This window comes from Megalops cyprinoides, chromosome 18 (assembly GCF_013368585.1).
Source record: "Megalops cyprinoides isolate fMegCyp1 chromosome 18, fMegCyp1.pri, whole genome shotgun sequence".
NCBI classification, from domain to species: Eukaryota; Metazoa; Chordata; class Actinopteri; order Elopiformes; family Megalopidae; genus Megalops; species Megalops cyprinoides.
Window position 1 is genome coordinate 20,216,928 of NC_050600.1, and position 70,779 is coordinate 20,287,706.

General features: G+C 42.2%; 6 protein-coding genes across 6 annotated transcripts in view; 1 reads left to right on the forward strand and 5 right to left on the reverse strand.

The window, feature by feature from the left end:
• Positions 1-23,892: 23,892 nt before the first annotated feature.
• Positions 23,893-29,319, reverse strand: rbm46 (RNA binding motif protein 46). The gene is made up of 5 exons (XM_036551588.1): positions 29,293-29,319; positions 28,384-28,468; positions 27,584-28,051; positions 25,596-26,357; positions 23,893-24,077 (listed from the first exon to the last, which is right to left on the reverse strand). The coding sequence occupies exons 2-5, from the start codon at positions 28,448-28,450 to the stop codon at positions 23,893-23,895; spliced, it is 1,482 nt and encodes a 493-aa protein (XP_036407481.1). The 5' UTR covers positions 28,451-28,468; positions 29,293-29,319.
• A 2,578-nt stretch (positions 29,320-31,897) lies between these two features.
• lratb.2 (lecithin retinol acyltransferase b, tandem duplicate 2) lies at positions 31,898-34,912 on the reverse strand. The gene is made up of 2 exons (XM_036551925.1): positions 34,412-34,912; positions 31,898-32,053 (listed from the first exon to the last, which is right to left on the reverse strand). Exons 1-2 carry the CDS (start codon positions 34,910-34,912, stop codon positions 31,898-31,900), a joined length of 657 nt encoding a protein of 218 aa, XP_036407818.1.
• Positions 34,913-39,149: 4,237 nt separating this feature from the next.
• On the reverse strand, positions 39,150-42,217 carry LOC118793430 (lecithin retinol acyltransferase-like). Its single transcript, XM_036551608.1, has 2 exons — positions 41,684-42,217; positions 39,150-39,472 (listed from the first exon to the last, which is right to left on the reverse strand). The coding sequence occupies exons 1-2, from the start codon at positions 42,206-42,208 to the stop codon at positions 39,320-39,322; spliced, it is 678 nt and encodes a 225-aa protein (XP_036407501.1). The 5' UTR covers positions 42,209-42,217; the 3' UTR covers positions 39,150-39,319.
• A 3,035-nt stretch (positions 42,218-45,252) lies between these two features.
• Positions 45,253-54,901, reverse strand: LOC118793396. The gene is made up of 8 exons (XM_036551562.1): positions 54,808-54,901; positions 51,562-51,601; positions 51,214-51,265; positions 50,737-50,851; positions 47,717-47,800; positions 47,185-47,308; positions 46,614-46,704; positions 45,253-46,150 (listed from the first exon to the last, which is right to left on the reverse strand). The coding sequence occupies exons 1-8, from the start codon at positions 54,881-54,883 to the stop codon at positions 46,076-46,078; spliced, it is 657 nt and encodes a 218-aa protein (XP_036407455.1). The 5' UTR covers positions 54,884-54,901; the 3' UTR covers positions 45,253-46,075.
• Positions 54,902-56,157: 1,256 nt separating this feature from the next.
• Positions 56,158-64,427, reverse strand: LOC118793571. The gene is made up of 12 exons (XM_036551795.1): positions 64,098-64,427; positions 63,301-63,401; positions 62,689-62,758; positions 62,116-62,246; positions 61,868-61,956; positions 60,979-61,078; positions 60,549-60,592; positions 59,685-59,762; positions 58,707-58,903; positions 57,181-57,245; positions 56,990-57,096; positions 56,158-56,345 (listed from the first exon to the last, which is right to left on the reverse strand). The coding sequence occupies exons 1-12, from the start codon at positions 64,366-64,368 to the stop codon at positions 56,174-56,176; spliced, it is 1,425 nt and encodes a 474-aa protein (XP_036407688.1). The 5' UTR covers positions 64,369-64,427; the 3' UTR covers positions 56,158-56,173.
• Positions 64,428-67,018: 2,591 nt separating this feature from the next.
• The window catches only part of LOC118793337 (fibrinogen gamma chain-like), a 4,037-nt gene continuing 276 nt past the window's right edge, over positions 67,019-70,779 (forward strand). The window contains exons 1-9 of the mRNA XM_036551476.1: positions 67,019-67,256; positions 67,365-67,409; positions 67,601-67,787; positions 67,922-68,006; positions 68,570-68,700; positions 69,040-69,173; positions 69,253-69,437; positions 69,703-69,980; positions 70,692-70,779. The exon at positions 70,692-70,779 is cut by the window's right edge and continues 276 nt beyond it. Of these exons, the coding sequence (XP_036407369.1) occupies positions 67,194-67,256; positions 67,365-67,409; positions 67,601-67,787; positions 67,922-68,006; positions 68,570-68,700; positions 69,040-69,173; positions 69,253-69,437; positions 69,703-69,980; positions 70,692-70,779 (1,196 nt within the window). The 5' untranslated portion in view covers positions 67,019-67,193. The remainder of the gene's footprint in view (positions 67,257-67,364; positions 67,410-67,600; positions 67,788-67,921; positions 68,007-68,569; positions 68,701-69,039; positions 69,174-69,252; positions 69,438-69,702; positions 69,981-70,691) is intronic.

Consider the following 70,779-nt stretch of genomic DNA (forward strand, 5'->3'; position numbering starts at 1 on the left):
CCAAATGTGTAATTAGTTAGATTTGGTGAAGCTGGTACATCTCCAGCACGTTTCGTCTCAAAGCAACACCAATACACAGAGGCACACGCATACGTGCACACACTGACACACACACACACACACGCACCCACAAACACCCACACACACACGCACGCACACACAGACAGACAGACAGACAGACACACGCGCACGCACACACTTTTCTGTCATTGTACTTTGTAAAATAAACCAATCAAATTGGCCCACTTTGCCGGGATGCTGACTTTTCCCCGGCGCCGAATGTAAGGCATGGCCGTTTATAATGCCCTCTCGTTCAGACAAGTCCCAGTCGGCGACTTCTGAAAAGGTCCTTTACGAGCGGCGGAAGAATGAGATGTCGTGGCTGAAAAAGCGGAGGGAGATCAAAGACAGACGCGCCTCGGCAGAGAAGTGTTTCATGTTCCAGGAATTCCCTCCCCGCCGTCAGCTGAAGTAGTACCCTGTTTACGCGTGCAGAACCGCGCGCTTTCCTCTGTCAACAGCGTTTTGCGGGTCCATTTTTGAACAGGATGCAACGGTTGCATTCAGGTGCGGCATTAAAACCAACAACAAATCGGTGTTGTTTCTTTATTCTCCGAGACGGGAAAAGCTATTTTGAAAAGTGCATAAATGTCAAAGGGCGCCTTGTTACGCTTACAGGTCATTGCCACGGCTCTGATCCTCTGATACACTGTGCCTGGACTCCAACACAAGCCACTCTGAGAGGATTGCTGCAATCTGGAATTGATTTTTTTTTTCCTTCCTGACATGCTTCAATCGAGCACCATCCATAGTAACTGCAGAAAAGGCCTGTATGACTCAGTACAGTACACTGAGTTTTATTAGGTCAGCAGAGCGTGGTGGCGGTGGTAAAACCTGCTCTCCAAACAAAATGAATTGAAGGCTGTTTGCGAAAATGATAACTAATGAATCATAAACATAATAGCCCTCGTTGAGTACCACTTTGTCAGATATTACTTGATGTGCATGTCAGGCTTTTTTTTCTGAACAAATATCACATATTTACCCTATGTATTAATATTATTTTTCTTTTTATTCATTAGTAGGGGCTTGTAATTTTTTACAACAGTCTCCTGGAAACATACTCCCATGAAAAATGGGAAAGTGTTTAGTTGTAACTAATAAGCACAATTAAAGCTCATGGTCATGGCTGTGTTTTCATTTCAGAGGAAAATCTTCGGTACTTATGTTCAATTCACACAACTATTTATCCTACAATCAAGCCTGTGGCCAGACTGAATATAAGCATGCTGAAAAAAACATTTGTTTTAAAGTGGCATAATAAGCCCGAAATATGTTTGGATTGTGGATTCATTTTATCTAAATTTAACTTGTTCCACTGCTACATTTCCAGGTAATTTTGCACCTCATTTTTGAGAGGGACTGTACATCATTTAGGAGGCTGTGGTCATGGTGAGAACCCTGTGGTTGTATGCAGCTGTGTGGCATTGCCAGCACCCTCCATGAAAACCCGCCAGTCAGAAAGCATTCCTGCCATTCCAGCTCATGCCAATCCCCCCTTGAAGCAGAGCCAGTCGGCTGGTGGAAGCGGCTGGAAGGGATGAGGGAAACCAAAGCCATGAAACTCAGCAAACAAGCAAACAAGCACTCAGGTAACATTTCACCGAGCCCCCAGGCAGTCACTGCATTATCAATGGCTAGGGTGACAAATGATGCATTAGTTTAAATCATTCTGAACTCTTCCGTCTTTCTCATCAGATGTTCAAATTAATCAGTAGCTGTAATAATACTTTATTTATAGTATATGTTAATACTTTATTAACAATGCTTTATGTCCTTGATGTAATGCTTTTGTTTTGGTAATTGTTGTCTAATCATACAAACTGCCACTACCATTATCTGGTAATTAACTGTGAGTATATGTGTATGCAAGTGATACTGTGCTGTTCATCTGAGTAATTAACGGTATTTTAATTAATGCATCAGTAGTGAGGTTGCTACATTGAACACTACCACATGCTTATAAAACCTACATATGGTGTCACAAACCACTGCAACAAAGTAAATATTAACATGTTGTCACACCACTACCAAAGATTGTGTTTCTCACTTGCATTCCCCAGTTTTCTTCAACTGCATGCAACCACGTGAAGTGACTTTATTGGCTTCCATCTGAGCCCCATGTAGTCTGCAGGTGCAGGGAGGTCGTGGGAGTTCATAGTGATCGACTCCTTTAATAACCTTCAGGTGGCTCAGATAAGGGCAGGATCCACAATTACAGCGTTAGCAGCAGCAACGTGGCAAATATGTCTCAACGAGGAGAGACTGGACCCAGCATTCACAGTCAGATCCTTTTTGTAATGCTTTCATAGGTCAGACAACATATTTCTAAATTGTGTTGTGTGTCACAGTTATTTGAAAAAAGAATGGAAGATGCAGAATAAATTTAAGTAATGTATGCTGACTCATGTTTGTAAAATGTCAGACATGAGAAAGCATCCCCAGGTAAGGATAGAAACTGGGACTTGGATGAGTTGAGTACTCACAAAGAAAGTCAACTGCAACACCAACTGGCTATGTCCAATATACTGCAGAATCTGCTACACCCTCTGAAAGGGTACACACAAAAGCAATACACCGGGTGAAGGAACTGGTGAAGGGGCTAAAATAAATTAGATTCATCTGAGAGGGGCTGAAATAGCATCCCAGGGTCAGAGTTGTTATATTAGCGGTTTGCTGTATTCATTGGATCCACCGAAAGGTGTGTGGGGGGGGGAGAGACCTGAGTCAAAGGAGAGTTTACCCTCTAATGTCTGAGCCACTTCTCTATCTCACTCTCAGGTCCTTCATTGATTCATAACCATCAAGGTTATGAGCAGGAGTAAGACATCAGAAGGGAAAAGATCAAAGGAACCAGGAAAAATGTTCCTACATTTTCAAAGCTATCACTGACAAATATGTTTTGGCATAATGTCGGAATGAGGGAAAGTACCTAAACATCCATTTTCATTCTATCTAGCTATTTTGATGTACTGTTGCCCTTCTGTGGCATCAGTACCTGATCAGCAACCTTATATGATAAATTCTTTTTTTTTCAGTGCTTTTTGATGTGAGATTTCAGAGCTGGGCCAAAGACTTCATATAATGTTTGGCTGAGAAAAGCAGTTGCCTAGGTGACAGCCACTGTGGGTCTGTATTGCTAAATTCGGTTAAATTCAGTGTTAAATGTGGAAATCCATTTACAGTCTGATAAGTCACAATACAATTACCCCAGACCAATTTTGATTACTTGTCTGGAAAGCCCAAAGTGTCCTCTATGGTATGATATTTTTACATATAGTTACTGTGATCTTGGATGTGTGTATTTATCAAGCGAAATGGTACCCTTTAGAACAGATGGTAACTAAGTAATCATAAAAACACTAATCTCTGGTACCCTAAACCCAAAACCATGTGTTTCTGATTTAGTCTAATGCCAATAACTCAGAAGATGTCTTGAAGTAGCAGACCCAGTATTTCTTTTTATTTGATTTCCAAATAGTGTGAATGACCACACTCTGATAGGACTTGGCTAAAAGGCCAATTGTGATCAATCAGAGAAAACTTAAGTAGCATTCAATATAAAATAGTTATTTTAGTGAGTAAACTAGCTTAACATGCCATTTTAGCCGGCTATTTTAACTATTCCCATTACTTCATTCTTTGTAAAATGAAAACAACAAAATGAAAGCTAGTAAGACTATGAGTGTTAACAGCGTTAACATAACATACTCTTCACACTCACTAGGAGCAATTTAATGATGGACACAACATTGCATCCATAGATTTTGTAACACTGTAACCTTGTAACATGCAACATAACTTGCAAACATTACCTTTTTAATGACAGAGAGTCCTGATTTTTTCAGATTTTTTTCATTTTGACCATACACTAATATGAGGTCATCTATCTATTAAATAAACTAAACAAAAGTTGTGTATGAACACATAAAAAAAGTAACCGTGCACTTGCTTGAACTGCTGACTCAACATTAAGAGCAAGGTGCCATAACAGTTTAAATGAATGCCCCTCTCACCTCACAGACAACATGTATGGTAAGGCAGCAAGAGGAAGCTGGCAGGTGTATTAGCTCTACACTGACGTAAGGAGGGAGAAGAGGGTAAACACCGTGTGTACTCATGTGACATTGAGACTACGCAGTGTAATTACTCCTAAGCCCGCAGGCTACTGCACCTCATTCCCATCAGGCAGCAGAGGTAGTCAGCTGCTCAAGCGAAGCTCCAGAATTAAGGAGATAGCCGAGTCTCAGTCTCAGCTTCAAAGAGGCTGCCGTTCTTTGAAGCAAAAGCAGTGGCATTGAATCCATCTTTTGCAACTGTCCAATTATATGTGGCAGTGTAGACAAATGTGCAATTGCCGAAAATAACCTTCTTAGAGGAAAACAGTTGCGTTCAGTTTAAAAATTGTGCCTTGGATGACCTTGAGATAAACCTTGGCATGTGTTTTTGGGTGGCACTGTAGCATAGTGGTAAGGAGCAGGACTCATAACCTACTCATAACTGCTACTCATAATCCAGAATTGCATCAGTATATAGCACCCGCTACATGCCAATAATGTAATGCATTTACTTTCAGCCATGATAAGAAAAAGGTTTCCCTCAATCCTGTGAAGCAGATTATTTTCATCATAATTTCTGTTTTTGTTGTCATTGCTGTTTTCAAATGCTACGCATCCTTTTAGAATCCATTATCCACTTATGCTGTAATTTATGTAATGTTACAAAAAGCATTTTTCTAGTTCTCTGCCCCTTGGCACTAGTTCAGAAAAAAATTATATTTAAATTTCAAATTGTTGAGAACAATTATTGCCCCCAGCAAACACAGCAGAGAGACTTGGAAGGGGAGACAGAGGGCTACAGAATGGTGAACCGTGGTTTGGAGAGTCTCATTAACTTGCCACTTGCTGGTGGAATTGGACTGGGAGAGGTGGTGAGATTGCTTTTCTGTTTACTTCTCAGTGGTATGGGAAAGGACATCTGAGAACACGATCTTAGCTCCCAACTTGTAAGCTGGGTTTCTCTTTGATCTTTTCTTGCTTGTGTGAAACCACATCAGCATGACTTATCTTCGTGAAAATTTGAAAAATGGCTACAATTTCCCCTATAATATAGGCAATAACGCACTGTTGCTCATTCGACTTGAATGGATACACTCCTGTTCTTTTGTGCTGGGAGTTGCCCTGCATAAGAGCGTCTGCTAAATGAATGTATTGTAATGCAATGCATGATTGTTGCAGTTGCTCATTCTAGTCATGAAATGACTAAACCAAGAGTGCAATGGTTGGCTCACCTGCCTAATTATGGCGCATTAGGCATAGGTCAGGTTTGGGAGTGTGATTTGTTAGGAGAATAAGGGACGAGTGTGTAAGTTATAGTCCTCTTTGCAATTAGGGGCAGTCTGTGGATTTGTATCATACTTAAACTAATGGTCGTCACCAGAGGTGCATACAGTATTGTTGGCTAAGTGAAGCATGCCTGACAAGTTGCTGGTTAAATGAAGCTAACGACACCCCCGCCCTCTCCCCGTGTCCCACTGAGTGTTGTCACACTGGCTTTAATTGAACATAATCCCCTGGGATCAGATAATAGAGCTCTTTTTTATCCTCTCACGCCTCACACAGAGACAGTCAATAAAGACACTAATTAGACATCTCTCCTCAAAGTTCTTAAACCGATCGCCTCGGCAATTGGTGACACGGTAACAGTCATTATTTATAATACACTGTTGACCTCTGCGGCTTGACGGGCAGGAAATACTAATCAGAAAACCGAGTCAAGAATGCAGAAGTGGCGTGGCGGATTGCAGGCATGTGCAGTAATGTAAATTAGGGTGCACTGTCAAAAATATTTACTTCGCCATTTTGCAAGGTTGTTTGTTTTAAAACAAGTTTGTAGGTGCAATCAATTTTTCTCAACCATTTTCTTATTATAAGAGATATGTTCTCACATCACTACATATTTTCTAACTCATTATTTCATGTTAATTTTTTGTATTATTATTTTAGGAATCTTCGCCAGGGGAGAGATGTGCTTTAGAAAAATGGAAGCCTCAAAAGATTTCTAATGCAGATGCCTAAGAAAGTTCATTTTGAATGCATATAATTTCTTTATTTTATTGGCAATCCTATCCCCATACTGTAACATCTGTGTGGCCCCATTCACTCTACTCGAGAGAACTGTTCCTGAGCTACCATGTAAAAACAGAATAATCACCATTAACAAATGATTAAAAGAAGCTTCTGTCTTTAGAGCAGAAATAGTAAGAGACTATTTTAATTGGTTCTTCACTGGATTATATCTTATTTTATTATTTCAATAATTTGGTCAGATTGGTTACTATTAACATAAGTACAGTGCCTTGCAAAAGTATTCAGACCCTTGACCAATTCTCACATTTTACTGAATTAATCATTTTAAGGTGTCATTGGTTTTTAAGGTGTCATTACAGCGTATACACCTGTACACATGTGAGCAACACCTTGCACATAAAACACCACAGGGATACAATAACACAATTCAGTCTCACAGAAGACCTTGTGATGATGATTACTATAACACTCACCCACTGCTGTATTTTCCAATGCCATACCTCAATTCTGAAATACTGAGTACTGGCAGTCCATTTCTCCTCCCAGATCATATGAACTAATCGCCTGTTATCAGCAGTATATCTGACTCAAATCCCTTTGCATCGGGAACCTTGCTCGTACAGTATGTTCTGTTCTCCTGATCTGTCATTGGTACTGCCATGCGCTTTTGACCAGGTAATATAGCTGTTGATAATGCCCTACCGTACGGTACAGTGAGGTAACAGGAAAAGCAGTTTGAGCGCCTTCCCTCAACTCCACACTGTGAAAGATCAGCTGAGAGGAGCTTCATTCACTGTAGCACATCACTCGGTGCGCATAATACAGGCATCAACTGTAATTTTGCGCCTGGCTGGAAATCACAAGCCCTCTTTGCTCTCTCTACATTTATTTACACACAGTACTGTGTGTGATGTGCATAATGCACATGCAGCCGCATTATACAAGTGGGCATTTCCACCTGTGGAAATTGGCAGACATTATGAAAAGTGCTCCATTTCGCACATTAGCAATGCATTTTTCTCTTGGCTGGTCCACGTAACATCAATGAGGCGTGCACGTGCATCCTATTTAGTGCCACAGTTGCACATTGTCGGCACACGTGAAGGCGCCCTCACCGAGTAGGGTTTGTCTGTGCCCTGCGCTTTCTCGTTCAGTTCCTCCCAGCGTTAACGCTTTCAGGAGTGCGGCTTGCGTTTTTCTGGGGGCGTTCCATTCACCTACAGTGCTTCAACGCAGAGCTCGGGGTGCCAGTGGTGTTCTGAGGACATCGTTCAAGCTCTGCCCCACGTGACAGACACCACATTCTGTCCTCATGCCCCATCAAAGTTTAACCGCTGTACTCAGGCAGTTTTTCTCTTAATGCCAACTCATAACAAACTGTCGTTTTTATTCAGTGCAAACAAAATTTTACGTTTGATTTATTGTTTGATAACCCAACTCACAAATCTGCATGGGAATAAAAGGTGGAACTGAATTGCCTTTAATTGCAAGTCAAAGTAAGGGCAAAGGCTGAGTGGATCCAGGTGTGAGTGTCCTAAATGAACGGAGAGGAGTTTCAAATTATCTTCAAAAGTAGACAAGTGGATGACTCATTTTAGATATTGCGCAAGAGGGCCCGCTTTTCTCCGTGGCTTAGCTTTCTGCTCACTCCCTTCAGCCGCAGCAAGCATCCCACGAGTTAAATAATGATCCAGACGTGCACACTCATGTGAGTCCAAGTGAGGAAAATTGTTCTCTGAAGAGAACTTCTTCCACACATACAGAAGAGTTGGGGGGTTCTGCACAACCTTCAGGAGAAAATCGTTTTTTAATGGCAGGATTATTTAATCGTCTTTCACCTTTATTCAATGGGCCCTGAGAGGAAATCAATACCGAGAAAAGGCCAGATGGCCCATGAACGACGCTTCAGGTTTGCACCACGATGTCTTCTCTGTGTCTTAAGTGGTTGCGTCAAAGGTGGTTGCGAAGGTCAATGGATTTTTGGTTTTTGCGCACGGGCCTCGTGTTGTTAGTAGCATTTTGATGTCTGCACAAAAAAGTGGTGCCCCCCATGAATGAGAAATATCACCCTACCGTGGTCAGCATTGACACCCGTAATGAATGGACTCCACTTATGTCCACATGAATGCTAATGAAATACAGCCCTCTCCCAGGGGATGGGGGATCGACCCGCGATTCCCTCTGCATTGGAAATGTGGGGGATTGTGGCTGACCTTTGAAATGGCTTAAGAGCGCCAAAGTGCTAAAGGTATGTGTCATCACACGCATACGGGAACATGCAAACACGTGCGGCGGTGATCATTATTACAGCTCTGCTGAGACGAATGTGCATGATGGAATGCCAAAGACAGAATATGTCTGCTGATGAAAGCGGTCAAAGTACTGAAGAGGGCTGAACTTTTACAGCTTGAGATAGAAGTACATCCAGTGGCATGAATGCAGAACTTAATTTCAATGTGTGTACAGCTTGTCTGCTAAGACATTTTGCATTTTTCCCACAGCTATATAGGATTCATTGCAACATTATAATGACATGGTGTCTGTGATTCAACAAGTACACAACAATACACATGGCAACAGCATACTACAACAACAACTACTACTACTACTAATAATAATAATAATTGTTATTAGGCATTAGTAGTTACTATTATTAGTAATAGGAATAGTAGTAGAAGTAGTATGCTGGTGCCATGTCCAAGGACATTTACAATGCATGAGTGCAAAAGTGAACAAAATCTAGAGTACTGAATAGTTCATGCAAGTACATCATCTCAGATATGTTCAAACAAAAATGCAATTATATGCAGTTTAGATTAAAAAAAAAAACAGGAGGAAGAACAGCAACCGCAAGAGTAACGGTAATGGATCATAAGAAAAACACATTAAAAATGCATCGCACACACAGGCAGCTAGAAGAAGCTGAAGTGCAGTGGAAATGCCTTCCTGAAGAGCACTACAGTGAGAGGGCAAAGTGAAAGAGGTGCCAAGAATATCAGGCGAAATGCACACCTCTCATAACGGCTCCACAAATGCACCAGCCCAGCACCTCTCCTCTATCGCGGAGCAAAACCTTTTAGCTTCAACATCGCCGCAAGAATAACAGATGGTATCAGGGGCTTATATTCAGGCTAATGGAGCTTAAGACTCTCTCGTCTGTGCTTGGGTAAAAAAAAAAAAAAGATTTAGACCATTTAAAAAAACCTCATCGTCACTTACCTTACTTTCCCCAAAATGACTTTTAAAGACCTGCTCATTCTCATGATAAAACTATAAAGATAAAGATCACATTCTACACTATTTATATATTAATATATATAATTTATATACATTAGTTGTTGTTGAAACTTTGCTTGTTGTAGTGTTTTGTCTGTATTTGCAGAATGTCACTGGTTACAGTAGAGCTGTGTGCAGTACTGATAATTCAAATGTGGCCCAATGTTTTCTGTATGCATTGCCCTTATGACCCTTATAATATGCCTTATAAGTCGTGTGTGGATAAGGCATCCTCCAGACAAGTACATGTAAAATGTAAAACCGTGAAGCTACAGCAGATAAGACAAAGAGTCTGCACCTATTCAGCATTTCAGCGACCGATACCAATGAAAGGTGCAAATGGCGTTCGTCTCAAAGCATTACCATTCTAGTGACAAGGAGGTTAAGTATTCAGCAGGGACCTGACAATGAGGCGCACATCCCTTCAGCAGCTGCAAATTGTATATCAGTGGCACATCTCATTATAGGGTGTGACAGAGGTGACTGATGGCCTTCCTTAGCACTCCTTGTGCGTTTCATAATCATATTTCTGTCTGTCCACTGTCAATCAGATTTCTTACAGATCTGTCCCACAACCTGAATGACAGAAAAATCTGTGAACATTTAATCATAAATTGCGATGCTTACATTTTCTAGTTTTATGAAACTGGAAGTCCACGTTAATGGTTTTCTTACAGTTGCACCGACATTATTCATGAAGTGTACGCTGCATGCAGATGTGTTCAATGTTGTCAACATTCAGTGTATGGCTGTCCCTTTTCTAACTAATCTTAGCCAAAGTATTTCATCATCAGATAGATTCCCAGTGGAACTGTGCCCCAATTTTGAAGAGGTTTGCCTCTGAATTAATACAACCATATAATTGCATTATATGTATTGTATAAAAATTGTATGTTTGTGATACATGTAGTAAAACCATCCTTGTTGAAAGGGCTGACAGGACAGGCTGTTGTTGTAGGTAAAGTGTTATTTAAAAGAGGCTGCCTCAGTGAACTGGGATTCCCCGCGGGACGTTCTCACACGGGACAGTTCCGCATGTTCTGATTGGACGTGCCACTTGGCCTGCATAACGAGACGTGCTGCACCGCTCCAGAGATCAATGAGAACAAACTCACCCAAGGCACTGTGTTTGCTTTGGCTGTTTCAAACATGATTAACTTTATAAATCGTCCAAACAGAGATTAGCATTTACAAAGTTTATCGAGCGGATTAGCGGCAACGGGAAATGGAAATTTGGCCGTTCACACTCGGACCCGCGTTGTGTGTGTATCTCAGTAGTGCCTTCCAGAAAGGGCTAAAGATTAGCGGGGATGACAACATCAGGGTCAAACAGGCAACACAATAACGCCCCCTGCATGAATAATGAGCTGACTGGGAACAGGTGGCAGAACAGAAGGAGGTGACAAGGGCATTTGACTGAGAGTTTGCCATTGCAGTTTTTGGTGGTTCTTCCAACCTCCTTAATTAGTTTCGCGGCATTCATATCAATTAGTACCGTAAGGGAAATCTAAGCTGGGATTCAGTCCAAATGCAATTTGGACTTTTTCCTCTAGCAGCAAATTTAAGCAAGTGTATTCTTTTCTGTATTCTTCTACTGCTTCATGGGATTGGCAGGTGTTGAAATGAACAACAAATGTTTGGTGAGAAACAAAAAAATACAGCACCTCCTCAGAAATGTTACGCAAAATGTATGCAAGGACTTAGGAAAGGACTTTAAAAAGTTATAAAGCTTTGCAGTTTTAGTCTACTTAATATGTGTTGGGTAAATATTAATACTTTCTCTGTCTTAAATTTTTTAGTCAAATTTTTCCCCTGTGGGACGTTTTTGGAAGCAAGGCTCATTGTGGAGCATTTCAAGCAGCACACACACACACACACACACACACACACACAAACACATTCAAGTTAAGCATCTCACTTCACAGTACAACATCAATATGTGACACTGCCAAAGCTATAATTATATGCATAATTATATGCTAATATGTGTATAAATACATATATGCATAAATGCTACAGGATGATAATTGTAAATATGGGTCAGGATCATCATTCAGATGATGGGTTATAAGTGCCCTTGAAACTGTGTATCTGTCTGTAATCATAAGCCTCTGAAAGCCTGTTATCAATGTCAACATACAGGCATATGGGCACCACCGGTCCCATATACCTGGGCTCTGGAACAAGGCTGCATTGTCTCGGAAATGAGGATGCCATGCTGTAGATGCTGTTTTCCCAAAAATCAATAAGTATTTTCAACCCTTTCTCTTCTTGTCCAATGACTCTGCCTCACAAGATATGGCTAAAAATGTTCATAGCAAGTGGGGCAATCCTTTTGTGCTCCCGGTTCACACCTATATGCCCCAATTTTATATCATCATGCACCCAGTTCACATACCAATGCTCCCAGTCCACCAGCACACGATCCCAGCTCACTTCCTGACGTCTTTTCAACGCGATGTAAGCGTTTTTGCTTTTGCTCCTCGCTTCGCCTCCATCTCTCCGCTGCCCACCCTGACTCCATCCCTCCCCCATGGATCCCCAAATCAAAAATTGGCTCAGATTTTGAAAGTACATAAAGTTCATAAATAAATCCCTTTCAGTGCGATCGCGTTTTTTTGGACGCAGCCCTCCGAGCACCATCAATCAGCGGAACTTTATCGAGAAGAGGGCCTGATGAAAAACAGTTGGGTCGGGCAGCTGAGGCCTCAGATATGCCCATGATCGCTGTGCCCATAATTCCCGATCCTTTGAAAAACCGGAGATCCAGCCGTAAATCAAGCGGAATGGGCAATCCGTACATGCTGCGCAGGTTCTGACTCTCCGCGTATAATTAATCACAAACTCTTGTGTACTCCCATGATAAAGAGCACATGTCAAATGAGCTTATTTTGATAAATCCTCTCTGCCAAGACCACTTCTGATGCACTTGCAAAACAGGAACATAAATTGCTCTCGGTAAATAATTAAATCATCAGGACCTTGGAAGACGGAGCTAGGCCTGTGAAGGCACACAGCACAACTGTGCGGCCATGAGCAGTCAGATTGATCCCCAGTGCTTCACCTAGCTGCTGAGTCTCCTTCTCTTTGGTGTCATAATGGCTGTCAGTTTTCTTTTATGTAACAACAACAACATTACAACATTGACGTAAGGTTCTTTCACTGTGCATGGTTAATCTGTAGGGAAATATCAGTACACTCAGAGTGAACAGTTGAAATAAGTCTTTCTCTTGAAGGATTTCAATAATTAAATAATCCTTGCCTGATTGATTTGGCCTTTTTGATCATTTTGACAAAGTTTAAAACAAAGACTTTGCGTTTTTTTTCCTAATACAAACTCTATATTGTGGTGAAGTCTGCATATCTTAAGTATCTTAAGAGTACGTTCACACAGACTTATGCATATTCCTTTCTTGGGAGCTGTTTTATGCATGGAAGTGTTTCTTACTGAGGATTTTCAGTGAAAAATAAAAAGAGGATGTCTATAAAACAAAAAAGACCTTGTAATTCAAAAGTAAAACCAAAAAAGATAAGATTATTTGTTGTCTCCCAGAACATTTACCTCCACCGTGATACACAGTAGCAACACAAAACAAACTTCAATTCAAAATATAAAATCAAGTTAGCAAAGCTAACAAAAACTCAGACACTAAGTAAGACTGAAGATCTCCTGGGCCACCCTTACACACCATTTAAGGTTCATGTTGATATTTTGATGGTGTAGATCAATAAACCAACAGATCAATCATCAAACAAGACAAGCAGTGATGTGAAATTGTACCTGAATCATGCAAATGGTTTTAAATGAAAGAGAAGGACACTTGTCACATCAGTGACTCTGACAATTAGGTAGAAGTATTTAGAGGAGCCACATACTGTATAGCTCCTTGCCGACTGTAGGGGTTACCTTTCTGAAAAGACCATCAACAGATTTACGCTTGGTGAGGAACTGACTCTATGATAAACCAAAGGCTGGGAGAACGTTCCAAGAGAGACAAATCTATACGATTCACTTTCACATCAAGATTAAAAATAACCATGCTAAACTGTCATAACACACGGGCTTATTTGTACAATATAATGGTGACAAGACAGCACAGGTTTAAAGAGGCACAGAACTGTGCAAAGAGCACAGAACCACGGTGTTAACATTGTCAATGTTATTAGCTATTTGCTATCAGTTCTAATAACATAGCCCAGGGTACATAAGCTGACGATGCATGCTAGTGATACCACAAACACTGACACAGTCTTCACCCTGATGAAATGGACAATTTCACAAAGAGGAGCTGTCCTTGCTGATGCCGTTCAGCACCTGCACCCAACAAGCTGTTACCCATAGTCTCCCCAGCACAGGGTCCTGTTGATCACAGGAGTTATGGAGACACAAACATGCTTCACAGGCTGAATAAATCATGACTTATAAATCATTTACCTCAATAAACTTGCTGTAACTGGAGCGCTCCACCTCATGCTCTGGCATGCATCTTTCCCATGACAGCTGCACCTACACAGTAATAGATGCAGACAGACAGTCCACACGAGACACACACACATGGAGGCAACAGGAAAATGAGCACAAGTGATCAAATGCAATTTGAACTGCGGAGGATCAAGATGGAGGACTCCTGTTGGTAAAAGTGGTGAAAGACTAAAAGACTGGCAAAACCACACACGATTTATAAACTGCATGAAATCAGAATGGCGTTTGTTGAGGGACTATTGTGTGTATTTTCATGATTTTTATGTATCTGTTCACATTACAGATTCTGATATAGCTGGTCTCTCTTTCGCCACTGTACAACATTGCCTATTATGACAGTGGCACATTGTATAGAGCCACCTTATCGATTTGCAGGTTGTGTTTTTTATGAACCACAGAGGGAGGAAATCGGTTTTCACAGATTTTTTGACTTTTCCAACAACCTATTTCTTCTCTTGCTGGCTGGGTCTCCCCAGATACTTGCAAAGATGTGGGCGTTCAGTGGCAGTTCCCAAGCCAACTCGCCACGACTCTGGGATCAAGCGTTTCCCCGGTGACCAGGGCCGGTAGCATGGACACCTAATTACTGCGATGCTCGGTCCCATCATTCTGTTTGACCTTTGAGGGAAGTTTTGCAAACAAACCACCAAGGATTAGATTAATTGATCCCCTAAGCTGCCGTTTGGAGAAAAGCAGAGAGGATGAGCTCCAGGTCAATTTGGTCAGCTCCTGTGAGCTAATGTGGCTGTCTCGCTAATTACCGCCACGTCCATCAGCGTCCTGCCTGTGATGGCGGACTGGTGGTCACAGGTACAAAATGGCTCTCAGAACATAACCTGGCAGTAGCAGCATCTCCAGCAACTGTTCGCTCATTTCGTCAAGTCCTTGCTGTGAACTGAATATTCCCTCAGTGGTTTTGGACAATGACTGGCAGCCATGCAGAGCTCTTCTGATGTATGTCATCGACTGATAGCTTGGATCAATCTCAAGGCATGTTTCTTCCAGCGGTGAGATTTGTTAGATTGCCATCCTCTCTGCAGCTGTTTGTCTCGTCTTTTTGTCTTTTTTGTTTGCCTGTAACACATTTCACTGACACATTTCATTTCATTTCATTCACATTTCATTGATTGCAGTGCCAGACATTTTGTTTTATTAAATGAAATTTATATTATTCATACACCTGTTTCGTCCAAGATTTGAACCTTCAACCTTCTGGCTATAAGTGCCACTCAATATCCTCTATTCCACCATTTGACTTTGAAATAAACAAAAATGATACTGTTATTTCAGTGCCAGTTACATAAGAAAATTATATATTTTGGGTCATATTCTCTCATAAGAGCACAAAGATGAGCACACATATCCAAACTAAATTTTGGAATTTCTGACTTAAAATAGGATGTGCTATCTAAAACCGATGTGCTGCTTATCAGCTCCGTCAGCAACTGCTCAACGTTTTACTATTACTTTCTTATTTAGGGGGGATGTGTATTGGAAGTTTGTGCTAGATAAATAATACCAAAGAGGAAACTGAAAGGGGTGACAAAAAAGTGACATAATTGACAAAGAATGGGAAAGAGTACACAACAGAGAAACGTATACTTGCAATTACTTCTTCTAATCTTATTACCACATATTACCAGTGCTGTGCAACAATGTGAACAAGCAAATCACCAAGGTACTGTATATTATTTGCAATTTCTATTTCTTTTTTTTGCATTTCTTCATTTTGGCAAATGTCACCTGTCATAGGGTTTTGATATATATGGCAAATCCACAAACATTTTGCCTAAATATACACTGTTGAGGTCAGTATATTGTGGAGCTAGTTGACAAAGAACCTTACTTTGTAGTTATAACACCTGCCAATCAACACTACAATCTTAAATTGTGACAATAATTTAGGCAGTGAAAAAGTTGGGACTGTACAGTAATATGCATTGTCCTAACATCGAGATCGGACAATGTGGTTAAGATCGCTTTGTTTTGAAACTGCAGATGTTCTAAACACACATCCCACTAGCTGTGATTACAGAGGTTAGGATTTGGATGTCTTTTTGGCGTGGTCTTGGAACCATAACTCTACACAAACAGTGTAACACTCACGCATTTCAGACCACAGAGCATGCAAACTCTTCTCAGGCTGAAAGACATTTAATCGTTGCAGAGCTGGAATTTTTTTAAAACGCAGACCTGCCTGGAAGCACAGTGGCATTGTCATTACCATCATCTACTGCATGTGAGCGAGGCACCCCTCCATTACCCTAGCTGCCACAGTATGTAAAGCCTCCGTAACCTTTTCATCTTTGAACACAGTGAAGTCAGAGCGCGGGCATGCCTTCCAGAGTGAACTGAATTCTGGGTAAAATCAGAGACTGAGCCTGGGAAGACGCTTTCATTAGCGCCGAGTTCGCTGCTGGAGCGGAATGTCATGCCCGATGAACCCGGGACTCTGTTCTACAGGATCCGCCAGGCTCCCAAGCGCTTGCCTTCCACCTCCCAATTTCAGCTCCCCCTTGTGAGGGAATGTCACAGGGGCACTGCTGTTCCGCGGGGGTTAATAACCGCTCCCCTGCTATTCAAAGCCCAGAGTCACCTCTATACATATATAAGGCTTCGGTTACTGAATTGACAAGTTCATTTGGAATACAATAACTGAGCCGTGGTAATAAATTCTAGGTTGAGTCAATAAATCTCCATACATTTCAGTAAATATTCCTTGGGGACGAAACAAAAAAAGCTTAAACTTGACCTACAGACACAGTGAAATAGCTGTGCAGAAACTGACTCATTTAAAATCATGGTCTTTATTGCTGTTGTGCTCACTTTCTCTCTATTTTAATCTGGTTCTGTATCACTGTGTTCTTCTATCATATTGCTGTATGTGTTAAATTGTTGTAGAATTCATGATCAAAGACTAAACACTACCATCAAAAAAATGTTCCGATTAAATTTAATTTATAGAATGAACACTTCCATTTATTTATTTATGTTATGTAATTTCGAGAATCACGAAGATGATGAAATTATAAAATGAAATTAGTAATCAGAATCCTAAATCACAAATGGTCCGTTTTTATGCTCTTCCGAATCTGACAGAGTCCTTATTACAACTAATATTTGCTGGTTCCCCAGCATTATTGATTCATTTCTGTTCTTTCCCTAAATAAGGAATCCAATTGGCTTTGCATTAAATCATATTCGACACAGCAACCCAATGACTCTTGAGTCACTTTCCAGGAAGACCTAACAAAAAAAATAAACAAAAAATAAAGCTAAGTAATCCCATTATTCATGTCAGAAAATCAATTCTTGGAAAAAAAGTGAACACCAAATATTGTTTTCTAGCACATCTTTCCTAAGGCGACCCACTCAAGCCCTTGTCTGTGTCTGTGTGCTAACAGGACTCATCAGTGATGCTTGCGGGCCTTCCAACGTCCTGCTGCCAGGCCATCTCCAGGGAAGCCACCTGCAGGAAAGGCATCTAGTGACGCACAAATGCTCAGTGAATGAGGCATTGATCTCGGTGTAGAGAGGCAGGAGGGCTGAAATGCAGCTCTGTCACGTGGTCGTCTGTTCAGACGTACACCTGGCACAGGGCCGGCGACACGGGAGGCGTGGCTGAATTCAGGGTCCCGCAGGCTTCCGCCCGCATCCCAGAGCGCCATCGTGCAGAACGTGGGCGCCAATTTTGGGTGTAGGGCAGACAGGAGGGGAAAAAACGAAGCCGGCCGCCGCTCAGAGTCACTTGAGTCGGCCTTGAGACTTCAAAGGGAAACTTTCAGACAGTGTATTTCCAATCCTTCATTAGTTCCCTTTGCGCTCAGATCAGAGTGTTTCTAAATGTCGGCTCCTCTTAATGAAGGCTCTGGGCTTAGACGATCTGATGTCAAACTACTAACAGATTTCCTCCTGTGATCCTGACACGCCGCTCCGATGTTGCATCTCTCAAAAGGGGGCTTCAAAGTCCTAGGAAATCCTGGGGCTAACACCAGAGGTAAGAAGCAATGATCACTACGTGGTTACCATATTACACTTTCATTTCCCACACATTTCCAGGACTTGTATCAGTTCTACCAGTTTAGATGGAAACCTCCATGCTGGTGGATCTTGGATACCCTCGTTCAGTATAGGAGTACATAAAGTAACAGACCACTCCAAAATCCTGCAGTGGGTCCTACCCCAGCTGACAAGTCTAAAATTAAACTACCATGCAGCTCAAATGAGAGCTCTCACCAGTGCAATCCATTCACTGCCCAGAGTGAAACACAGTTTGATAAATCTGTGCAAGGTAAATCCATTAAGAGTGTCAGGGGTCAATGTCATCCAACAGCGAAACGAGGGGCCAAATGGTGTCGTGCCGGCTCTTATTGATTATGGATTTGCCCGGCAATATTTAATTGAAACCGGTCCTGTGCTTGCTTCAGCAAAGATCTGTATCAGCATTGTGTGGATGGAGCAAGGCCTGCCCTTCAAGATGTACCTTAGACTTAATTCCAGTGGAGAGCCTGGGATAATTTCTCATGCTAGGCTGAATTCAAATGACGTGACTGTTGCCTTCGAATCAGGCAGTACATGAAAAGTTGCAATGCTTAATGTAGCTGACTGAAAACAGCCAAGGAAAGCTGTGCATGTTGGAGCAAAAGGGTCTTGACTGTCGCCTTAAAATCAGCCGGTACTTTTATACATTCCACAGTCTCTCTGCAAGTTACATTTTACCAGAGCGCAATTCTGTATTTCATGATGTTCAATAACAAACTTATGACCCTTAAGTCCAACCTCTGTGCCAATGTGCATAACAACTGAGTTTGGGGGGGGGGGGGGGGGGCATGGCAAGGCAAAATGTGAAGTTGTTTGTTTATCTTTCACACAGTAAGAGGCAAGAGTTATGTAGCCGCACGCTCCTTAGAACACCTTGAATCTGTCACCTCACCTGAGTGATCTTTCTTAAAAATTGACTGTGTGTGTCTGAACCTAAGCTTGATCAGATTGATATACTGCTCCTGTCAAACTCCCAGCATGTGCTTTACCAGCTGACCTTTGAAAAGCTGCCATGCTTAATGTAGCAGACTGAAATAGGAGGCAAAAGAAGGCTATCTACGTTATAGCAAAAGGGTTGCTTTTCAATGTGCTGGTACGCAGAACGCATCTTGCGCCTGTGTTTAATGAGTGGTTTATCTATATTGTGATGTTTTTTTGTTATGATGAAGCGATCATGTTCCGGCAAATCAAAGCTAGCCACAATTCATTCCAGATGGCTGACTTTAATTTTGAAGTCTGTCATTTGTACACGTCCTGCAATGACCGCGATCCGCGGTGACAGTGTGCGACATGACATTTGATGATAAGAGCACGCGTTGTTTGCGAGCCCCTGTGTTTTTTTTTTTTTTATGAAAGGTCAGCTACGGTCCACTACACATTCCCATTAGGGTAATTGGGACCCGCTACAAAGCTACAGTGTGTGTGACAAGGGTGGGTGGATGTAAGCGGTGACGCAGGGTGGCTTTCCATCAGATCTGTACGTCTTATTATACTGAATCCCATCCACCCTGTAAGGCTGCTCTGTACGCACCCCTGCTCAAAGCCGTTCCCTGTTATTGCCACATTGTTACGGGAGGACGCCTCACATGTTGTTGGTAATCTGAGCTCGGAACAACCAGGGAAGAGCACCAGCTACCTCACGTGTTAGAGGTGCGATGCCTTGTTATTCCAACTCGTATCAAGTAGTGTTTACACTTTGTGGTCTCCCTTATCCCCCTGAAATTGTTAGCAAATGTACTTGGATGTTAGCGACAGTCTGTGGCAGTTTTTCAGTACACTGTTCATTTTGGAGTTTGCTGAAATTGGGTGAGACAAGTGACAGGTGATTTCCCGGCATGACTGCTGTTGACCAATCAAATTGCTGGGCCTTGGGAGGGAAGCCAGTTCTTCTGTTATCGTTTCTCTTGTTATGTTTAAACACACTGTTCAGCGTTTAAAAGGGAGACAGACACATCGTTTAAGCTCCTGCAAACTTCAGGTTAATTTAAGCGTAGTAAATGTCAGGAAATTTGTACAATTTCTTCCCTTTAATAAATTGAGTATTATCTGGGGACTGCCATGATAAGCTAGCAGTCAGACAGGCTGCAAATGAGAACGGGATCATTAAAATGTTACAATGCGTTAGTGAAGAGGCTTATCTGTGCAAATAATGGAATTTCTCCGCTTTTCTGCCTTTTTCCGTCTCTCACCATGGCAACCCGGTGACATCCGGCTCCCAAGCATGACGTTTAATAGGCTCCACACACCCCCGGCACCGAAGCACTCTCACAGAATACACGCGGAGAACCAAATGCACCAGTAGCAAAAACCACAAACCTTTAAATGGGGGGGAGGAATGTTTTATGTGTTACTTCCCAAGAGGGAAATGTTGCATTTGCAATGTTGAATTTGCCATTATGATGTTTTCAAATCCAAAAGTAAGGTCTGCTTTCTGGGAGCAAAGGTTATTGCAGACATAGCTCATAGTACCTAAATATTATTTATCCATGATGCTACGGGTAAAACCACAGCAGTTAACAATGTGTTGCCATTTGTATTGCTTTCTGTTGCCCTACTTCTTTTCACTCCACTGTTTGCTTTGTCTATGTCATCAAAGCATTTTGTAACGTCCCGATACGCTCGTTCCCTTCGTTGCCACGCTCAGGTCTAAATCACAGCTGCTGTGCGTTTCGAACCCGTCTTCATAACAGCACACGTGTAGCGGCCTGCAAGCGTCTGACAGCCCACTGCCAGCGGACTCATCCAACGCCATTTAATAGGTATTTAATACCGTGTCATAAAGTGTAGGCCATTTGCCGACAGATCTCGGATGTCTCCGATGACAGATGCTCAAGACAGACTGAGCCAGCAGGTAGTCTGTCAGCTCAGATCACCATATGACCGGACTGGATGCCGAGAGGTCAGTTTGTTAAAGAAATAAATAAATAAATAATCACCCTTTTAGTTTGTCCCGCAGGGGTAGAACTACATCACTCCTATAATAAGGGCCAACTCCGAAGTGAGAACTGCCGAACTGCTGCCTGCCTCTCCATTGATTATATATTACGCTTGCTTTCGAGTGGACTCCAGGAACATCTAAAAAAGGAACTCGTATATTTAGGAGGCAGAGGAGAAATGGATGGGTTTAGGGCTATCAGTCACTGCTAATGCTCCTGCCTATCAGTGAGCCGCCACACTCCTTTTATTCGTGAGATTGCTTCCTTCGGTGGTGAGAAATAATCTATGAGGACAGATTCAGGCTCCTTTAAAGAGCTTAGTTTCACAGAAAGTGCCCTCATTGGGGTTGATGAATCTCCCAATCACACTGAAGTCAGTAATCCTGTACGCAGCGCGGGATGCTGCTGTTACCGCACTTTGAGGGCTGGGTGTGTGTTCTACTGAATCAGAATTCCATCAAGGAAATACGGTGTAACGTGAGTAATCCCGGCAAATGAATGAACAGGGAGCAATGTGTCGTTTCAGTTTCTTTATTCAACATGATCCCCCCACTAAAGTAACAATGTTGAATGTCCCAACTGTACATAATGGAAAAACCCTCCTTTTTGATGGTCTAAGTCTCACACAATGCAAACTGACCAGAAACACAACAGTGTATGGTGAAACATGAAGGAATCAGAGGAAAATACACTTTTCAAAAAAAATACTTCCGTGTGCTAAATAAACTTGTGACAAATAAGCTACCGTGTAAACTGCCAAGCTGACATACCTCTGGAGAACCAACGCTATCAGCAAATGTGGCATCGGAATTTGCTGTAAACTGGTGGAACAAATCTAACTTAAGAAAAGCATCTGGCAAAAGCAGATGTGAGCAAATGAATTGTGGCCAGAGTGAGCAAAAATAACAACAGCCTTCTTGCTTTAATGAATCTGAGATTAAAACGGTCTAGATTCACAGACAGACTGCAGCTACTTATCACATGAAGATAGGACGTTACTAATTAAAGCCAGACCTGGACTCCAGAAGTGCATATTTGTGAGATGGTTGCACAACGTAACTGATGCAATTCAATTTATCATCTGATTGTTTTGGTTGGCTGGTATTTTCAGATTGTGGAAGAGGGGAGTGTCACGTGATTCATTACCATTTAGTAATTTAACCTTCCTCTAACCCCTAGCAAACTTGGAAATTTTAGGCCTGCTTCCTCTCTAAATATATGTAAATGTGTGTATTTATATCTAGATACAACACAGCATGGTACGGTAATAAAGCAAACAGATAATCGTTAACTGAAGTAGACCATTGTAACAATGCTTGCATTGCTTATCCATATTTACTTATCCAACGGCCAAGATGGATCTATTTGAAGATTAAACTGAAGAATTCCAGTTCTGGCTTTAATTCACATCCAGCTCAGCTCCATTCAATAAGCTGTTGGGGTTCATCTGTGAATGTGGCCATAAGTTTGAGAATTGAGAGGCAAAAATACAAGGAAATAGGAATGCAATTACAAGGTTTCAAAATAATTAACAACTGTACTGCTGAGTAAGCACCACTTCTTAACAATTCTAAATGCGATGGAAAATATTCACAGAAAAATCTTACAAATCGAAGACTATATGTAACAACTCTCTTCTTCTCAATAAAAAGATATTAAAATCTTGTGAACATTATCCAACCATTCAATCCACTTTTAGGCCGCACCTTACTTTATGGATCCAATGAAAACATTCATAACACTGTATAAAGTGCCATTTCAGACTATAAATTGTTATGAATTAGAGGTTGAACTGCCTTAAAAGATGAAACATCATTGATCTGTCTGCTATAGGACCCGACGGCAGTGATATTAAGCAACTGTGAATGTCACTGAATGGAGGTGAATTCTGTGTTGTGTAATGCCTAGTATGGCATTATGCATCTATAAATAAGAATTCTTTAAGTACACTAGAGGAAAATATGGTTTTGTACAAGAAGAGTGAAAAACACAGACGCCCCAACACCCAAAACTGAAATTCAACACCAGGAAATTTCTGTTGCAGAATTATTTAAAGTATTTTTGGCAATAGGAGCAGTAACTGTCTTATTACAAGTTTATATAATGTATTTCTGTTAGTCAATCAAGAATATCCTCAATCCAAATAGCATCTCTAAAATAAAAAAGCATTAAAAGATGAATAATGAAATTAATCAGTAATAAGTGCAATTGTGCAATTACTAGTTTTGTGTCATTTGAAGGAAAAAAAATCTGTATGGAGTATCACAAAGAGTATTAATAAATAAATACAGTAAGTTTAATCATACATGTCATTAATAATAGCCTTTTTACTATTTTATGTATATATTTATAGTTTTGGATTTTCTCACCTGATTTGTATTTCATACAGTTGAAGATCTACTGCCATATGCAACAGAAATAAATCCTGCACAGCAAAAATAGTCAGCAACAAACTTTTTTGTTGAAAATTTGTACAATTAAATCCTATCTTACCCAGGGCCTTACATAAACATTACATTAGTAAACTCTCCCTGCAACAACCTAAATGCATGAATTAACATTAAATACACTGAGTTCAACATATATATATATACTTGCGTTTCAGACAGTTATTTCTGAGGCAATGCCAAAATGCGTTGCTGAGTGCAGAAAATGCCAGCTAATGAAGATTATTCACTGCTGCCTAACGTTGATGGAGCTGGCCCTTAAAATTTAAGACAAAATTCCAATCAACTCATTCAAAGTTGGCTTTACGCTGATCTGAAATGGACTCAGGTGACTGGAATGTTCAACTGTCTGATTACCAACATTTCATTCACAGAAACTGAAAGTGACGCGGAATAACATGAGTAGGCTATCCCTGCGACATGCTCCAGAACGGTTCTCCAAATGGCAGGCGCGTGGAAATGGACAACTTCGGCAGGAGAATCACAGAACACAGAAACAGTGACACGTGCACAGAAATAAATAGTTCTTACTCCCCCTTGAGTGTCTCGCTGTGGCTGGGTTAGAAGAAGGGAGACTGGCTGGAGATGTAGACCCTCTGGCCGTTGCTGCCTGCCACTGGTAGGAGAGGGGAGAGTGGGCAGCCGGGGTAGGGGAAGGGGCGACACCCATAGGACAGCATGCCGTTACCAGAGGATGCCGGAGGCGTCAAGGCCCCGGGAGAGCCTGGGCCGTGGAACGTGCAATCTACACAAACACAAATGGGGAGAGTGCGATGAATGCCCTGCCTATCCTGTCTCTGCTGGCTTACCTCACAATGTGCCCTGAAACGGACCCCGAGCGGACCCCAAAATGGAACACTTTCGCTTAGCCGGCTTTCCCATTTGCCAGTCGGTGGGCGGGAGGCGTCGGTGTGACCGGATGCGGTCGACTCAACCTATCACCACGGCTTCGTTATGCGGCCAGATTTAATGAGCCCGCGGTGAGGCCGGACTCGCTAACAGAGATCACACAGGCAAATTGGCAGGGTTCATTATTTATTTATCCTGCCTGTAACTGTAAGCAAACAGCACTGGGGATATGCCGTGCTGCTCACGGCTCCATTAAGATGAAGCAGTCGGAAGCACAGAGCGTCGTATCAGTGCTCTATCCTGACACTGTTATGTAAATGGATTCTGAAATAAAAAGACACAGCCTAGACCAGTGTTGTCAGAGAGAGCCGGCTATTGGTACAGTCAAGTCCCTAAATAGTTTATTCCATCTTTAAGAAACAGGAATCATCTTATTCTGCCTAGCCTTCAAAGACATTTGACAGACTTCAACCTTGACCATGTGCGTACTGCAACATATTAGCAGCCTATCTACATTCACTGACAACTATAATCTTAATTACAAAAATCCTCTTCAAAGCTTTTCTTTAGTGGTAGTTCTCTGATCATTTTTCAATTGCAGAAACTTTAAAGTATTTTTTTGTTGCTTTTTGAATTGAAAAGGTTTGGCTTTATCCTCCTGTGGCTCATGTCTTCAATAGAATTCTGCAGGCCACAGTGTTATTCTGAGACTCTTTTCAAGAGAGGCTGCTTTTCCATACACCAGACAGTGACTTTCTGTCAGTTTCATTCACTTTCGGGCTCCCTTGTGAATCAATCGAGTCAGTTGCATCTTAAATGAAAGAAAAGAAATGGTTATACAGGGTGAAGGCTTCCAATCACGAGACGCTCTTTGGCTGAGTGAGAGTTAATTAACAGGGGGGAGGCTCCCGGTGGAACGTGCTGCGTTTTCACAGTGCCTCGCCACGCAGACACTCCAAACCATTTCAGGGCTTTTCTTCTTTGCGTAAACGCGGCGCAGTCTAAAAAGTGGTTTCTGTGTCATTACGGTCAAATTAACTTAGCCTGAAATGCCTTTTTACGAAGCTGCGGCCAAATGCTTCATTTTTCCACCTCACAGACTTTAAGACTAGCCCTGGCTTAACTTCTGTATGTTTGAAACAAACCATCTGTCCAACGCTAAGCTTAAGGGACTTATCAATTTAGAAATGAGTTTATTTTAGTATTGTTCCAGACCGGGGGTGAAAAAAGCCGTTCTAATGTTTTCTTTGACATATCTGAGTGCGTAACTTCTATGTTGCATAATGCTGTGGTGTTACATGGCTGGCATGGCTCCCACGGGCCGCTCTGTCAGCGTAATTGTTTGGTTTGAGCTTGGCGTGGGGGGACGCCAGGGGGCACCGGGGGGGCGGGCAGGGGGGAGTGAGACACTGACCTAAATTCCAGAGCGCGTTCTGCGCCGCCAGCTCCTTGGCATCCTCCAGGATGCTGCACACCTTGTCAGGCATGAAGGTGGAGCGCGTGCTGGGGATGACCACCTTGTAGATGAGCAGCAGCTTCCCGTCCTGGCCGCTGGTAGAGTACAGGTAGTACTCCGGCGGGGACCAGTTGTTCTTGTTGCAGTAGTACTCCAGGTGCGTGACGGACGAGCAGAACTGGCTGGGCTTCAGGGACTGCATGCTGACGGGCATGAGGCTGGCGCCGGGGAAGAAGGGGTAGATGCAGCGCTCCGCGTCGGGGGCGTAGGGCCCAGCGAGGCGCGCGGGCAGGCTGAGGGACCTCTCCGGGCCGCCGCCGTCGCCGCCCTCCTCCTTGCCCTGGAAAAACACGCCCTCGCCCATCGGCCCCCGGTGGCCCCTCTGGCCGAACCTGCGGCCGGCGTCCTTGTTGACGGGCTTGGCCAGGGTGACCTCGATGGCCGAGCCATCGATGTCCTTGCCGTTCATGATGTGCAGGGCGTCCACGGCGTCGCCGCGCCGGTAGAAGTGCACGAAGGCGTAGTCCGTCAGCTTCTTGACGCGCTCCACGGCGCCCGGCTTGTACTTGCTGAACTCGCGGCGGATGGTGTCCTCGCTGGTGGACACCATGAGGTTGCGCACGTAGAGCACGCGCACCCGCTGCATCGTCTCCTCGTCCACGTCCTTCTCCGGCTCCGCCCAGTCCACCTGGATGGTGTGGCCCCATAGCTGGAACGTGCCTGGGGACAGCACAGAGGGAGGGGGGTGGTTTCACAGCTGAAAGGAGGCCCGCCTCCTTCCTTAATGGGGGTGCAAATGGAAACAGTGTGCAATGAATGGAGACTAAATTAGTAAATGCTATCTTTAAAATCGCCTGAATAACTACTTTCAAAAATAAGTAGACACGTATTTTCAAGCAAGCACACTTTTCGGTCAACACCATTTACTTGCCAATCTCCGCTAAATCACTATTTTGACAAACATTACAGAGATGAATTGATCAATTTACAAGCTGTTTTTTCCAAGAGGCAGAAGTATGCCATTTAAACAGACACCTGTTCCAGAGTGAGTGGCAACATGATAGCTTTAGCACCATCTCCTGGTGAGCTTTAGTCAGTGAAAAAATTATTACCCATAGGGTAATACCCAAAGTATTACCCATAACATTAATAATTCAGTGTTTTATTTTATCATATACATCTCTTTTAATAAAAATAATGTCCAAAATCTTCAATATGACCATAAATGCCAAAATCAAAAAAGAGCTTAATAAATGGTGTTACCTATTTCAGAGTACATGGTTAGTTTGATCACTGCTCATGGTTACTGAACATCCACTGGTTTAACATTCAGCATTAACTTTAACATTCAAATTGAAATCAGTGCCTAAGCCCATAATCTCCAGTTAATTTCACACTAAACAGCACACTGCCCTGCCCGCCATCTGACCCCTACATGTTTGGCCCTGTCCAAAACATCACAGCTAAAGAGTTCGATTTTTCAAACAGGTGCCTCCCGCCCTGGGATGACGAAAGATACTGAAATACACCAAATTCTGGAGATTTTCACCCGAGTGAGCTGTTGCATTTAGTCACATTCCCTTGCGTTTCACATCTATCTTCCTTGCCTTTCAAAATATCCACCGATTAAATAGATTACAAATGACTGACAAAAAATGAAAACACCATGCTAAATTTGGGATTCTGGTTCATAAATGTTATAATTTACTTGCTGTGGTGCCGTGTGCATTTGTTAAAGACACTTTGGGTAAGTCTAGGAAACTAAACACAGAGAAAGTGCTTGGCTGTGTGGCCCTTTGATTTATTGTGCATTTACAACTATCTGAGGTTCCATTTTTCTTAATTCCAGATGGAATTTTCACAGGCAAGAACTTTGAATCTCAGCTATTGTTAAAGCTGCATGCAGACATGCTTGCTGTATGATAACCCCCGTCCACACCCAGTACCTGGTATCAGCTTCCTGCGGGCCATGGCGGCCGCTTTGTGCGACTCGTACTCCACGAAGGCGAAGCCGCGGTTCTTGGTCTTGTCGGTGGCGCTCGGGTAGACGATGACGTCCACCACGCCCTCCGTCACCTTCTTCATCTCCTCCAGGATCTCCTCCTTCTTCCTCTCCTTGGGCACGGAGCCTATGAAGAGCCGGCAGTTGTCCAGGCTGACGCAGACGCCGATGGGCTTGCCCGGCCGAATCTCGTAGTTGTCCAGCATGTGGATGGCCCTCTGAGCCGCCTCCTTGGTGGTGTACATGACGAAGGCGTAGCCCCGGTTCTCCCCGCTGAACTCCATCATCAGCCGGAACTCGTAGATGCGGCCCGCCCGCTCGAAGGCGGGCACCAGCTCGTCCTCGTACATGTCGCGGGGGATCTTGCCCACAAACACCTCGCAGCCGCGGGGCGGCGGGGGGCCCTCCCACCCTGAAACACCCACACAGACGACACCCTTCCAGCAAAGAAACAACCCCAACTTGCCAGAGGCAGGACATCTTTTCAAAACATTTCTGCCACTGAACCTGCATGTGACCACTCAATTCTCCAATTCAGTAAATGTGTGTACACCTTTTGCTGTAACATTTTAGTATGTTGATCTGTAGCTACGCTAATGTTATGCTAATATTACCTGCAGAACTGAATAATTCCCCCTGTAGCAACAACATAGCTCATGGCTTGGGATACTCTGCTGTATATGGTTTTGTTGGATATACTTAAAAGACAGTTATGGTGTGCAGAGGCAAGGGGTGTGCTGCTACCTGGAGGCGGCCCACCAAATTTCCTCTGCCCGTTCTCCTGCACCATACTGTAGCCTGACTTCTCCATTAAAGCCAACAGGGCTGCCTCCTTCGGCCTCTCCACTCGGCCACCTCCATGAGGCGAATTCACACCCTCTGCCTCCATCACTGATTACAATGCCTGGACAACTGAGAACATAAAAACATTTTCATGGATTGAAGTCTCAGCTGAAATACTATGAATGCATTCTTAAAACTCATAGAAAAGCAATATAACACAAGCACATTAAAATCAGAAAATCTACATTAAAAATTCCTGCTGTAGAAAGGAAAATGTTTCTCCATTCAAGCAGGTACAGGCGAAGTTTCCTAGCAAACGGTTAGCTATGTGGAAACGCCCCCTTAACTCACCCAACCACTTTCAGCTAATAGGACATACATACATTTTTTTTTATCGATGGGTATCATAAATTGCGACCTGCATTTAGCTATAATTGTGCAAGGCTTTAGAAAACTTACCAACTAGTTTGTCGGCTTAATAGTGTTAGAAATTTTGTTACCTGGCAGAAAGCAACGGACCACGTCTAACGTTATAACTTGCCAGGTCGTTTTGTCAGCCAGCAGCTTACTTGCCAACGTTAGCTACCGGTAACGTTAGCGAGTTTTCTAGCTGCCCGTAACTTATACGGGTTTGTAGTTTGTTTGCCACAGTTAAAGAAAATAAACGTCATTGCCAAAATCTAAAATAATGAAATTGTAATTAATGTTGACAATAATGCCCTTGAACTCTGATAACAAACGTAGGTTACATTTGCTAGCTACAGCCATTAGCTAGCTGGTTAACAACGTTCCCGCCATTGGTTAGCTAGTAAGCTTGCGCGAGTGTTTATTACTGCTCACAGACCAACTGTCTAATGACCTTACAGTAACTTTGCTGGCTAAAGATAGCTCATTTTCATCTGACCAAAACTCTTATCTCTCCCAGTTAACTGTTAACTTTGACCATAGCTGGCCATGTCATGTGAATTTTCAAAACCTCGTAAGGTCAGCTAGGTCTGATGGGCTATTTACATTTATTATTGTCGCTCTATACACTGGTTGTGGCTACCTAGCTAGTTAATGTTAGCTAAGATCCACTGGCATTACGTTCGATCTGAAAATTTTAAATACCCTTCAACACTGTACCTTTAGGTGAACGCGTATTTATCCGAATATATGTATGGAAAACTTTAAGTTGTTACCTAAACTAAAGAGCACCAAAGCAAAGTAAAGACTAACGTATTTAAATAACTAGCTTTCATACTTGCCAAACGTTCAATTTTTATCCACGAGGATATTCGTTCCGCTGAGTGACGCTACACTGGTTACTATTGAACCAATCAGAAAATACTGTTTTAATTAGCGTTTTGTCCGCCTGTGTTCACCTGTTTTTGAGTAATACGTTGCTTGTGTATTTGTTTATTTATAGCCTATATATCTCTTATGTAGAATGGCACAATGGCACAAAAATATAGGCAGCCACACAAATATCAAGTATACACAAATATCAAGTAATCCTTGAGAGGAATAGAAGTACTAATAACACGCAGACAAAGCAATAATAATGACCTCAGAGCCCACTAATCTCACGGTATTGCTCATAAAGTGTAAAACAAAGATATATAAAAATACTGTTGCTTGTACTACCATGCTGAAACTGCCATCTCAACAGGCGTGTTACAAGTCACCGCCCAAAGAGTTATTACTGGTATCTCTTAATTGGTACAATTAAATCCAATAAAGTGAGTAGATGAAATGCAGTGCCACAGTAACATGTCAGCCTCTATTGTCTAACCACTATTGCATACAGCAAGCAGGCTGTCATGAAAATCGTTTCAATATCTACTGTGGTCTGGGCTACATGCGCTTTGTATTTTGCAGCAATTAGGAGGACTGGCAATCCTGTGGGCCCCACTAAACTGGGAGTTCGTGGCTAAATGAACCTGAGCGCATGAAAAAATCAAAAGGCGATTTTCTACTGCAAGCACAGTCCCTGCCTTCACGAAACTGACAGCCCATGACCAGTGCTTGTAAATCCCTTTTGTTGCTTTTGGGAGAAGCGGTGCTGGAGATGGGAGTTTTCAACTTTCTTACCAGTCTGTGTTGTGTTAAAAACTTTGTTTTTTATACAAACTTTAATGTCAGACAATGATAATTAGGGGCAAGGATTTTCTTTTACTGGTAAATATAACAAACTGTTCTGTAATATTGTCACCTTTGTAATGAAAATAATCCCATGTAACTGCTCATTTAGTTTGAAAACAACCTTGTGACAAGTAATAATAAAAAGTTGAAGTGTATTACTTGCGTTTCTTATCTTTAGTATCCCCATCTTTAATATTGTTTTCTGAATGACACTCATGTGGAAAAAAAAAGATGTAACTAGAATTTTACATGCAAATAATATAAGATATATTTCTTTGTAGTGAGGTGAATCAAGCCATTACATTTGTGATTTGTTTCTTTGACTTTAATTATACCTGCCCCAGGTGTATAATTGTTTAATTGACCACAAGAGCACCACTTAACCAACTTCCACACTCCCCTGCTCCCCTCTTTAATTCACTTCCAAGCTGTTTCAAATTGGGAAAATAAAAACAAATTATCACCACCACTGACAAGTAGTCCCCAGCTACAGCAGTTGAACCATGTAATATCCTCATTAACATGCATACACAATAAAGGAGATTATGCCAGCTGATGCAACATTCCTACGGTGAGTTGTAAAAGATGCTAGTCAGTAAACAAAGGGATATTAAATGGACTCATTTGTATCATTTGTCATTCCTGTACAGTAATGATTATTTACTGCCTTACAAAGAAAAAGAATTCTACTGCAGGTTCAATATTGCACTATAGTGAACCAAAATATGGCAAAATGGATGTTTGTGATAGTGTCAAAAACCTTGGTCTTGGTAGAGACAGAGGAGAAATTTACAGACTGTGTTTATTGATCAAAAACATGTTCACAATACAATTGAGTGAGAGTTTGTGCTTTGTATTGCAAAGATCACACTGAGAAGTCTACCTCCTGAAGCACAGTTCTGTGGCTACCACATTACTCTGTGGGTTTGGGAATGGGGTTATATCTCCACTTTATAGATGATTTACAAAATGAAGTCAGATGCTCAAGGTGTGTGTTTATAAAAAAAAAAAAAAGTACTATAAGCATATAGTACAACAGAGTATATGCCATTTAAACCCTACTCCAAACTGTCACACCAGAACCCTGAGTAAATCCAGCAGGCAATGTTAGAATGGGCAACGAAGGGAGATGTCCATTTTTCAAGTGAAATCAGAGGCCTAACACATTTCACATGAAACTTACAGTAAAATACACTTTTCCCCACAATGTCCTCATGGTAAATACTGGCTTTCTTCCATTTGAGATCAAAATGAAACCAATCAAATCACTAAAATCCCAACACAGAATGCAGATATTTGAGTGCAACAGTGAAGTCGGCCATTTTCTTTCTCTGGAGCAGGAATGCAGTGATTATGATGCCATCCAAAGAGTAAACGGGAGGAGGAGGGTGGGCAGAGTGGTGATTGGTGACACTGAACCTAGATACAGCAAAGTGCCCAATCCCAACAGGGCGACAAGTAAGGCACTCCTGCTGCTGAAAAGTGTCTTCCTAAACGTTTCACAGAACTGTAATAACAAAAGAGAGAGAGAGAGGGGGAAAAAAAACACATGAAATATGATCTATTATCGTCACAGCAGGCAAACGCAAATCTATGCAACACTATGTCTAATTTCTTGATTATTTTTTCATCTGTTACTGTCTCGTGATAACAATTTCAATATGTTGGGACTCAACGGATCAAGATAAACTTGAACTGAGGCCATATCTCACACAAACGTTAGGTGGTGCTGTTCGACAGTAAACTGTTTCGTGTCAAATCGTTGCTTTTGAAGTGTTTCGTGGAGTGTGCACGATGTAAATATTGTTTATAGCTGAAAATAAAGTTGCGTATAGATGTTGAATTACCATAAATTAAGAATGCAATATGAACTTGTAATGTTGTGTGTATGTAATTTTAATACACAGTTAACACTCTATCTACTTGAACAATATAGAATAATATGGAATCTTCAGCCAGTTCTCTGTTGTTAAAATGCCAATAAGACAATGAACTGTTTTTTTTTTTTTCGTTGTGAAAACGAAATACATTTGCTTCAAATATGAGTACGTTGACTATGTGTAAGCGTAAAATACCGCATGTGAACCCCGACTGCAAACGAAAGCGCTGCTGCGGGGGGGGCTTAATTGCTTTCAGTAACCGACTGGCTCAGTTACCTTAAGGAGCTTTCACAGGCTTATTATGCCAAACTGAAGTAAGTCACGTTCCAAAAAAACTTCTGTCGCATAACGAAAATGGCCTATAGACTGGGGTAGGTGTTAAATATTATGGGATGATAAAGGCAGACGAGTCAAATTCTATTGCACCGCCTGTCTAAACGTGACACATGATGGAGCGACATATACGTATATAATTTTTATTTCGACACATAATGCGTTACATACGTATTATCACTGTTAGGTGCGGTGGGAAATCCTCGTGCAAATAATGATTTACAGACGACGCATTAAGAAATATTTGAGTTATACAGTGTGTAAAAGAACGTTTCAGATTGTCCATCTGTCTCAGGGATTACAACTGGATTTCAGTCTTATTTTCCAGGAACCGGCACTGACATCTAAACCTATTAAAACTGTATAGTCGGTTCCATGTGACGGGTGAGCCAAAAGCGAACGTTTATCTGCAGATTTGCTAGCATCACCTAAGAGCAGGAGTCGCACAGATCAACTGGTCAGTATAATGTACGGATGGGCTGATGGTGGATACAGATGATTACGGTACTGCATCCATGTTCTGCAGATCTGCCCAGAGTGCGCTCCAAAGTGACCAACCTGCAGAGTAACGCATGAGGCAGCTGCAGAAATTTTCGGCCCTGCGCATTAGCAGAGTTAACATATGCAGTGTAGGAATGATATGCTTTGTGCAAAGCGCACTCCCGTGCAACGTTAAAAGGACAATGATAACCAAGAGTTCATTTCTGTATACATACGAAGAGATGGGGTCTAACTAACCATTTTGCAACAATTTGCTAAAATGTAGAGATTTGCTGTTTGCAGACCTACACAGCTGTAGTAAACATTTAGATTTTATTTGTGATAGCAATAAGATGTGCCATAATTTGTCAGATGAAAAATGTGCTAATGATTCTGCAAAAGATTGTAATTTGTCATATGTGCAGATATAATTGTTTTCACCTCCAGTCATTCTCCAAGTAGATTGATTGGTGGTCAGTAGTAGTCAAACTCTTTTCACAAATCGCAACATTTACTATGCATGGTCTGCATTATGTGATATTTTCCTGCAGAGTTATGTAAAGCCAACAAGAGCAACATAACCTCTGACTTATAACTGTGTATTCTGTCCCTGTTGTTATTGGATCCAGAAGTGCGATCACCAGAACTCATGGAAGAACCTGAGTGAGTCAGTTCCCTCATGATAAATGTTCTCTGCCAGTGGCATTGTTAGGTCCAATCATTCGGGGCTATAGCCCCCAATACTTTAAGCCTAGCCCCAAATATTTTCGCCCTGAAAAAGGAGGTGTTAATAGCAAAACAACAGACAGACCGTATAACAGAGCAGAACCTGACTTGCGGTGTCTGAAGGTGTGATAATATTTATTATAAAAGTGGATATAACCTCCCCAACCTACCGATGCCGATCCCCCTTCAGAAAAAGAGACAAGCCCCAGGCAAACTTGACTTAGCCCCTGATCTTTTCAATAGCTAGAAACGCCCCTGTTCTCTGCCATACATACATGAAACCAGACTTACAAGAGAGAGGTCCACACTCAGTGATCTTTGAAATTTAAAGTCTTGGTTTGTAACAGGTGCAAGCTAACACATTCAGTCCATTTAATCACCCATTTCAGTAACATCAGAGACTCTTACTCTTAGGCCTGCGTCTGTTTCCTCACTGTGTACCATACCTGGTTGGTCTGAAAGCTGGCCAGAGTACCGTATCTGCAGTACATGGCGTAGTGTTCGCAGTTGTGCCAGAGGAGGCTGTAAGTAATGGACCCCAGCAGCTTCTCGGCCCTCCTGGCCACCTCCTCGCTGCTGAACGGTGGGCAGCTGCACGCTTTGTCCAGCAGGTTGACTATGATCGGGGCCCCATACGCAAAGTCCTCCAGGGAGTCCACCCTCACACTGGCCACCTTGGCGACAACCCCGAGGATCAGCCTGCTGTTGGTCACCGCCCTCTTGATGGCGTCCTGGTTTTTGGAGACGGCGGGCAGGATGTCGGGTATCAGGTGAGCGACCCTGTTGTCCCCCAGGTAGATGCCGAAGTGCGTAAAGAGAATGCGGTGGACTGCTAACAGGTCCCCTCTTTTGTAGACAGATTTGTCATACTTGGGGACCTTTTCCTCAGCCTCATCCCTTGGTTGTCGCGTAATGAAAAACAGGTTCAGGAGCTCAACGGGAAACATTTTGGAAACTGGCAAAAAGCATGGCACCTATTCCTTTTATCCTGGTGGCATGGGGAGCGGCCAAGGATTTAAAGAGTTTTGAAGGAATTTAGCAAATACTGAGATTTGCACAATCACGTGTTCATGAGAGCATTATGCCTTCAGAACATGGAATCAGGCCATGTAAAAAAACAAAGTAAATCCACCTATAAACTGGATTTAATCATTAAAAAATGGCTTTAGCTTTCTGAGGATAAACCTAAACAGATTTACAGTTTAAGAGTGCCTGTTCCATGTGAAGGATATACTGGCAGGCAACAGAAACACAATCTGTTTAATACAATCCTTTGTAGCATCTTTCTGGGATTACATTACTATGATATTTCAAACAAGGTTCATACCCGCAAGTAATGACTAATGAGTTCAGTAATGACCTCAGGTTGAATTGACCCTCATCTTGATCTTTATCTGTCTTTATCTTTGCAAATTCCAGACTAACTCTTAATCTAGTCATATGTAAATAGACCTCATTAAGGGGCTGAATAGGACAATACGAGTGTGAATGCATTAAGCATGCCCGCTAATCTGCAGACAAATGGCTACGTTTCAGCAGAGCCTGTGGGGAATGGCTCAGGTCTAACGGTTTGTGTGTGCTGAGCCTTTGTGCCTACAACCCACACAGGGAGGCCTGACTGTGCAGTCTCACAGAAGCTTGGACTGCACCTGTATTCCTGTCCGATAATACTGAGATAAGCATGATTAGCTCTTGCATGTAAGAAATGATTTTTTGAGACATTGTTATCTGAAATACAGTTTTTCAGCTCAAATTAGCCTACCCTGTTTTTCTGTACAGTATTTCATGACATATAACCTTACAGGTTATTGTTCCTTAGGTGGCTCTGGATTAAACCAGGCAATGACTGCATTGTAGCATCCCCCTCCCCAATAAAGGCTGAAAACCATGTGACAAATCTCAGAACTATAGTATGTGTGTGAATATAAAGCACAGTAATACCTAGTTCACACTGGCCACATGTTATATTGGCTTCCGTTGAATTTCCACTGGTGTACCTGACCTAGGATCAGTTCCAGGAGAGTCAGCTAACATGAAAACTAAGAGCCCGTGAAACTGAAGGAATCACTGATTATGCCACGGTCTATCTAAATGTGTGTTCACTTTGCTTTCAAGGGAAATTGATATGTTCTCTTGCCTTGTTTTCAAAGTTAGTGTCACACATGAACAATAACGGCTGTTTGCCTCAAGGAGGAAGCAGGCAATTAACTTTGACGCAAAGGCGGTTTACAGTTCAGTCGCAACTGTGTTAACACCCTCCTTACTGTCTGAACAAAGTATTGAGGGCTTTTGTTTTTGTGCTAAATTGAGCAAGAATGTGAGCTCTGTTTGTGTTGTACAAGAAAAGAAATTATGACATTCTAATCTGCTCTTTTTGACATTGTAGAGTAATAAAAAATCAAAAAACCATACCCTGTGGGCCATCATATTGGACTGCATGATATATTGTTTCATATATCAAATATGTGACGAATAGTTGGTAATCCACTGCACAGCTAGTGACTAACTGTTCCTCCTAGCTCTTACTAAGAGTCTCTTTTCCTGTATACATTGTGGATTCAGGACGTCATGCACTACACCATAACATAAATAACGTACAAAGAAGACATGTCACAGACAGTGTTTTATGCACACAAGTAATTCAAAGGTAAAAATCACACCTATGTGCTACCTCTGAGCTTAAACACAATGTTGAGCGCAACCATTAATCATATGTATTACTCACAAGACCACTCTGCAATGATGAAACTTGTCGGTTTGTCTGATTATGATTATTTGATTTGAATTTATTTATTTAGGCATTCATTCATTTTATCAAAAAACTGGAAAGACATGCATAGGTTAAATTAAGTGAAGCCATCTATCCATAGGCTCTGTTCTGCACCCGACAGCACGTGATGAAAAGGAATCACAGGTGGCAGTCAGGCTGCTGCAGAGCACCTGCTCCTGGTTAACGGGAGGAGCCGTCACCAGATCACCCCACCTAGAGAGAGAGACGATGGCTGTCGCTCATTCCGCGGGGCTCTGCGGAGCCAAAGCCGTCAAAGATCTGCTTAAATTCCGACGTCAGCATCCCGGAGGCAACTGAGTGCAGAGGGATCAGCCTCGGGTCGGACTTGCATGTAAAGAACTGCCTTTTTTTAATTTTTATTTTACTGAACTACAGTGAGGGGGTTTACAGGCAAAACTGTGCAAAGTTACATCACAGCCCTTTTACACTTACATACAGTGCATGTGTGCACTGTGAATTCTGGCTGCTGTAAAATGTGACCACAGATGGTGGCTGCCCGTAGCTGCGTCTAAGCAGGGATGATTCGAGTTCAGCGCTAAGGCTTCTCATCGAATGTACTAACACCGCAGGTGTTAACAAAAGAATTATTAGCATGAGCTCATGAACGGCTCAAATCATGAACAGCTCAACCTAAATGTCAAATGAACAAATTCATGTGACCAGGAGAAAATATCTAGCACAAGGTCAGATTAGGACTATGGTGCACAGCTTTGCGTATGAAATACAGATGTTTCCTTCTTGAGGATGTTTTTATTCCTTAGTATTGGAAATTCCTAAAAAATGTTTGCAAATGCATATACATAACATACACACAACTTATCACATATTTGGATGTTGGAAGCTGGAAGTGTTTCACATATTAAGATGTCTCTTTCAGGCAATTTGAATACGTTTCCTTTTTCGAGCCTGTAAGACATTTATGTAATTTTTGCACAGGATGAACACAAATTGGAAAAAAATTCAGGGGTTTCAGAGTAGGCTTGCCCCTGAAGGAATTTTTATTTGCGAATTCCAGTTTTCCATTAATATTCTAACCTATTCTGAAGATTACTCAGGGCTAGTGGTGAGGAATTGCTCGTCTAATGTGTTTGGAACAAGCTTAGGGTAGTTTTTTTTAGAAAGAATTCAGGCAACTTTCGAGCATTTTCGTGATAACCTCCTTTATCATAACTATTGCGACTGTAGTTCAAGCCTTGAAAGTGTCGTTCTCAGGGAATCCGAACTGGTAACCAGGTTTCAGGTTTGAAATGGGGGAGGGTCTGCTTCTGCTATTGTGCTCTTGAGTAAGACACTTAGCCTGAATGTCTTCAGAACATCTTTAACTTATACAAACAAATGCTATGTAAGATAAATATGATATGGACATCTGCCGAGCAATTGTGGTAACTGGTGCATGAGTGATAAACACATCAGAAGAGACTGTGACACAATCACTCTCTGATTACTCATCTTTTGTAGCTTGTTTGCCAGCAGGATCACATGTTCTCCAGTTACTCAGTCACTTAACTGATCAGTCACTTCACCATCACTTTACCGATCTTTATTTTGAATGTAGGGGTGCATCTGAAGCTGCACACAAATCAAATAGACTACCTCTTGTCTAAAAATGCATAAAACATGCAACTGGAAGATTTAACCAAAACTGTATTAAGGACTGCATTTATACAGTACCTTGAGAGGATCTCCAAGCCCTGTACAGAGACGTTGACTCAACCACCTGCATGATGGTCGACACGCATTTTAGACCAGAAAGCTGAGATAAAGGGAATTTTTCAGTCACTGAAACTGGGGGATGGCCAGATGGAAAGGCTGAACGGGAATTCAGCCAGGATATCAGGGGAAGCACCTACTTTTTTCACATATTGCCACAGAAACTTTAATGACCACAATGAGTCAGGACCTTTAGTTTCAGAGGGAAGACTGCTCCCTGCTGACCCACCAACACCACTTCCAGCAGCAATCTGGCTTTCCTAGGAGGTCTCCCATGCAAGTACTCCCCACACCCAACTCTATACAAAGAGTAGGAGTAGATGCGGAGGTAGGTGTCTGTTTGAGTGATCTAATGACCACCCAACAAATAAAAAATGAGACAGTTTTTATCAAAGATAGGTGGTAATAGTGTGTATAATTTATTTTCCAGTGAAAATAAATCTGAGTTGGTGAAGGAATATGTATTTTGTATTTACAGTCTAAAATATGTGTTAGCTAAAGTAATTCCATTGTTAATAATGTATGGAATACTAAACATGACATTTATTTACATGATAAAATACTGTAAAAAATGTTAGTTTTAAAAAATGCATACAAATCAATACTGTACAATACTTTGTGAAACAAAGATAAAATTAGATACTGCATATAAATCATTCATTTAAGGTATAAAATTGTGAGCGGATCATTTGGACTTACACAGTAAGCTAAAATGTGAAAAAATATATATATTTTTTCTATACACTTAAGATCATGTGCAGAGAAACACAACTCTTCTTATTCAATCATAAGATGTTGGTTTACAAACAGCATTCCTGTCCCAGTGTGGTTTGATTCACTGATCTGAGGTCAGTTAGCCAGCCATCCAGAGGAGGAATGGGACGAGGACTGTGGGTAGCGTGGTGGAGGGGGCCATGCCAAGGCAGGCGATGGACAGCACTCCCAGAAAAGCCGATAGCAGGACACTTCTCTGATCCCGGATCACCGATTTCAGGCTTTCACAGAACTGTGAGGCAAAGGAGACACGGTAAGTAGGGGGGCTTTAATAGACCAAATAAAATATTACATTGCAGCCTAAAAGGAAAACTGAAAACTTTGAAGCTATGTCTTCAAAGTGATCCTTGAATCAAGACTGCCAAGTGTGTGACAGCCTTTTCACTTTTTTAGCATTCAGTTTGTATCTTCTCACTTTCTGACCTAATACTTGAAAATTTAACTGAGTGTACCGTTCGTTTTCATGTCAGACAAATTCAACCCCTTTGCTGCCCCACGTGACGTAGTTTTTGTATTGAACTACACTTCCCATCATGCATATAAACTGCTTAGAATGACCTAATTCATACATGAAATAAATTTACTTTCTCAGCAAATCAGCTATCTGAGGGAAGATCCTTTATTCTTCTGAGGAAATGCACACAACATTATACTTTTTAACACCACCCATAAATGTAAATTATTACGCAGTTTTGAACTGCAGAGACATAGCAATATAGATAAGGTATTGACTATTCTTTCAGACATTTCATCAAAATTAATGTATTTCTTTAAATCTTTTATTAAAGATATAAAAGAGGGACGTTCTTTGTCAGTCCCAATATTTACCAATGGCATACAGCACTGTCAATAATATATATCAGTACCATGGACAGAGTCAAGCACACAGACAAACTCATGCAGTTCTTATAATGAGATTTACACAGTTGGTGCTTTAACACCACTATAGAAATAGTAATTGTCTCCAAAAAATTCACCACCATCAAATCAAAGATTAGGCTGCTCTCCATCAGAGGAGGCTATACACCCTGAGCAGTATATGATGACAATATGAAAGAGTAACTGCCAGTCAGATCACCAGCATACAAAATTATCTGAATTTCTTCCAAGATGATAAACCTTTCCTTTCAATAGGGCAGTCTGCAGCCTAACATTTTTTAAGTGCTCCTAAAACCTCACTGAAGGAGTGTTTTGAGAATTGCCAGTCACCCAGTGACAGATGAATATGGAAGCGAAGCCTTTACGATGGCCCCCAAACTTCTACAGTTCACCTACCACATTTCATCATCCATAACATCTGCATTATTACACATTCATTAAAGGTGCTCATAGTCATTATTCTTTGAATTTCTCCATTCCATCATCCAATGTATTGTAATACTTATTAATTACAGAAATTACATATTTAAATTCAAAGCTCCATTAAATTTGCAGTTGAAAGAAAGTCAAGAGTATTGCCAGTCTGCAATTTTATTCTTTACAATGTTGCATTGATACACAGATTAAACCATTTGTGCATTAAAAGAACGGTAATCAGATTCAGCACATACATTTTGTCTATTGCTTGCTCTTATTGGCTGCAGGTATACCTCACCTTGGATCACCTCCAGCAGGACCAGAAGTCAACAGTTCCTCACTCCTAATAAGGTGACTCTTTGTGTTAAACAGAAATATGTTATAAGAAGAAGACAGCCACTGACTTAGGGGGTAGTCTATTGCAAATGCAAGAAAAAGTAATATGCGTTTCCTGCTCGTGGTGCCATCAGCTACTGGATGCACGTTGGCGCGCATCAGCTGACTTAAAAGTACCTAAATTTTTACCTCATCTCCATTGTGCTCGCGCATTGCCAAGGAATTTTTTTCCTGTTTATCAAAAATAAATTACCTGCAGAAATATAAAGGGGCTAAAAAACCTCATCTCGTGACCTGCATTTCAAGAAGATATCAGAATACAGCGGAAACTGGCACGTTTCTCTTCTCTCCTAAGCGAATGTTCTCACCGATACATCTGCAGAATAAGAGGTTCCTTTCCAATCAACCATCAGACCAATCCGCTTGGTCACGTCATCGTGTTATACTTCACTTTCATTATGTCCGCTGTAAAATGAGATGAACTGTACCTGACGTTAGCTCACGAAATAAAGCAGCTTTATTTTACCCTATCGCTAGTCCATTTGCTATAAGCTACCGCTGACCGCTGCCCCTAGAGGATCGCTAAACTTATAACCATATAACCATTAGCAGTACTGCTAAAACACAAATCAACACGTAGGCGGCTGGATAGCGTTAAATGCATACATCATTGCATTTAAATGCACGGCCATTCTGCCTTTTCGACAGTTGTGTGCATGAACGAAACCTGAAAAGTTCAGTATTCTTTTCTGCGTTGTCAGGGATCTCTCTAAGTGTTGGCTTTATGTGGAGAAAAAACATGTGCAATTACCTTTTCTGTTTGGAGACTCACAGGCGAGCCATATCTGCAGTAGGTGGCAAAGTGCTCGCAGTTATTCCAAAGTAGGCTGTAAGGTATTGCTCCGATTAGTTTTTCTGCTCTTTTTGCAACGTCTTCGTTAGCCAGCGGCTGCTTCTTTAACGTGCTGTCCATATTGTTTAATAAAATTGTGGACCCATAAGCAAAATCTTCTACTGTATCGACTCGTATGCTGGCGTTCTTAGAAATCACGCCAAGGAGCAGTCTTTTATTGGTGACAACTTTCTGGATTTGACACTTGTCATTCGTGATCACTGGCATAATATCAGGCATCAAATGAGCCACTTTGTTGTCTCCCAGGTAGATGCCAAAGTGTATGAATAAAGTGCGCGGGACCTCCAACAAATCTCCTCTTTGGAACGACGGTCTCTCGCAATAATCGGTGCACTTTTCTTCTTCTGAAGATACAAAATGAAAAAGACTGAAGTTGGCGAGGAGATAAATTTTCTCTAAGAGATAAGTCAAAGAGTCCAGCATTTTGAGATCCTCCGTTGCAGAAGCCTCATTGCATTTCAGAGCTTTTATCCCGATGTGCGCAAGGAGGGGGTTGGGTGACATCATGTCATGTCTTGCGACACTATTGGCTGTGAAGGCTGGTCTTCCCCTAACGAAAATCTTGAACAGACAGGCCGAATTGTGTACGTCAGTTTCATCCTTTTTTAAACATAACGGCGTGTCTTTTTATTTCTCAACGTGGACAAAAAGGTAAACCAATCGCCTAAAACGTTTCTTTTATAAATCTATAGGATATTTATGATCTACTGTTGCTTAATGCTATTTTTGATGCAGGACAGAATTCTTGCAGAAACGCTTTGTTGGACAATCGAAAAGTGCGTGTTTTTTTTTTTTTTAAATCCAACAACACGGACAGTGCGAGGCAGACAGACGGCTGGAAAGTCATGGGGTACGCTGCTTTCACAAAGGAAGCTCAAGAGATGGAAGGGGAGCCCTTGCCATACGGCAATAATTAACGTCCTGGAGTTAGGGCACAACCACTTCATTCAAACTTGTAGGAAGGGCATGGAAAGCCTCAAAGTGAAAACTTTTTTGCATGCTTGTGAATCACCACTGCTCACGCAAAACAAAAAAAAAAATTAAAGTCTGTAAAAGTACTCAATACTGCAGCTATGGTTTCATGAGTGAATGACAATTTTCAGGTGTTCCCAAACAAAAACTAGAAGAGATAGCTTATTGAGAAATGCAGGAAAAGAATGACAGAGAAAAGAATGGCATATTCTTGGAGCCCTCCAGGATGTCAGGGGTCTTTTCTCCTTGACTGACATTCACCCAAACGTTTGAGAGCCCAGGGGTCTTGCCCCCTCATTAAATGCAGAAAGAAGAGATTAAGAGATTAGTCAAAATGAACACATCTTCCTTTGGAGACCCGTTTGACCACAGCGCAAGCGATGACAGGAAAAGACCAGCATGCTTGGCCCAACAATGGTGCTCAGCGAGGGGTTAATTCTCTCAAGCCGCTGGGGTGGGGGATTACCCAGTGACCTGTCGGCTTCTGCCTGGAGACGTCCAGGGCAGTGATGGATGCCGAGGTATTTCTATTTCTTTAAAAGCCCAGAGTCCGATACTTCCCCCCCCAACCCTTGCACTGTTAAAACAACCTGTGCTGGAATCCTCATGTGACCCGACTCTACCGAAATGATAGCACCAGTGGTTGTGTGGGTGAGTTCAACTTTGCTCCAAGTTCTGCATAGCGAAACAGCAGGCTGTGATAACTTGATTGAAATGAGCCACTGTTTTGAATAATGCAGTTCTGGTGCTACAGTGCTATCTGTCCCTTGTAATTACACAACTGTCCAATTAGAAAATAAACTATAATGATAAAACCTTAAAGATAATGCAGTCAAACCTCAATGAACAAGACATTTAAGAGAATTCATAAGAATTCGAACAGAAACAACCATATGGGTACCATATAAGCCATGTGTCTAAACCAGAGTGAACTCAATAACCTCCAGAACTCCATCAATGAAGGCAGAGGCCCAGCCTTGAGAAGGAAAATATTTGTACAGTGTTAACATGCCTCATTGTATACATACAACTCATGGAATACACTTTTTCATGGTGGTTTTGAGGGGAAAGAACCCAACACAAAGAACCCATACAGCCTAATAATTCAGTGATTTCATTTATGTCCAGGGTATCTGAGTTCAGGCGTGGGACGCTGTGTTGTACACTTCAGTTGGGGCCTCGGAGTCAGATGCTACTCACTGCTTGTAAGTGCATCTTAATCCCAGAATGAAAACATATCCGCGAGGCAGACTGAGAGGGTAACGCCTGGGAAACAAAAAGGTCTCTGTGGCAGCACAGTCTCACCCCTGCCACTCCCACTCACACTCACGGTCCCGGCGTCTCCCCTCCCCCCGCCCCCACCGTCTGCCCGCGGCGCTCAACCTTTTGCTCTCCCGCTTCCTGTGCGAAGAAGAGGTAGCAAGGCAGTGGCTGGAAGCGGCGGCTAACTTCAAGGGCTTATGCTAATGTTTGGGGAAAGCGAGCACTTTTAATGGGACTCAATAAAACCCTAAGCAGGCCTTACTGAAAATCTCTTTTGTCTCCCCTTTTACAGCCAAGTCCTCACTGCGCTGCAGCCTCAGGCTGCAGGCAGGAATTTCACACCGGGTTTTTATTACAACAGACGACAAGCCCCAGCAAATCAGAGCCCTCTCCCCAGAGCACTGGTCTGCTGTCTGCTCATTTGATCCTACGGGGGACCTATAATGATGTCCTTATTATGGTTTACATGGCAATCTCTATTCAATGACTATCTATGGCTATATGCTACACTGGGCAACAGTGTAGCATAGTGGAAAGGAGTAGGGCTTGTAACCAAACGGCTTCTAGTTTGATTCTCCGCTGAGGCACTGTTGCTGTACCCTTGGACAAGGTATTTAACCCAGAACCGCCTCCATAAATATCCGGCTGTATAATTGGATAATGTAAAAATTGTGTAAGTCGCTTTGAATAAGAGAATCTGCTAAATGCCTATGACTCTGATTAAATGAATTTGCATAAATGTGCATTAAATAAATGTGCATCTCTAACAGAAAATAATTCATTTGTCATGTTGTGAAATTCTTAAAACATTTTTCATTGATTTCAGTACTCAGCGTAATGCTGTGAATGAAATTATTGTAGTAACAACTGCATAAATGTGTCACTTAAAGGTAAGAGTTTTAAAGAAAAAACAAGTTTGCCTGCAAAAGCATCTAAAGGGACAATAGGGATTAAAAATGCAATGAATGCTGCAATACTTCCCTTCCCCAGGAGTATAGCCTATACCCACAAATTGTTAAAAATATATACATTCATTCACTTTATTTCCAAACAATCAACTAACCAAACCTGTCACCACTGTCATACAGTCAGTCAGTCATCTGTATCTAAGCAATGGATTTCCAGATCACACCTTCACTTTCCCGCAATATTAATTACTGTATTTTAAACTGTTATGAAAAAAGTATCTACAGTTGGAGAGACATTCGGGTTACAAAGTATGGGAGCGCCACTGAACACATAATTGTTCTCGTCAGTTTATTAATAAATGAAATATAATTGAAAAAAAGCCTCAAATCTATATCAATAGAATGTCTATGTATAAAATGCAGTAAAGTTAAAAATCGTATATTACTTTACATGGGCACTGTCATTCGAGAACATCAAAGGTCAGAAGTCAAGGGCAGTAACAGAGGTCACTGTTCAGAGGGGGGCAGCTGTTGCCATACTCACCAAAAAGATGTGTTTGGACACAATATTAAGACAAGTGTAAATGTCAAGGACACAAAAAATTCAGACTACAAACTCAATGGTTAGGGACCTTGTTTCCCTGGTACTATATTTAGAAATGCCTTGTGTGTTTTACCATCTACAAATACTATTAACTCGTAAAATTAGTTTGTTTTTACTATCACCACAGTTACATTTCAAGCCTTTTCAAAACAAGGCTTTAAAAAAATCACTGAAAATTATTACAAGAGATGGACCCTGGTGCAATTTGACTTCACATGCAGTAACTCAGAGGCAGTGCATATTCTGTAGTGCATATTTCATGTCATTCAGATTAGTGAAGAAGCGTACTCCCAGCATAATGCATCAGTCTGGCCATTCCATCCGACAGAGGAATCTGTGGCAGCCACTTCCCACCTGAGGTTTGGGATTGTGGTAGGCACTGCAAAAAGCACACAGCTGCATGACAAAACGACTCCCATGCTAATGAGTCTAGAGGGCACTCTTGTGATAAAAGGCACAAGTGGTTTATATCCGGCCCCACGATATTACACAACAATCCATTCATGCGTCACGATTCCACTGACAGCCATTTTTTTTTCCGGTTCAGTCCACCAGTGACTTCAGATCAGGTAACCCTTTCAATTTGTAGTCCAACAGCATCTGTCCGTATGCCTTGCCCTTAAAGAGACACAGAAAAGGCTTTGGTTAGATTGCACGTTTCCTAATGCTGCCAAAAGTTAGCATCTGACCTCCAAATCCTTTAATACTTTAATGCATTGTTGGGGTTTATAATTAGCTAACTGATTTAATTAGTGGAAGGGCACCTGAGCCTTGATTTCTAAGACCTCTGGATGAAAGCCATGCTGGAATGTTTGCCAGGTGGTGTTACTATGTGCGGTCTCTGAATCAGTTTCATATTTATAACAATGGGACTGCATGATCTGGATTTATGGGCTGCTGTACACTAGCACTGACAGAGAGGCAACCAAGCTCTCAAAAATAGAAACCGGTGTCCTTGTGGAGCCACTATGATCTGCTTTAGTTTTTACTGGCCTGCAAATCCCGAACTGGGCCAAGAGGCAACGGGACTGTGATCGTGTCCTTATGAATGGAAGGGAGGCGGAGGTGAGGAAGGGCTCACCTGAGGGTCGCTGCGGAGAGAGGCCACCCCTCCCCCACCCAGAGAGTTCCTCAGGACAAAGTTCAGGCCTTGGATTCCGGGCAGCTCGTATCTGAAAGAGCACGACCCCCAGCTCAGGACCGCCCAGACACACCCAGCAGCCCCAGGGCCCTGCTCGCTTGCTCATAAACTGCTCCGAAGGCACCTCTGGTACCTCTGGGGGCTGTAAAACAGCCCCGGTGCTGTTTATGAGTACAGCCAGTAGGGCTCTGCGCCCGTCCGAACTGCATACCAAGAAACTGCCTGTCACCGCAATAAAAGCCGAGGAACCACAGCGCTATGCTCTCAGACAGCCAAGCTCAACTCAGTCTGTGAGCAGGAAGCTTCTGCTCAAAAGCAGAAGCCTGAAAAATTGATGTCTAAGGTGCCCGTTACTCCCGACTTTCCCCCTTTTTGATAACTAGTATTTGCTGTGGCGATGGATGGTATTTGTTAGTTTGTCTGTTTTTTCCATAAACTGCTAAAAAAGTATTCAGTTTACGTTTCACCATTATAATTCAAACAATCGCTTACACTGCTCTCCCCACCCTACCGTGTGACTGAAGGCGTGTCGTCATCGGTTTTCTGTATGAGGTGCTGGAAGTACTCCTCCACCACGCTGGCCGTCAGGGCTTTCTTCAGGTAGGGGTAGTAGAGCGGGTGCCGCGCTATGACACCTGAGAGACGCGTTTGCGAAAGTATTTAGGCCATGTATATAATTAAAACCCCAAAACAAACAAAAAGAAACCCATTCCAAGAGGAAATGATCCAGAGGCCAAACCGCACACCCATTAAGTCAATACGACTGACTGGGCAAACGCCCGATATTCTGGGCATGGCCTGTGTGCCCGGTTCGGTGAATGGATGCCCTTGTTAGGATGCCAGAGCGTTGGGCAGCTGGTGGCTGTGAGTCCACAGCAGCCTGGCACTGAGAGGAGCAGCAGCTGAGTAAACCCCAGAAGTTTCTCCAACTGGCATAAGTATCACTGCCTGTATTTACTATGGTTACTCGCTATTATGAATCCATAACACCAGCCCAATGACGGCCAACCAACTGCCCCCGAGACAGGGGGAAAATGTCTTACCGATATTGGCAGTGTCCCCCTTGTCTCCGCTCCTGGTGAAGGCCAGCTCCTCCAGTCTGTAACTGTGTGGCCCGATTGGCAGATCTGCATCATGTACAGAGGTGTTGCTGTTAAGTCTTATCCTGTTTATTTGATGACATCACTTCATCACTTTATATAAAACCAGAAGGAAGACATGATTCACAATGCTTGGAAAGGAATCTTAAACAAAACAGTCAACTCTCGCATGTCAGGGCTACTTCCACTGAAGCGACTGCGCCACAACATCTGCTTTGTGGGGTCTCTGTTTCCTGTCACTTGACGGGAACTTTTCACTGTATCCGTAGCCTTCTGTCTTTCACAATCTTTGTCATGGGGAAAGCCACAGAAAACATGCCAGGGCACACGTTCGAACAACTGCGTTTCGGTGAATGTTTAATTACTCAGGCTTCTGGCTTGTTGTTCGGTGAAACACGAAACCCCAATTGCGCCACAGAGCTGACTGCTCGCGAGGACATGCAGGTCTCTTCCTGGTGCCCATTTTTTTCCCCCTACACAGAACCAGTCTTGTTCAGAGTCTAAGACTCTGTCAAAGGTGAATAGAAATTTTGTTGTCAGTGACCTACTTCACTCCAAAACTTGCGTGAAATAATGCATTAAAATGCCTTCCAAAGGCTGGCTTACCTGATAATCCTGACTTTTCGCATTATATCATCTTTATCGAAAAGCCAAAAGAAGGCCGTCTTTGGAGGATAAGCTTCTTTGATTAAACTTCTTTAGCAACAATAGAGCTGGACTGAATGGAACATGAATGTTTTGCAGGAGGCAATTTGATGAAGCCAACTATTCAAAGTCTTGGAAAGCCTGTTTTTCATCAGTGTGGCTGACAATTGTGTTGTAGTAACAAGGATTCAGGTCAGGATTCAGGAGGGAAATTCTTCATGTGTACACTCTATGTGCAAGACTAAGACGGTGAGGGAATCGGCCCACCAATAACAAAAAAAGGAGTCTGACCCCTTATTGTAATTACACTCCTGCTTATTAGTGGATTAACCATGTTCTTTTTAAAATGACCTGAATACCATGCTCAATTTTGTTGGGGGGGGGATGTGGGAATCACCAAGGTAACAAATGCCTGAATTGGTGATAAGACACAGTAAAACTGATTCTACGGACAGACCATCCGGCAACACTGCCCACACTCCACAAACCACGTCACAGTCAGACACACTGAACTAGTCAGAGAGCGATCATGTTTACAAGCACGAGGCCCTGACAGACTGCTCTAGGCAGGGTGTGGGAAGCAGTCTGATACTAAATAAGTGAATACCAATGGCAGGAGAACAACAGGGAAATGTGGTTTCGTGCATCTGGTTTAAACATTCAGTTTAAAGCAGCAGCTACAGCCTTTATTCAACCTCTCCGCAATGCACTTTATCGTTAACTTCGAGTATCATCTTAATGCAAGAGGTATTTCTTCATTTCCATCACATCAATTTCATTCAAATCAGCAACAGATGAACTCTTTCAGAAAAAAGTTACACTTAAAAAATCTTTTTTTTTTTTTTGTTAAGACCAAAGCGCGCTGCATTTAAACTGAATATGAGCCTTAATGAAAGTTCACATGCTGCTTGTCTTAGAAGCATGTCTGTTCTTAAGAATGTCTTAAAAGTAAGTGCAACATGTACCTACTCCAGAGACAAATTGTTTCACACTATCAAACACAATGAGACATATTTAAATAGACCAATCTCACTCTGAATGCAAACACTAGACTATTATATCTTAAAACACTTTCTCTCTAGCCTGTAATCTATTATTTTTCATTGAAAATATACCCATATATTTTCAAAAGACTAGTTGTTTAGACAGTATTCCTTAATAACGGGAATCAAAAGCTTAAGGCTATGTTCTTTGGAGCACTGCTCAGAGCGTTTATTCTATAGTAAGCCCATGACTCATAAACACATTTCTATTTTTGCTGGTTTTTCTAAAGAATAGGGAATTTAAAAGAAAATTGACACATGCAGTTTCCCACGCTGTGAGAAAGTAATCAGTTCGGGCTAACAACTAACAGCACAGTGGCTTCTATTAAAAGCATATGCTCTCTTAAACAGTCAACAAAATTACATGCACACTTCTCAAGCTAGCGAGTTGGAGACTCAAACAAATGAACGGCAGTTTATTCACTGTATGGCTTAAGTCATTGGTTAAAAGATTTAAATGATTTTCCAACTATACATCTTAATAGCATAATAGCAGTAACTGATTATTCTGAAGGTAACAACAGGGCTCCTGGTGACATCTGAATTCCATTTAACATTGAAGCTGATGGTGATGAAAATGAAAATGTGACACTAAAAGTGTTGTGATATTTTGCAAGGGGATACTAACTGGATTCATTTGCATTTGGCTTAACATTTCTCATATTCTGTTGACCATGCCTGCAGTTTATTCAAGGAGTGCATCTGGTCATAACACTGCCCTCTGTAGGTACAGAAGAGGAATAACAACTGAGCAAACAAAAAAATCCTCTGTTTTATGGAAGGCCTGCCTTCCTGTCACAATGATGTAGACCATCCCCCTTAAAGTAGTTTTCTGAAGAATGAGTAATTCACCCTGAGATTATAACTTCATAATTTTTTTATCACTTCGTAATGAAGCTCAGGGACATTTCAAACACAAACCAAGTCAATGGACCCTATAAGGTTGATGTTTCATATGTCCAGCCAACCAAACACTTTCCCTGAGTTGTATTTTCTCAACGACCCAAGGTAACTAATCACAAACAAAACTTGACCAAGGTACAATAACCATCTGTTATACTACACTGTAGTAGTAACTACAGAAAAAAACTAGAGGTTACAACAGGACAAGTATACAGACAGCACAGACACAGCCCATATACTATGCACGCAGCATATACAGTACAAATAAAATACAGACACATCACAGACACAGCACAGATAGCAGATAAAGCACAAATACAGCAGTTACAGAACACACAACAGATAAAACACAGACAGAGCGCAGATACGGACCTGAGAGGGCTGTGCTATCTTCCTCCTGCCTGTGAGCAGGAGAATGGCCTTCGTGGAGGAACAGGTCCTCCCCCTCGTACGTCTCTGTGAACTCCCCATTGATGTGAATGTCCACCTGAAATAAACAGCGGATCGCACCAAGCGAAGGCGACCACATATCAGCCGCATTTATTTCATTGCTCACCAGAGCAATCCTTATGTAGAGCAACTCGCAAAACTTACAACTTTGCATATAATCAGGTTCTACCCCTGACTGTTTAGAGAATCTGTTCAGGTGAACCACCTTGTTCAAGAATACAACAACAGTGCCTCTTCTGGGACTGGAACCTGCAATCTTATGTTTATAAGAGTAGTTCCCTGTCCACTACGCCAGCCTACTACTGTACATTTTGCACTTGATGGATCAACACTAAAGGAAAATGGTTATTGACTCGGTTACATGTGCTGAAAGCTCCATGGTATTACGCAGTAAATTACCTTCAGCTTTGTCTTAGGATACAAGAAGAAAAACGGTTTCAGCACTGGGGACCTAAGAGAGGAGACAGGATAAAGCAAAATAACGCAGAAACCAAATCCTCATCTTACAAAAATATAAGTGCGAAAAAGGAATCTCTTCTTTCCAGGCAAATCTCTTGTCCCCTAAGGCCACCATCTACTGGTAGAAACTGGTAGACTGTCCGTCTGTCCTGTGCTAACTGCTGCTCTCCAACAGTTAGCAACAGTTGCTCTCCAACTCGTAACAAACTATCTACCAGCATAAGGACTGCACAGTCTGCTGTTGCCTTCTAAAGATGATGTTCTTCCATGGGAGAAAAGAGGACTTACACTCTTGGTCGCCCACCCACTATTCCTGTAAGTCCAGGGGCTGTGGGGAGGATAAGAACCTTTTTAGAGATGAACCTATTTATTCACAATAACTTGTCATGAGTGAGCAAAGCACTGCCATTTCCGATTACCTGTAAAATCATGTCCAATGCTGAATTTCATTTTACATGTTACTGTCAGGTTTACAGCTACCTTAGCTGTTGTAAAAGAAGTACAAAGTACGTTTGATGCTGATGCTGTTTTTTGTGAGTGCCACTCTGTATGGGACCCGTAAAACATTGAAAAACTGAGACACTTTCTGACCTTTCTTCATTTGAACAAGCCCAGCTATGACTGGAATTGAGAATCATTAATACAGTATTCTATGAGAATGAAAATGCGTTAAACACATGCAGAGGGTCAAAGGTAGTCTCGGAAGCGGAATACTCATGGTAAACATGTCATATCTCAATCACATGCACTAATATTAAACTACAGGAAATACTTTCTGCACACAGTGAAATATAGTCAGTTTTGCAGTTTTTGCAAGTGGTTTGGAATGATATAAAGTAAGACTTAGGATTCTGTATTCATGCTAATCAGATATATATATATATACACATATATCAGTCAAAAGTTTGGACACACCTGACTAAGATCATGGGAAACATACATACAAAGACTGATCTAAAGACTTACACTTAAATGCTTGAAATCCATTTCTTAGACAAATATAAATAGTGAAGTTGATGCCTACGTATGAATTTCTTTCCTAAAATAAAAAAAAAAAAACATCTTTGGCTACTTTGAAGAATGTGAAATATGAGAGTTTTCATTTGTTTAATACTTTTTCATCACTGCATAATTCCATTTGTTATTTCATAGTTTTGATGTCTTTACTATAATTCTAAAATGTGGAAAATAGTAAAAATAAAAACCCTTCTACAAGTAGGTGTGTCCAAAGTTTTGACTGGAACTGTATATACACCTGTCTCACCTTCTTTAGAGAATTAGTAGATTCATTCTAATTCATGCTAATTGCCCTCTATTGTTAAAAATTTTTCCACAGTAGGACACATTGGACCATTAGCATTAACCCCACAGAGTAAATATTACAGGTTGAGCTTTGGAACCTGTCAAACTGTCCAAAAACTGGAAGGGAGATAATTAAGAATTTGTCTTCCTGTAAAATACATAATAATAAACAATCCCGATGAGGGTCATGACCCAACAAATCTTATAAACAGTCCTCACTTTCTCAACGCTTCTGTCGCTGTTGAGCAGTAACCTTTGGAGAAGGAACAACCTCTCATCAGCAAACACTCACCAGCTGGGAGTCTAGGTCAAACAGCGGTCATCTTTGAGTCAACGGGCTTTTTGCTACAGAGGACCGGGAGTCTACTGAACTGACCTCAGATATCCCATGACCAAACCACAAACACATCAGCATTTTACACTTTGTTCAGCAATAGCTGTGAGGTTATGTCCCCACAAGAGAATATCTTGCCTTAAGAAATCACTGCTACCTTGATGCATCTTAAACAAATGCTTTCAGTTAAAACTGGTCTGCTGGTCTGCTGGTCAGGTCTGCTGAGTCACAGGCAAGAACGAAGCCACATAAATCACTATTCAGGAAACGTACAAGGGTTGATTAAAAAGAAATGCCCCACTTTTTTCTTGAACAAAATGTACTGAAGGAAAATAAAGCACCCATAGAATGCAGATTTATCGATTGCACGAGCATTACTTCGCATTAAGTTTTATCTTACAGCGGCAAAAGCTTGACTGTTTTTTGTTCTTTTGCAATAAATCTTTTCATAAATGCAGCCTGTTGCTTTCTGGGCCACCCTTGTAACTGAGTCCTGGACCTAATTAGACTGAATCAAAACCTTTCCTGGCAGACCCATCCAAGCACAGAAACAGACATGACTGAGCTAGGGAACAGCTTGAAAAAGATGTTTGATTAAAAAAATTCTGGAATCAACAGCCTTCTATGATAAATGTTTGGATTAAATGTCACAGAGTTTATCAGCAATTCGCTGTAATGAGAACAGTCCACCAAGACTGACCAATGGCACCATGTCTTCTGAGTATTCATACGTGGCCTGGAAAGGAATGGTGCTTGACACAAAACAAAAAGCTAAGCTAGGCTAAGCTAAAGGGTGACTCAACAAAACAGTTTCAGCACAATAAACTTAGCAAGTGCTGTTTACAAGGCCTCTTAAATGTGAAAAGTGTTGACAACACACTTTTCACTGTGCATGCTTTAAAGGTCAGGGACCATTCAGCTGAGAGAGCTTACTGTCTGTGACCATGGCGTGAACTCCACACTGTAAACAAACCAATACTCCAAGGCCTTAACCCAAGCCTCTTGAGCAAAACATTTCCTCCATGCAGAGGCCACACAGAAAACATACAACATGAAGCGCAGGTCCTTTAAGGACATAATAGGTCAGATTCAAGAGAAGAAGTGTGACAGATTGTCCGAGCTGCAGCAGAGTGGCTGACTGAACGTGCAACAGGAGAAATGCCTGTTGAGCCTGAATCTAAAAACCACATGAAAACCAGTGTTTGTGCAGAGTTGTGAATGGGGGTAATGGGGGGCTATGAACATGGAAGCATCCATGAATTTGGAAAAGACGTGCCCTCTGGGAAGGGGTGCTGTTATCTGAGATGTACACAAATAACCTCTATGATTGCTCCTGGGATCTGTGATCCTGGGATTTAACGTGAGGCATTTACACTGTATCTTTAAATAATAAAGAAGAGCACATACAAAAGGAGGCTGCAGTAATTCCTTCCTTCTGACACCTTCCTGCTCTAATACTGTCTTTTATATTTTATCTACAACCTTGATGGACTGCTGAGAATGTCTGGTGATTATCAGCCCCAGATGAGAGGCAAGATTAGTCTGGCAGTGGGAAAATGTTATCCAGAACTTGGGTTTTTCTTGCACACTGCAAGTCCAAATGAAGAACAATGCTATTATGGTTTTTAGCGAGTAAAGTCCTGCATGCTTAATCCTGGCTGTACAGCTCGCTTCCTTGTCACTGTCATTAAATGACTTCATTCAAATCTTTGTGGAGCTGCTCGCCATTTTCTCCTACACATGCTTCTGTTCTTTGCGTGTTCTATCCGGCAATGCAACAGCAATATGCTATACAAATCACAGTTGCAATAATAACTGCAGTGCACAGGTTATTGACCTTTTGACAGGAGTCAAAAGCAGCATCAAGTTTGAGAGCTAAGGTTATCCCTCTCACTTACCCATGCCAGTGCCTGCAGGAGCGATCTCTCTGGAGAAGAACTCCAAGGCCTTCTTCTGCTTATGGCGAACAGCCATCCACACTACGGCCTCTCGTGGCCCCTGAGTCAGTGAAAGAACAGCCTGTGTGATGTCATATCATGTGCTCTCATGTACTAATTATTGGCTTTGCAGATGCCCATCTCCAGGGTAATAGCTAGTCATATCATCCTGAAACTGTCGAATGGCTGAAGTGAAGCAGGGCTGGGCTTCATAAGTACTGCGATGCGAGATCACCCGGGAAAACCTGGTTGCTGATAGGTGGTGTTGGTGGGCCAGAAGGGGGCAGCCTTCACTGTTGGCCATATAGGAGACCCATGCCCCAGTGTTTTGACAGGGACACTGTGTTGTAGGAGCTGCTGCCTTTTGAGTTAGAGCTTAAACTGAGGTGCTGACAATTTGTGGTCATTAAAGATACCAAGGCACTTAACTGCAAAAAAACAGTGGATCCCTAAAGTCCTGGCAGAATTGCCATTTGGGCTCTTTCAGTCTGGCCATCTAATCATCCCTCAGTTTCATTAGTTCAGAATATGTAGCTAATATTAGCTAAGGATATGTGCAAAAATTCTGGTGCAATATGGTGGGTACTACACACTGGTGGTGGCTGAGGTAAATAACCCTGCCCCCCTCTCCCCTCTCACTGTAAAGCAATTTGAGATCCTTGAAAAGTGCTACATAAGTGCAACACATCATTATCTTTTTAAATTTATGCCAAATTGTGTTTTCAATGTCACAAGTTTTATCTTTTCAAGTAGTGTATTTCAGCACGCACCCCTTTCCCACCAGTCCAACGTCCATTCAGGCTGTTTTTATTTACGCACACTCCCAGCAAAAGGAGGACAAAGCCGGAGAAACGTGGGCTGCATACTTCCGCGCGTCTCGGAGACCTGCTCTGGGACGTGCAGAACTGGCCTTTGTTCCCTTGACCTACATTTTAAGGCAGTTACAGACAGCCCACGGGTCTTTGTCCGAAGGTTCTGACCACCAAGACTCGGTACCCGCGCTGAATGCAGCCAACTTCTGAGCGAAACGATGAGCATGAAAATCCACTTAGTCTCTAATTCCATGAAAGCGGCATGCAAATGAACGTCAGGCTGTTTTTCACGGAGGAGAAGGATCCTGGCAAAGGGAAAATCCTCGGCTTCACCGTGGCACAGTTAAGTCCCTTGATTTAACGTTACATCATCAGCGATGCGGGCTAACGTTTGTTTTGCTGGTTTAACGTCCCACGAGGATCAGCCGATGGCGGGCGGACACTGACGGACAGCCGCTGGCCAATCGGAGCTCGGTAAACACAACCCACCTCTGCACCGGACAACATCAGCCATTTTACGAAGAGAAAAGGGACTTTATAACGCGCTGAATAAAATCCATGAAAACAGAAGAGGAACGTACGTTGCTGCTGTTGCCGTGCGGTCCGTAAGTGTCTTCAGCACCGAGCACCTGCACGTTGACAGCGCTGTAGTCCTCCAGGCCCAGCTGCTGGAAGATCCTCCGTGTTCTGAGAATACAGAGAAGTGAGACCAGCATTAGAACCCTGGACATACTCCACCTCTTCAGCTCAAACTGCCAGTGATTTCATCATTTTATTACCCTGTTTTTGAGTCAGAGGAGCTCCACACTCAGTGACCAATTCATCATTTAAATCAGTCATATGTACTTAAAATCAGCTCACTTCAGTTCAAATGACATTTGAGGGAAAAACTCATGGAAATAAAGGAACAACCTTGGACAATACCAGATCCTGCATGCGAGATGCAAAAGAGAAATGGGTCAAGACTGTTCTTTGCCTTTTTATTAACATCACAGTGCTATAGTCGTGCTTCAAAAATTTCCATATTTAAACATTAAATACTGCTTATTATCACCTTTTGCACAGTTTATTTTTTAAATTACTCAAGAAAATGGACCACACATCAAGGAAATATATTTACAATGCTGTCAACAGGTGGTCTCATTAACGAAACTCCCAGATGCTGCTGACACTACCATTCACTGCCTAAACCAAATGTCAGCAAAGCACATTTTTAAATTATATATATGAAACTTTTGATGCCACTGTTACAGCAATTCCAACAGGGTAATCTGGGTGGTTTGAAGGACTGTTGGGGTGATGTATCAGAGAGATGGCCTGAAACAGCTTGCCTCTTGATGATGCTCTCCGCTGTTCGTCGGGCCTTCTCTGCAGCTCGCGGGCCTCCCACAGGGCAGACGGCCGTGGCCCGGTACCCGTCCATGTAGGTGGCACACACCTGGAGGGGCACGGAGAGCGGCGCTGAAGGACAGCGGGGTCACAGCAGTGCTGTGAGACCACGCAGCCGTGACGGACCCTTTACCTTGTAATCGCTGGGCGGGGGCGACCCTCTGGCGCCCACAACCTTGACCGCTCCTCCGTCCACATCTAACGGGACACAAAACACACACATCAATGAAACGCTTGCTTAGAGAGCCCTACTTCCTCTCTCAAATGTTCACCTGCCAGCCCTAAGACAGGCTTCAGGAGAACCACCAGGCCTTTCGAGAACACAGCACTGGAAAGCATACGGGAAACTATGCCACCACAGCATTGAAGTATGACGTTCTTGACAAATAAGAATCTGATGATGTGAACAAGGAGCTACTACTTGCTTCTTTCCTTGATTGTATTTAAGACAGTAGGAAAAAGTGAAGGTGTAATCCAGCCAAACTACTGAAGTGCTGTGCCCCCACAGGACCCTCAATCCCGGCCTCCATTTCGCATGAGTTCAGGCTGCTACTTCGCATAGTAAAATAAACACCGCTGGGCCATGCCTCGTGCAGCGGCCCAGAACACGACCGCCTTATTGACCCTGCCTGAAATTTTAAGAGTGCGGCAAGCCATTTCCTTCTGGTCCGGGACCAGAAGGAGTGCCGAATATAAATTCAGGGTCAGGGCTCGGTGCAGCTGGAGTTCAAACATGCCTGTTTGGGTTCATTAGCGAGGCACAGTTCAGTTTACGGTCAAGCAAGATCCATCTGCCTCCTGTCATTTCTCTGCATGGTTCACACACTGTGAATTTAGGTCACTTCTAGGTCATTATTATAAACCATGATTACAGTTAATGCGCTTATGACTTTTTACAGAACAGTAAATGTAATACAATAAAACAATCTGTAATATTATACATGAACAAAGTAGTAAATGCTAAATATAAAATAAGTGATAAGTTTAGTACCAAATGCTAAAAAGAAAATGGTTGCTTTACTTTGACTTTTAAAAATGTGTGCCTGTAACTATCCAAAACAAATCACTGAATTGATTGATACATCAAAAAAATATGCAGAGCTCCCCATACAAACTGATTTGATATTCACGGATGCTGTCATTTTCACAGATTGCTTGACACGTTTGAAAGAAAACTACATCATTCATTGCACGTTTTTTGCATTTTTTTCCCACGTCATAAACAAAATCGCTAACATCGTTTCATTCTCTGCTAAACATACAGTACCAGTCAAAAGTTTGGACACGCCTGATAGAGATAATGGGAAACATGCATTCAAAATCATGTTTATATAAAGACTTATGCTTCAATGCCTGAAATATATTTCTTAGACAAATATACAGTATATAGTGCAGTTGATGCCTATTTACGAATTTCTTATTATTTTTAAAAAATATTTTTTGGCTGCTTTGAAGAATCTAAAATGTAAGATAGTTTAGATTTGTTTACCACTTTTTTGGTCAATGCATAATTCCATTTGTGTTATTTCATAGTTTTTATGACTTTATTATTATTCTAAATGTGGAAAATAGTGAAAATAGAGAAAAACCTTTCTGTGAGTAGGTGTGTCCAAACTTTTGACTGGTGCCATAATTTAAGTTAAACAAAATGAAGGGGACCTGGCACTTCGGTGATTGTGACCCGGGAGAAATCGCAGGTGACGTCTGGGAGGAGGTAACTCTCTGGGTCCCCGATCTCATACACCAGCTGCTCCGCCACCGTGCCGAAGGACACCAGGCCCCCCGTCTTCGGCGGCTTGGACAGCACGAATGACCCGTCCGCGGAGCACTCCACCACGGGAAAGCCCATGTTGTCCCTGGGCAAAGGAAAGAAACACCAGTTACACTGACCTATGGGAACAAACTGAGGGATGAATTCTCTGATCAAGCGTGTAAAGCATGGGAAAAAAAAACAGCCTCTATGTGATGCAGAACCATCCAAAAGGAAGCGGAGAGGGTGGCTGCAGGGACTGTGGACAGTGGGACATTGGTCTAAATCAGGAGTATTTTACTGTGTCCCTGGAGTGCCAGAAGTTGAGCTGGCATTTGTTGTAACCAAACCCTCAATTGCACAACTGGAGCCATTATTAAGGTATTTGAATGATAGAGGCTCTGCGCTTAAGGTGTGAGGTATCTGACTGTTTAGAGAGACCCAGATTATCTACAGTGGAGAAAGGAGCAAGCTCTAAAGCAAGCCTAAAAATTAAGAAGGTAGAAAGCCTTTACTTAACAAATATCCTATAATAAATAACCTGCTTTCAATTTGCTTTGTTACTCAATTAACAAGAATGGCCACTTAAACAAGTATCATATTTCCGCAACAGATTGCCTCAGTGTATTTTATATGGTAACGTCATCTGAAATCATTTCAGTAACAACAAAACAAAAAAAAAATAAGTGGATGGTTTTGAAATTAACAACAGATGTCCAATCTCCTTATTATGAAATAATGAAACCCAATGTGATTGCTCCACCCATTCTGGGGTTCACAAAGCCTCACTCTCCACTCACTAGACTGGGCTACCTACCCCTGGTCAAAATGTTCACAAGGGGGCAGTTTAGAAGGAGAGGGGTCCTGCTCAACTGTAATTGCCTCACCAGTCTGGAACCTTGTGCCAGTCTGTGAATATGCCTCCGGTGCACTGAGCCCCACATTCAATCAGGTGGCCTGCAAGGCTAAGAGACACAGAGCTGGTAAGACTGTCACACTTACTTCATCATATTTTCAACACATTACTTTACTACAGAATAAAAACGAATCAGTCATTATCATTACACAGTACGGTGCAGTTGTGTAAGATGTTTTTATATGCATTTTATGTCTTAGTCCTGACTGGAAATGTACTGAAAGGCTTTTGTGGTATTTTTGCTAGTGAGATTCAAGGTCTACTTGAGCTGGTGCTACTCGGTCTGGTTCCGGAGACAGCCTGGATGTTTTGGCTTGCTGATACCCTGACCATCTTGCATCTCCACAGCAGATGATAAGAACACCTTTTGTCTGTGGTAACATGAACAACACTTCAAAGAGGCCTTTGGTTTCATACACAGCAATATCGGAATGCAGGTCGTAATTTCTGGGTACAATGTGCTGCTGTATGTAAGACACCAGATATCTGAGTTCAGATGTTTTTGCAGCTGCAGCCATAAATGCCTTAAATGTTAAATATCTCAATGTGAAGGGTTCTCCATTTAATCAGTCTGAATGAACTGCTTTGTAGCTGAACCCAGGTCATGTGATTTATTTTTGTGAATGGGAAACAGTTAATATCTAAAAATTTGAGTCTATGGTCTTCACGATATTAACACATTTAACACAGGGCTGAGCATTTGCTTAAATTTATATACCTCCTTTCCCAAAAGAATATCAGCCCACTGTCTCATATGTCCTTGTGTGTGAACTTATATCAACCCTGAAACTTGTTTTCTTGTTCCTGCATCTAAGGACAACAACACAGTGTTTACCTTCCGGCTGCCAGCAAGTCATAGCTGGTCTGTTTCCACCCAAACTGCCAAAAAATGAAGATCAGAGACATTAAAACTGAAATTTCACTGCTTAATGAGACATTATCGCTTTGGCAAGCTGTGTTGTTAGCTCAGGAGTTAATGATATCTGGGGGTCAAGAATGAATCATGGATCCAGGAATACAACGGCAATAGCATCTGCAGCTGGATTCAAAGCTATGTAAAATCAACAAGCACTGTTTTTTTTCTTTTTTTTCCCCCTCACTGACCTATACAGCTTTATAATGGAAATGCTGTTGTTTGGATGAAACCAGCTGGGAGTTTCTGGGTGGCTCTTCCCAAAAGCTTTCACATAGTAGTAGGTTTAAACAGCATGGAATTTGACGGCTAGGGTGAGAGGACAGTCTACAGCGGGTCAGTAATACCGTACCGAATGCATGAGGGGGCCCAGCACCACCGCGCTGTCCACACATCGCCCAGTCACAACAATATCCGCACCCAGGTCCAGGCACCTCTTGATGGGTAAAGCGCTGAAATTAGGGAACAGAACACAACACTAAGTGTAGATACCCAGGTGAAAGATGGGGCTGGGACGAGTGCAATGATCAAACATTGCGTCAAAAACAAAGGAAAAACTGAAATCAAGATCTGTGCTTTATCAGAACACCCCCCCCCCCGAGTTTGTACTTAGCGAGATAAGTTCTGTGAGAAAATACTTAATCTGCACCTTTAAGAGCTCAAATCAATACTGAGGGTCTTATCGCTTAATTTCACATGCAGTTTTCTGCGTGAAACGTGTTATCCAGGTCACATTAACATGCACTCAAAGAACATACACTTGTTCCCAGTTACTAGGTAATCACTGACTTATGCATGCCTCTATACATGAATGTTTGCATTGTGTGCACCAGCAAAGTCAAAGAGAGTGAGAATGACTTTTTTAAAGGGTTAAAGCACCCTGATTGTGGTTTCAACACAGAAATAACTGGAACAATGGGGTTTTATGGTAAAAGAATTGAGAAGTTGTAGAGAAAGAGAAGATTACTTTGTAATACTTTCATGAAGTGATACCTCTCTTGCAGACTCCTTTGATAAACCTTATTTAATTTATCTCTCTGTTAACCTGACATGATGGCCACCAGACCGGCGGCATGATGGGTATTATTCCACCTGACAGAAACTGGGCTCCAGGAACAGGAAGCCTTTGTGTGTGTGATGCAATGCCATCTCTGTTGCTGTGGATGAAAGCGTCTGCTAAGGAAATGTAATGTAACCTAACAATAACACGGGAAATCTTTAAGAGCATTATAAGGCCTTACCCCAGATAAGCGTTCATGCTGTGAACGCCTTTGGGAAGCGGCTTCCTACTTTCAGAGTCTGCCATCCTAAGCTCTTTTAATGAGTCTTTCTGGAGAGGGCAAAACAACGAAAACACATTTACAACAAAGCCAGCGTTCACCAAATTCAGTTTTTTTGCGAAAACTTTGATATTTTAGCTATTTTGGTGAAAGCTTTTGAGAAAAGCGCTGCTCAGTCGGGACTGGATGAGAATGGTCAGTTTCTTTACCTCAGGCATCAGGTCATCCCCGGTTACCACGGCGATCTTGAGGTTCAGGTCAGCTTTCTGCACCACCTCCTGCAAGGCCGCGGCGCACGCCAGCGGGTTCACTCCCCCAGCGTTGCTGACCACCCGGATCCCTGAGCGGAGCCAAACGCATGGTCACCCTGAGCCTGGCACACATGCTACAGCGTACCCAACACACAGCGCTTTAAACGCGTACCGCCCATCTAAATTTCCACAGCAACACGTTTGGCTGGACCATTTATCAACCGCACAATCTGAGCATGCGAGCTTTGCTATATACATTCAGGAACATCAGTGCAGTGTGATTTTCAAACACTCCAATGTTGTTATTATGGTTCATTTTTCAAGATTTGCAGAATCTTCATTTTTTTGCATAATGCTCAGAAGGTTTGAATGGCTACTGACTCCAGCTTGAGGCTATAAGGAGATCTGCAGGTTGTAGCTGCAGAGAGTGGGTTTCAGGCTGAAGTACTGGGGACAAAATTCTCAGCTCAACAAGGTACTCAAGTTCCTTTTTCCATAAGCACCTTAACTCTGACCTCCTGGTGCTTGTACCTTTTTTATGGATGTCTTTGATGAATGGAGATATGGCAACTTGCACAAAATCGGGAGCATATCCCATGTTCTGCAAGAGAAAAAAAAGCTCACTGTAAATATACAGGCATTCCATTTCTGTTTAATGCATCTGTTGCAGCCTGATGTGAGTTCTTAGGGGCTTACTCTTGTACACAAAGGATTCTGCATGGGATTCAACTGGTTTCTCCCAAAGGTTTGGGGGGGGGGGGGGGGGGGGGGGCACAAACAGTCATATTCTGGGCATTTGATACATACAGTACATAAAGGATTCATACCAGCATCTACTGTAATGTTGCACAACTATGAAATGGTGCAACAAGTAAAACTGTCAAGTTATTTATATCGAGTCACATGTTCTGAGTAAGATGCATTGTTTCTGCTCACTATACAACTTCCTCGCAGAAGACCATTCCCTTACAGTCATTGAGCACATCAATTTAGGCCTTACAAAAGTATAATAGGCTACCATTCAAAATCAACACAATGACACAAACACCCCGCAGTTTGCATTCTCTCGGATACTGCATTCTCTCTTCACATGACAAGTAATTCACATTATATTAAGTACAAAAACGGAAATGGGTCACTTACAGGAACCTTTGCTTTGGCAGCTGTGAGCAGTGACATTGTGATTTCTGAGAGGTAATCGAAAACCAAGAAGTCCAGCTTCCCTCCATATATGAGCTGGGGGACTGTAATGTAAAGCGGAAGCTTAGTAAATCACATCAGAACCCCGAGCTGACATATAAGTCACTGGACATGGATGCTAAGAAACTTAGCATTTCATTGTTCTTTACCAACAACGGTGTTCAATGCCTCATTCATTTATTAAACTGAGAACTGTCGAATGTTGCATGTTGCTACTGTCCATGTTGTTACTATGTATTCATTTCTACGTGAACTCGTGAGCTCTGATTTATTCTATCCTTGCCGTGAGGGGGAGTAGATTGAGCAGCTGATCGGCCGAACACACACGCAGTTGTGTTGGTGCTCTGCCGCTGGTAAAATGCATAAATCTTTCTGATCAAGAGCGCCCTCGAGTTTGCCTACCCTGTAATAGCATCTTAGGTATTTAACAGAGTCTAACAATAAGTCTATCATACCATAAATCCTGCTGGTAACTGGCAGCCAAGCTAACTAGTCTGCACACTATCTGGCTGTCTAAACGGATTGCTCTTCCAGGAGCTGTGTAGCTACTTCACTAAGTTAGCCAGCTACGCGATGCAGTGAAACGTCACCTGAAATACAGTGTGGCTGGGATGCAGCCTTACGTTCAAAACTGAGGAGCGGGGACAAAACAGACCCAACAGACAAGTGGCTAGCTTCAAAGGTTATGTCAGGGACACAAACTCTCTTTTTGACTGCAATAGCCGTATTTTTCACACTACCTGAAGTTGCTGTGTCTCCCCAGAAACCCGAAGCGCATCCGATTCGCACAGTTGTCTTGGCCGATGAAAAGCGTTTCGTGCTTTCATGATGATACCTATGTTGTTTGGCATTTCCACTCCTCCGAGCGTTTATGGAGCAGTTGTAGATGTTGCCAGAGTGAAGCAACTTTTTTCCATGGCAAGAAGATAAACTAACCGAATGACGTCCACATATTTGACGGTGTATACTTGATGCATGGACGCTGCGACTTAAATGTAAGATCTTAAACATGATCTGAAAAAGGTCCGTCAAATTTATTAATCGAATGTACTCAGAAAGTCAAGTTCCAAGTATTGTGTGCCACACGAAACAATTACCGGGCAGTCACACAAAATTGCATTTCAATGGTTCCTGTTGGAAGCCACGTTCTTTCATTAAACGCCAGAGGGCACTAGGGTCTTTTGTGATGTATGGTGGCGTTCCGAACAAATCGCAAAAATTGCAAGGTCCCATCTAGGGAAGGAGTCGTCACAGACTCGTAAGTACGTTTGTTTTTTGTTCACATTTTATTCCAATTTAAACGTAGATATACATGTTATTTCGTTTCTAATTGTGGTATGTAACACAGTTTAAACAGTTAAATATTGTAAATTCAAAATTATGCAAGTTGACACGAGTTGGGTGCAAACTTACCAACAATTAATGGCAGATACCGATACAAGATTAACATTACAAGGTATATAAGGTATAGATGTGTATGTGTGTGTGTGTGTGTGTAATATGTAATATGTATCTAATTTTTGTTGTGCTTGTAATTTTGTATAGATTAGTTATGAAGGTCAGTTCTATTTGTTAAAATAATCAATGCCATTTCACAATCCATGTCTAAAAATTTTGGCAAATATTTGACATAACCAATTTGTCCTAATCTTAAATTCTATATGGCTTTGTCGGCTTTCCCAGCGGAGCGACCACAAGGTCATTGTATAGCCAGTTTCACGACAGGGAAAAACATGCGATCACAGTATTCCAACTACAAAGCACCTTCGGAGCAGATGTCTACTTGATAAAGTATTTGCTGCTCATAAAAAAGACAATTCATAGGTATCAGTTCATATTCCCGTTTTTTATATGATTCACACAACATGGATTGTGCCACCATTTTCAAGGGTGTAACTTTGGGTTGAACAGTGGGGGGGTTGAGGTCTCCATGAATATGATTATTTGGGAGAGGGGGTTGTATTGGCTGGTTTTGATTATTGGGGGGGTTACAAACCCCCCACCCCCCCTGTAATTTACGCCCATCCATTTTACTCCCAGGAATGTAACCCACATTGAAACGTCAAGCACTGCTATGTTCATAGGGAATAAAATACAAACGGATGTGGACATATAGGCTCAGGCGTTAGATCGCAAGCCATGCCACATTTGGCAGCACACTAACTAACCATTGCATGATTCCACTTTTTATTCTTGCACCAAACAGCTAAGCATACCCTCTCCCATCCATGCCTGCTTATTTTCTCACTATTCCTTGCCCAGTGTGGTGTATTCGTGAAGACGTGGAGCCAGCCCAAAGGCCAGAATAAGCCTTATAGCCATGAGTAGTTCCCTGCTCCTAAAAGGGTGACGGTGTCATGAGGTTAACAACAACTACTGGAGTGTTTTCTCCAGCATGTGTCTTATTCAGCTTGGCGTGACAACACTTAGTAGTAGTCTGGACTCTGGCAAAGAAGAGGCTAGTCGGCCTTTACTTGGGTCTCAGTCCAGGTGCAAAAGCAGGAGGTGTCCTGCTCTACACTGGTCTTATTTCACACCCGATTGCTGCCCTTTGTGGTGCATGCAGTGTAAGACATGATCATGTGCTTGGTAGCAATAGTTCTCATCACATTTTTCATTTCTCCTGGAGTCCATTATCAGCTCTGATAAATTGGTGCAAAGAAGAAACCTGACTGGTAGATTACATTTACTAACTGATTCCCTTTAGATCAGCGACTAGCTTTTGTGAGAGCTCTCTTTAAGGCCTTAAAGCTGTGCGTCCTACAAAACACAGACTGTGATTTGGCCTTGTTGCTGATATGGAACCAACAGCAAACAGTGCAGAGAATAGGCTACTCAGCAGAAAGCTAGAGGCTCAGCAAAGGAAACACAAAAACAGAATTCATTTCAAATGTATTACCTGCTCCATGGTTATTGAGAGGAGTCTCCTTTGGCCAGACTGTTCTAATGTCAAACAACAATCACATAACCATTATCAAATCACCCATACTTGGTGCCCAATGCATCATCCAGCACCAAAGAGTGAGGCATTCTGGGACAGATTAATTATTGTTGCAGTTAATAATTTTTCAAAAGACAGGTAGATGTTGATTTTGGCTGCAGTGTCTGTGACGTTGGAGTGGCACTCAATAATGCCTCTATCAAGACAAAAAAGGAACAGGAACCACACATTTACAATGAGGGAAGTTCATTCTGTGACGCCACATTGTTTCATTGTTTTACTTCAGGTGTGCTCATTAATGTCCCCCTCAGCTTTGCAGCTGCAGTCCACAGCTCATTACATTACCACAGCCCAAGTACCAATCTAACTATCAGTCATCATGGCACAAATATCGGGTGTAATGATTTTGCTTGATTGTATTTAAATACAATTAAATGCTGATTAAATGTTTTTTCATAAAAGTAACAAAAAAATAAGGCCTTTTTACGTGAAAGGCAGCATACAACAAAGCCATGACAAGTTTGACATAGGCAAACATAAGTTACAATACATTAAATTCATTTAGCAGACACTCTTATCCAGAGTGAATTCCAGCACAATAGAATATAAGTGTATCCACTTATGGCTCTCTAAACTGCCATAGACTACCCATTCACCTGTACAGGAGGAGGAGCTGCTCACCTTTGCTTCAATTTCACACAATGCTCCTGGGACAGGTGCTGACTAAGCATTCTTCGAACGGTGAGCAGGGGGCCAGTGACAGGTGGCTAGGTCTACTTGCTGACCCCGGCGTGCGTAGAAGCATTTTATCTCCCTCCCTCCATGGGAGCGCGCGCAGATAAAAATCCTGACCCGCTCGAAGGGCTTCATTTCTCCAGGGACTGTCAACGGCGTTATGGCTCAAGCACTTTTGTACACAACAACCCTCCTCCTTTTCCTGCGCTCCTTTTCATCAGCAGTAAGTGCCAGTCATTTAATCACCTGCTTAAGTTTGTTCAGTGTCTGTCTGTCTCGAGTCAAGGATTCACATAGCCTCTCTTGTGTCTTCTGTTTCTCTGTCTTACAGCAACCTCAACACAGTCCAGAATCATGTATACCGAATGATGAGTTTGTGAGTATGCTACTACTAAATACGGGTGCATATATATGTCTGCATATGAGGAGATGTCAACACAGCAAGTGGCAGTTGATGCCTGTGAAAATAACCCCTTGAAAAGCTATGTATAATGTAGATCATGCTAATTTTTTCGTCAAACACACACACACACATACAATAATATATAAAATACTCTCCCCCCACAGGGCAAATACTGCCCCACAACATGTGGAGTAGCTGATTACCTGCACAGCTATAAACCCAAAGTGGACAAGGACCTGAGTGATCTGGAAGAATTACTGGAACATATAAGCAATTTAACTAAAGGTGCCCAAGACAGGGTGGACTACATGAAAGATTCTGCCTCACAAGCCCAGAAGTCCATTTCTCCAGGTAGACTGTGAACGTATTAAGCATAACTACAGCTTTAATTTCGTTCATTATAAAACACAGAATGTAGAACATAGTACATCTCTGTCTGTCATTTGTGTTCATTATTGTTCATTATTTTTATTGTTATTTTGCAGATGTTTACATAAGAAGGGCAACAAGCATGTTGGACGACATCATGAGATTTGAAAGAAATATCCTTGCTCAAGAGGCTCAGATAAAGTGAGTGATCCTCTTTCTTTCTGTTAAGACGAGGGTAAACCAGTCTTGGTGAAATGTACCCTGTAAGGACTGATGTCAAGCTTAATACCTATATTCACAACACACCAATCTAATGGCCTTTGAAATAGTTTTATAAACTACAAAACTGAATATTCTGTCCAACATTAGAGCATGAAAAACATGCCAGTGTGTCTCACACTGATAAAAAAGTATGAAATACTATACATTAATGCTATTTGTCCCATTTGGGGATAGAGCCCATGCATACAAAAACATACTGTAATATACTAAAACTAAAATGTAATATTGCATTATTGTCATTTAGCAAACACTCTTATCCAGAGCAACTTACATAAGTTACAATTTTTACATGTCATCCTTTTATATAGCTGGATGTTTACTGAGGCAGCTCTGAGTTAATTAGCTTTCCGATGGGTACGGCAGTGCCCCAGCAGGGAATTGAACCAGCAACCTTTAGGTTGCGAGCCCTGCGCCTTATCACTATGCTACAAAGGCACTAATGTAATGTGACATACTGATAACAACTCGTCTGTTTTTCCTAGCGGCCTTCAGCAAATCTTAGATTCAAATGACAAGAAGATGCTGCAGCTCAAAGAACTGTCCATCAAGCTGGAGCAGAAATGCAAACAGTCGTGCCAAGACACCGTCCAGATCCAACCCACCACAGGAAAAGGTATCGTACTGATGCTGCACTACTAACCATGAGCTTGCTTCCAACAGAACAGTTTATTCATTTATAAAGCTTGCATTTGCACTTGCTCTTATCCAGAGCAGCCTGCACAGTATACATATCTTTCATTGATACAGCTGGACAACTGCTGAGGCAATTCACATTATGTATCTTTGAAAAAACTATAACAGCAGAGTGTCAGCTGGGAATCAAACTGGCAACCTTTAGGTCACAAAGCCTGTTCCTCACCACTACAATAAACTCTTCCTTTTGAAAGAAGGGGAAAGATCCATTTTTCATGCAGCATTATAGTGTTTTTTGTTTGTTTGTTTTTGGTATCAGATTGTCAAGAAATTGCCAACAAAGGTGCAAGGGTCAGCGGCCTATATTTCGTTAAGCCCCTGAAAGCCAAGGAGCAGTTCCTGGTGTACTGTGAGATTGACAGCTTTGGGAGTGGCTGGACAGTACTTCAAAGGGTAGGTTGTTTTCAGCCCCAAAACGTAGAGCTGCAGTATCCCGCTAACCTTGTCTAAAACTGGATAATTCTCTTTCTAGAGGCGCGACGGCAGCGTTGACTTCTCTAAGAACTGGATTCAGTACAAAGAAGGCTTCGGCTACCTGTCTCCGGACGACACCACAGAGTTCTGGCTGGGCAACGAGAAGATGCACCTGCTGTCTACTCAGTCCCACATTCCATACGTGCTGAGGATAGAACTAACCGACTGGGATGGGAAGAAAAAGTATGGCCAACTGCTAACGTTGTTTGAAATGATGCTCCAGCTTCACTTCTGTTTTCAGCTACAGCCCCTCTCTTGAGATTCCATTATATTCCTCTCTGTTGGAGGGTCCATGAAGAGCATGGAGCAAGACAAAAAATACACATGGCATTTGAAACAAATTATGGTGACATCTGAGGATTCCTAAAGTCAAACTAACATGTTTCATGTGATACTGTAAACGGTCATGAGAAATCATGTTCACCTGTTTGTCTTTTCCCATATCAAGGAATGCTGATTACGCCATGTTCAAAGTGGGGTCGGAGGCAGACCAGTACCGGCTCACCTACGCCTATTACTTCGGAGGGGACGCGGGCGACGCCTTCGATGGCTACGACTTTGGCGATGACCCCAGTGACAAGATCTACACCTCCCACAACGGCATGCAGTTCAGCACCAGTGACAGGGACAATGACAGGTACGAGGGGAACTGCGCCCTCCAGGACAGGTCAGGCTGGTGGATGAACAGGTGCCACGCCGCCCACCTCAACGGAAAATACTACAAAGGTACAGCACCCGCTCGTCTGATGTCACTGGTGTCATGAGTGGAACACAGGCACCTACTGTCATGGTGGTCAGAGCCTAACGCAAAGCAGCTGAGAGTTTAGCGTGTGCAGCTAACTGAGAATGCCGAGTAAGATCTCATTCGGTTTAATGAGACACTCACCAAGAGCAATGGGACTAATTTGGTTCATTCAAAATTGTTTTAGTAATACTGTAGATGGATCAGTGGTGCAACACACTGTTTAATGTTGTACAAAGCAGCTCAAAGAAACAGACTGAAAAGCCTGCTCAGTGTTGCCGCTTTTTTCCAAAATCCAGAAGACATAGCCTTGGTTCTTCATCACTTCAGTTCATGGAGCTGCATAATTGAGCTGCAAAATGAATTGTGTAAAGTATGATTATAATTATACACAAGCTTCTCAAGCACTGAACAACTGTGCACCAGGAGGGCTTGGTGTAGTTCTTTCAAGCCCGGAACCTATAACTTTGTGCAAGATATGAAAAAAGATGTCACTCGTGCATAGACGTTCAACAGAATTTGGTCCTCATTGTCTACCATACAACAACACATTTAGTTTTCAACTTAAGTGAAAGAATGAAAGCTTTGCCACTAAAGTCTTACATTGGGATCCTCAAAGGTCAAAAGGAGGTTGCCTTGTGTCTTTTTTGGAGTTCCGGACATAAATGCAAGTCTTTTTTTTTCCTTTTTGACAGGTGGCAAGTACACAGAGAAAGATGCCGGTGAATACGGGTTTGATAATGGCATCATTTGGGCGACGTGGCACAACCGCTGGTATTCTCT

What these genes read in the sequence shown, in the direction of transcription:
- LOC118793571 (XM_036551795.1), bottom strand. Translation starts at nt 64,368, where the DNA reads ATGTTTAAGATCTTACATTTAAGTCGCAGCGTCCATGCATCAAGTATA. An exon ending in AGCATGAACGCTTATCTGGG is followed by an intron (nt 61,079 to 61,867) that starts GTAAGGCCTTAT and finishes CCCTAATTTCAG; the next exon opens with CGCTTTACCCATCAAGAGGT. An exon ending in CACAATCACCGAAGTGCCAG is followed by an intron (nt 57,246 to 58,706) that starts GTCCCCTTCATT and finishes GTGTCCCGTTAG; the next exon opens with ATGTGGACGGAGGAGCGGTC.
- LOC118793430 (XM_036551608.1), bottom strand. Translation starts at nt 42,208, where the DNA reads ATGCTGGACTCTTTGACTTATCTCTTAGAGAAAATTTATCTCCTCGCC. An exon ending in TGAGTCTCCAAACAGAAAAG is followed by an intron (nt 39,473 to 41,683) that starts GTAATTGCACAT and finishes TTTGCCTCACAG; the next exon opens with TTCTGTGAAAGCCTGAAATC.
- rbm46 (XM_036551588.1), bottom strand. Translation starts at nt 28,450, where the DNA reads ATGGAGAAGTCAGGCTACAGTATGGTGCAGGAGAACGGGCAGAGGAAA. An exon ending in CCGCAGGAAGCTGATACCAG is followed by an intron (nt 26,358 to 27,583) that starts GTACTGGGTGTG and finishes TGCTGTCCCCAG; the next exon opens with GCACGTTCCAGCTATGGGGC. An exon ending in GAACGCGCTCTGGAATTTAG is followed by an intron (nt 24,078 to 25,595) that starts GTCAGTGTCTCA and finishes GTGTTTGTGTAG; the next exon opens with ATTGCACGTTCCACGGCCCA.
- LOC118793396 (XM_036551562.1), bottom strand. Translation starts at nt 54,883, where the DNA reads ATGGCTGTTCGCCATAAGCAGAAGAAGGCCTTGGAGTTCTTCTCCAGA. An exon ending in GTGGGTGGGCGACCAAGAGT is followed by an intron (nt 51,266 to 51,561) that starts GTAAGTCCTCTT and finishes CTCCTCTCTTAG; the next exon opens with GTCCCCAGTGCTGAAACCGT. An exon ending in ATCCTAAGACAAAGCTGAAG is followed by an intron (nt 50,852 to 51,213) that starts GTAATTTACTGC and finishes TGTTTATTTCAG; the next exon opens with GTGGACATTCACATCAATGG.
- lratb.2 (XM_036551925.1), bottom strand. Translation starts at nt 34,912, where the DNA reads ATGTTTCCCGTTGAGCTCCTGAACCTGTTTTTCATTACGCGACAACCA. An exon ending in CCAGCTTTCAGACCAACCAG is followed by an intron (nt 32,054 to 34,411) that starts GTATGGTACACA and finishes TTGTTATTACAG; the next exon opens with TTCTGTGAAACGTTTAGGAA.